The following is a 72,089-nucleotide window of genomic DNA, read 5'->3' as shown; positions in this document are numbered from 1 at the left end:
GTGTTTCCCCCTTATCCATATCCTTATCCCTTTGATTTATGGTCTTCCTCTTTTTCTCCTATTGAACCTTAAGTTAGATATATACCTCTTAGCAAATAAGTGGGGTGTTTCCCTTAAGTTTATAAATGGAGTATTTACCTTAAGTTTCATAAAATGTTTTGAAAAAAGAATATAGTTTCAAATAAAATTTTTAGGAAGGATATCCCCTTGGTAACATAGGCACTACAAGAAAAGCATAGATTTTCGACGAAAATATATGTTCGTCGAAAATGTTGTGATTTCAAACGGAAATTGCCGATGGATTATGGTATGTAAGAAATTTGAACTATTTCCTATGGAAATTTCCAACAAATTTTTAAATTATTTATTTTTTACGGAACTTTTTCGACGGATAAATGTCTTTTGAAAAAGTTAGCATTACTGACGAAGTGTTCTGACGGATGTTTTGTTGGTAATAAAATTCGTCGATAATAAACAAAATCCGTCGGAAAAAGAAATAAGACCCATTAAATGTTATTAAACACATGAGATAATAAAAATGGCTCATTAAATAGTTGAAATATAAGTAGATGTCAATGGTCCATGTTGTTAAATAATCTATATATATATATATATATATATATATATATATATATATATTAAATTGTTATACTTATTATTGTTTAAAAAAGGTTTTTAAGATATATTCAAAATGAAAATGTAAATATGTATTAATATAATATATAAAAATTAAGATAGATAAATATGTATAAGAATTTATTTTTTAATTTCTAATGTTAACTATACTCTAAAATAAATTATATAAATTATTTAATCTTTATATATATGTGAATTTAAACCATCCCTTATTTTGTGTAACCTTGATAAATATGTCTTTTAATTGTGTGTAACCTTATTTTGCATTTAGGTTTGAACCAAAAAGGATTGTGTCACAAGCTATCTCAACAACCATCAGGCAAAAGTTTCTTCATCCATGGCCTACATGGGTAGTGATGAAAGACCATGAAAGGATGCCTTCTTCCAATGCTTTAAGGTAGGTTAATGATAATAGTGACCTAATTAATTTTTATCCCATGCATATTATATTTCTAGTATTTCTAAAAGCTTTATGTTGTGTAGTGTCCAATGCATGCAATTACTATACTATTTTTTTTCTTTGTTGTGAAAGTGTCCAATGTATGCAATTACTAATCTCAAAAGAATTATTGGTTTCGTTGAAGTTATCACTATTGGTGGTGATGTGCTTGCTAGTGTTGCGTTTATGGTTTTAATCATGGTTATTGTTACCTATATTATTTATTTGGTCAGTGGTGTGATGACGATGGCTAGGATTAGTGATTTGTCAATAACACAAACCACATGTTATATTAGCAAGCAATAGACGATTTAAATATAATAAAATATATAGAACCAATAGTAAGGCTTGTTTGGGGGTAGTGAATAATCATATCCCTAAAAGGTATAGATATTTGAATGCAAATTTTTGAATGAAGTTTGGTTTTGCTATCTGGGGACAATGACTTGTTTGTGGGGTATATCCATAATTTGTTTATATACCATATTTAAAATTATAGCATTTTCTTATGGGTAAATTGTAAGGCTTGAGATAATAAAAATTGGATATGTTGAGTGGGAGTTCAGTGAAACCAAATGTTAAGTCTAGTGGCATGTTCCTTGATGAGGTGTGTCTGACAAGTGAAAAATGTTCCAAAGACATTTTTTCAATTGATAGGAGGAAATCTTGATAAAATATTTTACTGCGTGGCAAGGTATTGATGGTAAATATGGTATAATAAGTTATATAAATTTTAATGGATGGTATAAAGAGTTGAACATTGTGTGGTTTATTTTGAAACCACAAAGGATCTTTTGGTCCCATAATGGGATAAGTAAGTTTCTAAATGTGTATGGCTTTGTTTGATAAAAGACTTACATTGCAAAGTTGTTTATTCTATTTTGGTTCATATTTTTTTAGACCGCGAATTGGTAGTGAGCATAATATAAATAACAATAGCATCTTGAGAAATGTCAATTGTTCCATCTCATCTTTGACTAGAAATATACTCAGTGTTTCCTATACCAACATTTTTTTCTCTTCATATAGAGGTTGGTGATGTGGAAACCTGAGCATGAGAATAGGATTAAGAGAAATTTTCACACTAAAGCCTCTCATAGATTGCCTAATATGTTCGGCATTGCTCGAAAGACTTGTAAGAAGCCAAGATGGCTTGGAGATGGCATGTGGAACTATTTGTTAGCACATTGGAATACAAAATATTACCATTAAAAGTTTGCACAAGTCGCAATAAATCGAGCTTCTAAAAAGGGTGGGACCCTTCATACAGGTGGCTCCGTTAGCAGACATTTGATATTTCTTTATAACTTAATAATTTTAAGATTACATGTTTATCTATTTACCATAAATGCTTCTTTTTTTTGCAAGCAACGAAATTTGGTTGTTTTGTACATAATGATGAGGTCTTTCAATAGACCATATAAGAAAGGATATTGTTGAATTTGTTGATGAAAGATCTAGGAGAACACATGTAAGTTTTTTAGCTATTTTTTCTCCTCGTTTTATTCACATTACTATGTTATTGAAAGTTGTCTTTGCTTGAATAATGGGAAGAATTTCAAAGAATATATTCTCAAGCTAGGTCTAAGGCTGCATCATCTGTTACGATTCAAAGACTAGCCCTGTTGACCCTACTTTGGAGGAGAGTATTAGGTCTAGTTGTTAGGTCGAAGTTGTTGGTGGAAAGACAAAGGGAGAACTCTATGGGGTTGGAGATCTTGCTCGTGATAGTAGCCTCATGCAAAAAAGGAAAGCATCAAGTAGTTGTTCACCTGATTCATAAGAGATTATCAACTTGAGACAATGACTTTCACAAAATGAGGAGGAGATTTGTCGAACAAGGGAGGAAAATGAGCGGTTGAGTCATCAATTTCAACAACAATTTCACAGTTTCAATCAATTGTCATGCAATTTTTACCACCTGATGCACAAAATATCTTTGAACAAAACTAGCAACAAAATAGCCATCAAGAGCAGCAAAATGATCAACAGGAGCAACAACAAGAAAACCAACAACAACCACACTCTCCAGGTTATGATAATTAGTAAGTAGATTGTATAAAAAGACTTAATATTACTTATCCTTTTTATGAATGTTGTTTTAAATTGTGGTATGTTTTTATTTAAGAATGACTTGTTAAAGAGAGGTATATAGGATTAATTTGTATAACAGTAACTTTTTAGTTGAATTCTTATAAAAATTATGCTCTTTTAAATTTGTTATTGATTTGTATATGTTTTCATTGTAGAATATTAATTTGTAGTACCTTTTAATATATAATAAAAAATAATATTTTTAATATATAAAAAAATATCAGCAACCAAATTACCGATGAATAATTCGTTGATAATGTGTAAAATAATCAAGGCATTCATTGTTTTATTCCGATGGACAATCCATTGGTAAAAGTATCAATGGATATTCCGTTGGAAAATATAGTTACACCATTACATCATTTCAGTCAAAAACGAAAGGCACCATCACCGACACATATTTTCGATAGATACTTTCCATCGGTCACTTTCGATGGGATAAGTTCGACAGGTAGTTCGTTGGAAATTATCAACGGAATTCCGACACAAGTTTTTTTCAACGTCGACTTTTTTCGATAGACATCCATCAAAAATCCATATTTATCAATGGAATTTTAACCTTAACGATGAATTTTGTCTGTCAAAAATCAATGTTTTTCTTGTAGTGAGGGTAGAAATCCTTCCATAGTATCAGTCACATCAGAGAGTCGCACGCTCAACATAACATGGTTTACAAAGGACTAAGGATCCCTTGTATTACCAAGGTGAGATGGATTTCAAAATGTTTTAAGAAATGATTTTTATGAAACAAGTTATTTTCAAAAGAGAAAAGTTATGCTTACAAAGAGAAAGGAATGAGTCGGGAAACTCATTAAAGGTTATCACAATAGAGGGCTAGGAGGGCCCCCTAGAGGTGAGTAACGAGAGGTGACACCCTAACACCTTTGGGGGAAACTAACCTTCTTCACAAGGAAGGATGGGTCTTTCATAGTGAAGGACAAGATAAGGGACTCTTCCTCATGACAAAGTTGACAATTTGTCTACTAGAGTTTATCCGATTAATGGAATGGGTGATGGAAGATATAACTAAAGACAAAATTAATACAAACCACACAGTTGTAGAAACAAACTAGGATATGTTGTACAGGATATATGTATGCTTTGTATGTTGTGGCCTATGAAGAGTCATGAGCCTAATTGATAAGTGAGTGGTGTAAGCTAAATCTATCCATAGATATGGACGTCTGTAGTTTGATGTTACCCTGAGAGGTAGAGGAAGGGTTATACCCATAGACAGTTTGTGGAAGCTACTTAGACAAGTATCAAAATGTTATGCCTCACAGAGACATGTGATGTAAGCCCAAGTTGGACAAGTCAGAGGAAGCAAAGATTACGCATGTTCCTATCCAATGTTACAGTAAACTAGGACCCTAGTGAGTAGTCAAGAGTAAAGGAATAATGTTTAGGTGCCTTAGTTCGCTAGTGGTCTTAGATTTGGCAAAGGATGCCAACTCTAGGTGCCATAAAGGTTAAGGTATGGTTGTAGTATATAGTAATGTTGATGTGATAGGTCAATAGTTGTAAGTGTGAGTTGTGACTCCCTCTACCCCACACATATATGTACTAATAATAAAAGAAATAAGAAATCATAATTAATTTAAAGTTCTTAAAACACATTTAAATAAAATCCTTTCAAAAGGGTAAAAGGCTCACATTCACTTCATTATTACCTGATAAACTTGTCAGAAACATTTTTTGCTCAAAACATCATGTAATTAAACAAAACTCATGCCCCAATGTCACATCCTATTAGAGCATTGTGTCCCGACATTTTTCAGCACAAGGTTCCTTAAAGAAATTCACCTAGTCATCTGCTCTCACGAACACAAAGTTCGAGATCATCACAGGATCCAAACACAAACAACACACGAGGAGTGAGTTATCACATTCCTAACTAATGGAGAGAAATAAGACAACCTGTAGGTATAAATATCATATAAACCAAATTAAACTTACTTAAACATAGCTCACATCATTTCACCACTTTGTCACCCAACATCACATCACAACACAACACATCTCATTCATTTTCACAACATTCACGTACTCAAGGATCAAAATACAATATCACCAAGTCAATCAATACCGATCAATACACAAGTGTTATGCAACATATACACTAAGACTCAATCTTATATGCAATGTTGTACCATATCAGTGAAAAACCTCGTCGGGCGCCTAGGAGTACATGACAAGATAAAGCACACACTAGTAAGTCAGGTCATTCTCACTAGGTATAATTATAGGGAGACCAGTCGGGGTCACGCTATTTTGCGAGAATGCTCCAACCATGTGGGATCGGCACAGGCTTAAAGGAACACTCCAACTGGGTGTATTTACCCCCCAAGGCCTACATTCCGAAGAGTCTGTCAGGGCCTCTCCCTCCTGATTCAGGTCCAACCCAGAAAACATTTTAGCACACAAACTCTATCCATGAACTGTACAAAACACACGACTTCTTAATTGTTCTCAAAATAGTTTTTTATCTCGTCACGCTTGTGATTAAACTCGTCAGGTCCTCACAGTGGTTCCCATCACAATACTCATCGTGAATTAACTCGTCGCCCTTAAAGGGTCTTAGCATTAACTCATCTTCCTTAAAGGGTCTTAGCATTAACTCGTCGCCCTTAAAGGGTCTTATAGTCATGTGATTGTACAATTTATAGCTTACAATTCAATGCACACAACATCTCAATGCACATATATATTACAAGTCAATACATACTCAATTTATCACATATATTCGATCTCAATCACAATGGTATAATCCTAAAGTAGCATGTTATCACACCTCATGAATCATATACACTTTACCTATGAACTATGCAATACACACAATTACTCAATTGTTTTCAAATCATTTTAACTTGTCGCACGTGTGATTAAACTCATTGGGTTCCCACAGTGGATCCCATCACAATACTCGTTGCCCTTAAAGGGTATTACAATTGTTTGATTGCACAGTTCATAGCTCACAACTCAATACACACATCTTAATACACATGTACTTCACCTTTAATCATAGGTTCAATTTATCACATACCCACAATTTGAATCACAATTTCATAATCTAAATATAATAATTTATACAAAAGGTTTATCACAATATGGGAAGTAAAACCCCTCAAATAATTTCATACAATTATATCAAAATCATACGTATGAAAAACGAAAACAACAAGAGAACTCAATTTTATCAATCAATCCACATCAGGACATCAATATTGTGTTTATAATCATAAAGGATAAATTCAATAAACATCCCAAAATAAGCCCAATTTAATCCTCTAAGGATCCCTACACATGTTCATTCTAACCCCAATTGCGATAAACTCATCCCTTACCTCTAAGCAGGCTCACATGTGTATTGTGACAGCGATAGCCGCATCTCTAGTAGTTTCCTGAGATTACTCAAGCTTTTTCTGTGTTTCCAAGCGTTAGAGAGAAGAGAAGGGATTGAAGCCTCAATTCCACTGTCTGCGTGTGATGAGTATTTCTACCTCTACAGACACTATTTTTCAAATCCCAACTGTGAGGATGTAAGGAAATGAATCTCAAACCACATATCAAAATTGCACAACAATCCAACGATTAACGAATCTGGGATCGTAGTTTAACTGAGACAGTTTTGGGTTTTTACGGGAAAAGAAAAAGCTACGATACAAAGGGTATTTCTCTCAGCTCCGACATGTTTCCATAATTTCCGACGGTGAGAATGTTTGGAAATGAATTCCAAACCTGATGCTCAAATTTCACGACGATCCAACAGTGAATGAGTCTGAGATCGTCCTTTTTCTAAGACAGGTTTGGTAGTATGCGGGAAAAGAGAGAGTTTTGGGAGGAGGAGAAGGGAAAACAAAATTGAGAGGAAGAGGCGATGTAGAGAGTATCGTCAGTATGAAAACTGACCTTAGATGCCTTTATTTATAGCTAGGGTACTCACAACCTATTATTTACTCTATTTTTCTTTGTTTATTATTTTATAAACAAATACTCTATTTTATTTCCTATCAAATGAATAAATCAAATATTTATCTTTTTTTTTCCTTCAAATCATTATTTAATTAATAACATTATTTCTCATTATTTATTTTATTATGAAAAAACCTCATCATTTTTGAAAAATCTATTTTTTTAACTAAAAAAAACTTTTTAATTTATGTAGGAAAAATGGGATGTTACATGAGTATTAGGGAAAGAAAGGAGAAACCATGAGATCTAAGAAAAGGATCTCTAGAATAAAGAATCTTAAGAGCACTCACTGGGACATAATGTCTCATCCATTTAGTTTCATGTTTTTACAAGTTAAACAAGTAGAAGTGCTCAAGGGAGAAGCTTGGAGTATGTAGCTATTTTCTTGGAAGAAGATGCTTATAGTTATGTATCTTCCAATGTATACTGATAATTGCTTTATATACGTAAATTGTGTAATTAAATCACACAAAAATGATCTGATTTTCCCTCTTTTATTGCTTCTTTTTGTGTTAAACATTAGGATTTAGCATCTTCTAAGTTTTTATCCAGTAGGTGCTCAAACTGGTAAATTTATAGTACTTTTGGTGGTATATTTTTTGTAGAGACACAACAGAAGGCATGGAAGAGAGTTGCAAAACTAAAGAGTCTCACTCAGCGTGTTATCCTCACTCAACGCAAGAAGCCACACGGGAAGCCAAATGTCACATGCATGCGCACTTAGCACATCGTGCATGCTTAGAGTGTGACCCCTTATCCAGCTAAACTTTTTATGCCACACTCAGCACGCAGTCTTGCTCAGCGCACAACCAATGTCAAAAAACATGATTGTGTTGCGTTTTAAGGAAAATAAGAAAGGGAACAAAGGGCTTTCAGCATTCCATAGAGTACAAGAAGCTAGGACACATCCATTGGAGGGAGACCCACCATTTGGAGCTTTCCTTTCCCTTCCTCCCCATTTTCCTCCTATCTCTTCCACTACCTTCATCCCTTTTTGTATTTATAAGCCTTTCATGAAAATGAGAGGCTAAACCACCCATTGTTGGGATCTTAGCAACCAAACACTCCTGATGTAATGATTCTTGCTATCTATTTAATGTTATTTCAATGTTATTATCTCTTTTATGTGCTTATTATCATGTTTGTGGGTTGATCACCCATGCTTATATGATATTATAGGGTTTAGAAATTGGGAAATGTTTATCTCTTAAGAACTGGAAAAGAACATCTAAATAATTCATCTCTAGGGAAAGAATGATGTTATTTAGCCCATTTTATACATCTCTATTTATAATGCAATTTGTCTATTTTATCTCTTAAGGGATTAGAGGAGAAATTAGGTAGATTAGGCTCTTTCATGTGAGGAATCATGGCTAGAGTATAGAAGTAGATGTAAGTGATAATTGAAATAATATTGAATAGAGAAAAATAATTAATATTGCATCAAGAGTAGTTTTGGTAGGCTGAGCCCCAAGCATGCCTGTAATTCTACATCGACCATCACTTCACTGCTCTGAGTGTTTGTTTTTCTCGCCCTTGCACATGTTAGCTTTATAGTTTAATTTTATGCCAGATTTACGTTTAATGTCATATGTTGCAAATATTCAAATCAATTCATTAATTGCTTAAAAATTAGATATATACACAAACTCTAAGTACAGTCAAAGTCTATGTGGACTCAACACTCGGTCTTATCATTTAAAAGAACTACTTGGGAAAATTGGTGCACTTGCCAAGGAGTTAATATGTACCCTAGTTATTGTTAGGGATTTTCCGTGTGGTCAAGTGTAACCAAATTTCGAAGTAGCGACTGGACTTGCATCCAAGTCATCCCCCAAAAGACTAGTGTATACTCGGACAATTCAAAATTAAAAACTTAAGTTTATAAAAATATATTTATCAAATGGTTGTGTTGAATGCGTAAAATAAAAGGAGTAGGAATAAACACAAGTAAAAGGTAAAGTTGAGCACAAGCGATTGCAATAGTGTTGTGAAATTGATGGTTTGGACAACTAGAGTTGGACTCGGTTTCCCCTTTTTCAATGCAATAATTCCCAAATAAGATAGTTAATCATGTGTTTATCTTTGATTCACAATTGTATTTCTAACCCTAATTTCTTAGATGAAAGAGTCTAGGTTATTTCGATTAATTTCCAATGTCTTGGCAAACCAATCCAAATAATTAGCCTTAATGTTTAAGAATCAAAATGAGCCTAAGTAGTATTGACCTATGTCTAGAATCAATCCCAATTAGGTATTCTCTTTGATTATGGAATCAAAAGGATGTCTATCGACTAAGCTTTCAATTCCTAAGATCGAATTATAATTGATGAATCTAAAATAAGCATTAAGAGAAGAAGAGGAATAATAAAAACGGAAAAACTATATTAAAGTGAGAGTTTCACTTTCTTGTGTTTAATTAGTCATTATTAATATTTTTTATATTCATTAGAGATATATTTCATGAATGATTCTTGCACATAGCCCAAAATTTTCTCTCCTAATCAATTCAAACTACTTTCCTTATACTTGTGACCTTTTTAATGACTTGTATTTTTTTTTTGAAAAAAAAATATCTCTTAACTAAATTTTCAATATTTTTTTAATTGTCAGTAGTTAAAAACAATCCTATACCTAAATTTAAATATTCATTACAAATCTAAAATATAATTTCTATATTTAAATATATTTATTATAAGTTTTGATTATAATATAATTTAAGCTAAATTATAATTTTGGTCACACTAGTCTATCAAATCCATGATTTTGGTCCTCCTACTTTTTAATTGTAACATTTGGTCTTCTAGGTTTACAAATTGACGATTTTGGTTCACCGGTTAGATTATTAACTAATAATTATAATTATTAGAATTATTAAGTTAATTATATATTAATTTAAAACCATTAATTATTAAAAAAACTTTAATAAAAGATTATTAACCCTAACCTCTTTCCCTTAACCTCTCTTCTTGAACCAAATCATCCATAATTTCGCACTGTCTAGGAACCATCCATAGCTTCAAACCATTTGTTTCGTTTCCTTTTTTCCAACATTTTGTTTCATAAGTTTTTGGTAAGAATCTAGTATTGAATGTTGTGTTAAAATTGAGTTTCCAATTGTATTTTTCTTATTGTATTTTGATACAATCCTACCCCCAAGTGCATTGGATTGAAGACTCCAAGAAGATTAGGCCAAAGATGCAAGAGAAGACCCTAGGGTTCTCATGAGGCTTAGGGTAGATTTCAAGCTCCATGGGCTAAGTATGAGCCAACTTATCTTTGTACATATTAGATTAATGTTTCATTATTTTTGGGCCTTGTATTTAGGGCTCCATAATGTTGGTAGGGTATCCTAGAAATGTAGGATTTTTTAGCCCTTGTATTTTAGGACACCTAGACTAGTTTTTGTATTAGGGGTAGTTTTGTAATTTCACATGCATTAAGTGAATATTTGATGTGTGTGTTGGAAAATAAATTTAATTGAATTGGGAGAATCCCAATCCAATTAAATTTTAGAGGGGGGGTAAGCATTTGCTTGCTACACCCATTGCCACATCATATAGTCACACTTTGTACATGTCCTTCATACTTTACATGTCTCATGATACCTAAGCACACTTAGTGGAGAATCTTGGACTTGATCTTGAATTAGTGGGTTAAACCATAGCTAAAATTCACTAATCATAATTAGTGAAAATTTGGCTCCACAAATTCAATTTCAAATTCAAGTGAAATTTGAATAGAAATTCAAATTTCCCTCTAATTTTGCATGACACTTAGGCTATAAATAGAGGTCATGTGCGTGCATTTTTTCAACTTTGATCATTTGAGAATTACACTTCAAATTTTAGACCTCATTTGAGGCATAAAATTTTGTGCTCCTCTCCTTCTCCCTCCACTCATCTTCTCCTACCTTCAAGCTCTTATCCATAGCTTCCTATGGTGGTGAGCTTGTTCTTGACTCATCTTCTTCTTGAAGTGGCGTCTCCAATCATCTTTCTTCCTTCTCCATTCCACTGCCATTGATCTTCAAAAATCAAAGGATTCCATTGATGAAGAAGATCCAATGCCTACAAGTTTCACATGGAACTACATCATATTTTGCTTATGATTTTTGGTCGATCTGATTGGGGAAGAGAGGTTCAGGAAAATTAGGGTCAATAATCTTTGATTCAAGTTTTTTTTAATAATTCATGATTTTTAATTAATTTATATTAACTTAATAATTCTACTAATTGCAATTATTATAGTTAATAATCTAACATATGAATCAAAACCACCAATTTATAAAATTAAGGTGATAGAATTTATAATTAAAAACCAAAAGAAGCAAAATCATAGATCTTACAAATTTGAAGAACAAAATTACAATTCAATTTATAATCTATATATTAAAAAATAGTTAAATTTTAATTATATAAAAATAGATACTTATTATAATTTGTGGTAGTTTTTTACCACTAAAACCATGTTTTTTAATTTAATCTTAAAATATAGTTTATGGCATCTAAAAACCGCCATTATATACATGTACATAAATAAATTTAAAAAAGGGTAAATAGTCAATTTTTTCCCTGAATGTGCAATTCGCTGACAAATATGTCTCTCTGAAAGATGAAAATACAAAATTTAGTCCCTGAAAATATAAAAAATGTGACAAATATATGTGACCGTTAACTTTCGTATGTCACTATTAATAAAATAGCCTATGTGACACATAGGAATGAATTTGTCACTGAAATGATTGGCAACGTGATCATGTTGACTAAATTGAACAAAAATATCAGTAAGATATCATTTTTAGACGTAAATGTCAATAATTTTTTTTACCTAAATGTCAGTACGTTTCATTGAACCAAAATATCAATAAGTTACCATTATTGGACGAAAATGTTAGTAACTTGTTATTGGATCTAAATGTCAGTATGTTTTTATTTGACTAATTTGTTAAACTTGAAATTTCATTTCATTTAAGGATAAAATATAATTTTAGGATAAATTTTCATCATTTTTTATCATTACAAACATAACATTACAATAATCACTTAAAAAATATATTGGCAAACATAATTTAAAACAAATATAATAATAACGATAATATTGATTATCAACTGTAATTTGTTTGTCATAATAGAATTGTCCAAAATAAATATTTTACCAGTTTACCAAAATAAACATTGTAACAGTGTATCAATCATTATAAATTTTTCTAAATTATAATAATCAGTCACAATCTGCTATAAATAAAAGATAAATATATTTCATATTTTACTTTTTTGAATCTTGGTTATTTTATTAATGGTGAAGAACAGAAGTTAACGACCAGATATATTTGTCGCACTTTTTACACTTTCGGTGATTAAATTCTGTATTTTCATCTTTTCGGGACACACTTTTCAACGAATTACACAATCAGGGATAAAAGTAGTTATTTATCCTATTCCTATTTTCATATAAAAGTTAAGAAAATATTATATGACAAATATGTCTCTATGTTGGCAATTAGAGATAACCACATTAACAATCATTTCAGTGACAAATTCATCATTCTTCTGTTTCACGTAGGCTATTTTATTAACCGTGACGGACAGTTAATGACCGAATATATTTATCGCACTTTTTATATCCAGGGACGCATTTGTAAGCAAATTACACATTCAAAGACATGCAGGGACAAAAGTGACTATTAAGTGTCTCTAAATGTCAAAACTCATTATTCAAAAATCGAGTGAATAGGCATTTTGGTCCCTGTCTTTGTAGTCATTTTGCATATTAGTCCCTATCCTATTGAAATGTAAAAAATAGTCCCTATCTTTGCATAAGTGTTGTAAAATAGTCTTTGCCGTTAAATTCGAAGGTAACACCGTCAGTGAGGTGCATTGTTGGCAATTATAGTGCCACATAGACTATCCAACGTGGCACTGAAGTCTGTGTTTATAAAGCTTCTTCTGGTCACTTGCTTCTTCTTCCTCAAATTAGGGTTTATCAAGCTTCTGTCCTCTGAATTCCCTCCTTGTTCTTAAGTGTGTTCCTCAAATTAGGGTTTGTAAAGCTTTTCTCGTCTGTAAAGGTTCTACCCTTGGTTCTTCTTCTTCACTTGATTTCTCCATGTTTGCAAGTGAGAGTTCTTTTACATTTTATGGTAGAATCATTCGCCAATGCCACCATGGAAGATGTGCAGCTATTCAAACTGCAAGAATAAGGAGGAACCCAGGAAGGTTATTCTATACTTGTGCATTGCCCCAAACAGACCTAGATAATTGTCAATTTTTTCAATGGGTTGAAGAAGAAAACCAAGTTTCTATTCCTTCTTCTGTGACAAGAGAAACAATGGTAGTGGCTGATTTGAGGCTACAAATTGAAGCTTTGCAGAAGAAAATGAGAAATTTAACAAACATTGTGTTGTTAGGTTTTTCATTTTTAATTATAATGTTAGTTTTAAGGAGAATGTATTTTAGGAAAAATTTGTAGTAACATCTTCTAATATTGTAATTTTTGTTTTGCTGAAGAATTTGTAGTAGGAAAAAATTTGTTACTACTATCAGTTACTTTGCAGTTCCTCAAGTTTTTCACTTGAAATTTGATTTAGGTCTATCTACTTTTACTGTGAATTACTTTGCAGAACAATAGAATGATGCTCAACTTGATCAAATATCATATAATTGGTTATACTTCTCTGGTGTTGATTGCGTTGATGTTTGCTAATTAAAGGGGAAAAAATGTAGTTTAATCAATTCACCTAAACCCAGTTCAATTAAATATAATTTTATTTTTATTTATTTATCATTATCTAAACACATTCATTAATGTGTCTATTGCTTTTAGATGCAGTACAATAGAGTAATTGCCATATTTTCTGCTTATAATGCTTGTTGGCATTTTTTATTAACAACCAATAGAAATTTGAGTTGATTTGGCTTCATCAACATTTTTCTTATTGTTGTTCCCTAGTAAATAGGCTGTCCATTAACCCCATTTATTAGAAGTGTTCAAGTAATAAAGCACATAATTCCAGCTATATAGCTTGTTGAAGTTAGTGAAGTAGCAAATGTATGAGAAATTGAAAAACTAATCAGGGGGGAAAAAGCACTAAATATCATTTGACAGTGGTCCTAGTCCAAAGAACTGCTAGCAAATATCATTTGACACTTCCTAAACCACAGAACCAACATGGCTCAGCCATAATTTCATTTCACAGACCAAAGCATGCTACTTACAAGTAATTGTTTAGCAGGGCAAGGTTTCACACCATATAAAGCTTTCACACCATAAACCAAAATAGATAAGTCAAGCTTTCATAGATAAGTATCATAATGTTTACATCGTTCAAGCTTTTAGAATATCCAACTACTAAATCCTAATAGATAAGTACACAACATATCCAACTACAAAATCCTAGTAACAAAATAAAAATTAGTCATATCCAACTACACATCCTAATAACAAAATATAACAAAAAATGGGTCTTCACTTTTCTTCATTTTTATACTAGATCTTTATCACCTTCCTTTCAGTGAAGGTCGGTATTGGCATGAAAAGTAATGGTGTTGTTGGTGGGCCATCCACAACAGGTGCGTCTACTGTTGATGTGTCTGAAATGTTCTTTTGTTTGGGTCTTGTTATGTTTAGCTTATTCCTTGCTACTGGTGGAACATCAACAATAGGTGCAGGGAACTACATGCAAATGCCAAACATGAATAACACTTGTAATATATAAAAATAGAGTGCTGCAAGAAATTGGGCTGAGATAAAAATACTTTCTTGTGACCAAGCTTGCCAGTTGATTGTCTTCAAATGCGCCATATGGTCTTCAAACTTAGCAACAGTAGTTGACTAGTTGACTTTGCACATTGCCACACAATTCCTTTAAGTTCCTTGCTTTTCCATTGCTTTGCAAAATTTTTCCAAAGATGCAAGGCACCAAATCTATGAGGTGCACCATGCATTACTTCCTGTAAAGCTGGGATAAGTCCCTGAAAAAATGCAGCAGTTTAGTAATTATTTCAAAGTAGTCCCTAACTTATGTCATTAATTGCAATTAAATCCCTAACTTATGATAATAATTGCAAATCACACCATGTCATACCTTTTGCATGTCTGACATGAAATTCCACCCATTCTGTATGTAATCCCAAGATCTTCATGCAACAAAGTTAAAAACTATTTCCAATTGTCTTTGTTCTCCACGTCCACCACAACATAAGCAATAACAAAGATGTGGTTATTGGCATCAATCCCAACAACAGAGAGCAAGTTTCCTCCAAATGCACTCTTTAGGAAACATCCATCTAGACCTATGAATGGTCTACATTCAGCAACAAACCCCTTTTTACAACCAACAAGACAAATATATAGTCTCTAAAATTGTGGTGGACCTTTTGGACTTGGCACTGTCTTGATCTTAAATGTTGACCCAAGATTTCTCCTCAACAACTCATGTGCATAATCAAATACTTTGGCATATTGTTTCCTCTCACTCCCTTCTACTAGGTGCTTTGCTTCTTTCATGGCTCTCCACATCTTTGTAACTTTTATGTGAACTCCAAACTCTTGCTTGAAATAATCCAAAGCTTCAACACATTTAAGGGTAACACATTTAAGGGTTACCTGGATTCTGAGTTTGGCCTTAAGTTTGCTGACCACCCACTCTCTATTTGCTTGTTTGTTCTTCATTTCTCTACAACAATTATGCTAATGCTTAAATGACTTGATTTCAAAACAGTTTCTGAGTTCATTCTTTGCACAGTAGATCTCCCAATCACAACATGCCTTCTTACATTTTGCCTCTAGCCCTCTATTTATCATTCTTCTTCCACTTGAACTCCCTGTCCATGAATATGCTATACTCTCTCAAGGAAGATTTAAATTCAGTCAGAGTACCAAACTCCATCCCTAATTCCAACTTTTCTCCACCAACTTGACTACTTTCATTATATTGAGAATAAACTTTGTCAACATCCTCATCTTCATCATCACTGCTAATGGGGTTTTTGAGCTCCTCAGAATGATAACATCTGTTTCAAATTCAACTTCAACTTCCTGCCTCATAAAGAGAAATTTGTAAACCACTCATCCTTATCATTGTCATCTTCATCGTTAGGATTACCAACATTTTCCTCCTCACCACCACCAACATCTTTCTCCTCACCACCACCAACGTCCACATTAATACCTTTCTCTCCACCACCAACATCTGCATCAATGGTGATCAAGTACAAATAAATTATATTAATCAATTATAAACATTTTTTTTTTGGAAGGCAATCAATTATAAACATTAAATTCCAAAATTATTCAAAATTATGCTAACCATGTTGGACCAAGTAGAGATCAATTAAAATTTACCTTCCTCATGGCCATCAACAGGTACATCATCTAAATCATCCTCATTCTCAACAACTTTTGGAATTGGATGACATTTCAAGTACAACATCTGTGGGACTTCTTTTGGAATTGGATCTACTTCATGATGAAAGTAAACGTTTATCTCATTCTCATTTTCCAAAGCATCCTTCACTAAGTATAATATATCTCCATCTATTGTACAACTCCTTAACCCATGATTAAAATCTAAGTCCTTATCAATCAACCAAAAACAATCTCCTATATTGCTATACTTCTTACATGCTTTTCACCAGATCATATAGGATAAATGTGTTCATGTAATTTGCAGATATATCCTCCCAAACATCAAATTCTCCGCCTATATATTCAACCTTTCCATCGCTGGCACGTGGAGTGAATCTTCCTCCATGTTGCAATATTAAAGTTATATTACCATCCATTCTACACAATCAGAAACCACAAACATTGCCATATATTAGGAAATAAAAAACCTAACTCAAACATAGGCACATCACACAATAAAATGCAATGTCATGTATAAAAACAGAGCATCATAAATCAAAATAATAAAGGACCATAAAACAGAGTAACAATGAATCCATGCTATATCAAAACCCTTCAACATATAACACCCCAAATGAATCCACAAAAACAATGCAAATGAAAATGAATGCAAAACAACCACGAACCTTAGTGTGAAGCGCAAAGAGTCACAATCACCAAAGAAGGGAATGCAGTCGAGGGAAGAGCGAAGCACGAACAGTGAAAAAACCCTATGGAATCGCAGTAAGGCAGTGAAAACGTTTTGGGGAAAAATGGGTTTACTTCATTTTTGAATGTTTTTTAACCTAATTTATCATAATTTTTCAATTCAGTCCAAAGATTGTCACATGAGTTTGCCGACATGGATTCAGACTTGTCACATAGGTTTGCTTACATCGACTAACTAACAGAGGAAATTGGACTTTAACAGTAGGGATGTAAAGATATGAACTATTTTTTACATTTCAATAGAGACTAACATGCAAAATGACTACACAGATATCAAAATACTTATTCATTCTTCAAAAATCCCTTAATTTGTCCTTTGTCCTCCGAATCTGTCTTTCCTTACAAAATCTTCCAAAATCTTCACCCTTAAACATAGTTCTGATGCGATTAATAGCAAACATGTTCATTTGCCTCTTCTTTGCTTCCTTCTGATCCCCTTTTGGATCTCTCGTTTTGCTGTTTTGAAGTGTCGTTGCTGAGCTAGGGTTTCTTATTCTTCTTGTTCTCTTTTTTTTTTTTATGTCTCAGTTCCTCTTCGCTTTGCTTTTGGTTTTGGAAATCTCTGTGGTTTCTTGTTCTTCTTTTCAGGTTTGGGAGTGTATAGTGTATATGCACGACTTGGAGCCATGTGCAACACTGCAAGGATGCTGCTCCGGTCGTGAAGGTCCAGATTCACATCGATCTCAACGAGCAAATTCATGCATGGCTTCGAGCCGAGTTCGACGACGAAGAGGAGTAGTAGTGTGGCGACGATGCTTTGCAGATGAAGTCGGTTCGAACACAGGACAATGCGTGGCTGCTCAGCGCTCTGCTTCCTAAAGATAACTTCAATTAATAATCAATTTGCTTTTGGGGTTATTAGATTTTTATTTTAAATTGGTTAAATTGCCTTTGAGATTGATTTTGGAGTTTTGAAATTTCTAGAAAACAAAGATGAAGGGTTGTTGATGATGGTGGGTCTGGATTTTAATATGATGAATTTGGAATTGATTATAGGGTTTAGGAATTTCAATTTTTAAATTGTTTTATATTTTCTATTGTTTTATTTTTTCTTGGCAGTTTATAACCACCTAAAAGTGCTTTTATTTTAAAAATTCAAAAATCAAGTTTTGTTAACTAAAAACATTGTAAAATAGTTCGCAACCTTACGTCCCTTTTAGGGAGAAAAAAAATACATTTTTCGGTCTTGAAGGAGTAAAAGAATATAACTTTTTAGGCAAAGAACAAAAGAAAAATCGACATAATTGTAAAAATCCTATTTTCGTATACAAAAGTCATTATTCATTCAAGTTTCATCTCGAGATTAAAAACTAAAAAAAACTAAAATTAATAATTTTTTTCATTTTTCACCAACACTTACGTCACACCTTAAATAGTAAATTTTTATTACGACGGGAAAAAATTAAAAAAAAAATTAAATTATCTATTAAACAAATCTATCTGTCTTCTTGTATAGCCCTTTAATTCCACCTTCACCGTCTGATTTTCTTGAAAGAAAGAAAAAACTTCACATCTTTCCTTCCACAAACATAAACACTCTCATCATACTGTGATTGTCACACACATAAACCCTATTCTTCTTTCATCATCATGGATCCCTCACGCCGTGCCCCACGCGCCGTGATCGACCCTATACCGAAGATCCGCCAAGTGGGGTTCTTTGCCCCGCCCGAGCGCTCTCAGTCGGGTCCTCCCGACCCGACCCACTCCTCTCCCCCGATCTCCAGCTCCCTCTCCCCGGTCATGATCCCGCCCCCGCGCCACCTCTCCGACAACCTCCTTCTCCACGCCCCCCGCCCCGCCTCCTCCCCCCTCTCCGCCGCCGCTGCCGCCGGAGGAAGCGGAAACTCCTTTGACTACGGCGCGGTCTTCTTCCCCGCCCCGCTCTCTCCCGCGATACCGTCGTCTTCGTACTCCAGCAGAATCATCGCCACCACCGGCGAGGGAGGGTTCTTCAAGGGGAACGGCGCCGGCGGCGGAAAGGTGGCGGCGTCATCGTTCCCTCGCGGAGGATTCGACTTGACGGCGATGAAGAAGGCGGCGGCGGCGAGTGTTGTGGTGCCGGCGAGCGAGTTGACTACGGTTTCCGTGGTAAATGATTCGCTCGGGATTCCTGGTGAGGTTCTTATCAATGGCTAGCTAGGTTTGAATTTGAAGTGTTTTTTTGTTGGATGGGAAATGGTGGAGACTATGCCTTGAATTTGAGTTTGATTTAAGGGATTTAGGGAGTGCTTGGGTGGACATTTGCATAATTTTGATTTTGAATGCAACAAATTTTGCAAAATTGTTTTTAATAATATAGATTTTTGCAATATATGTTTTTGAGGTGTTGTGAGTTATGTTTGGATGTTTTTACTGTAAAAGTAAGTTATTGAATGATTCACTTGGGATTCCTGGTGAGCCAGGTGAGGTTCGTATTTGTGGCTAGGTTTGTGAATTTGAAGTGGGTTTGGATGAGAAATGGTGGAGGATGTGATATAGGGTGTACTTGGGTGAGCATTTGCAAAATTGATTTAGAATGAATTAGGTTTTGTGAAATTGATTTTGAAGTGTTGTGATTTACGTTTGGATGTTTATATTGTTAAAGCAAGTTAATAGGGGAGCACATACCTATGAAGCATGGACACTCCAGCCCCTTGGCGTGTCCGGTGTCCGACAAGCGTCTGTGTCAGTGTCCGATACCGATATGACACCCGTATTACGTTCTATATTTTGGACATTACAGGTGTCCACATGTCCGTGTCGTGTCCGGTGTCCGTGTCCGTGTCGGTGCTTCATAGGCACATACAAAATTTTAGTTTAAAGAGCATTGGTTTTATTAATTTGTATCACAAGAATTACATTGTCTAATCATGCTTTTATAAGGTAACAACCCCTAAAATAAGGAAACTATGACTTCCAAAGATAAAAGATAAAAGATCAAATAAGATACTGGTACAACAATTTTTAATCAAAGGCAAAAGTTTCCTAAGATTGTTTCAATTCAAAATCAATTCTGGACTCATAATCAATTTCTCAATGTGGAACTATGTGGAAATTCACTTAAAATCATGTAAGCTAGTATTTTAACATGAATCCAAATACACACGCGCGTACTTAATTGAGCTTTTGTGTAGCATGTGAGAGACTATGTTCTTAAAAGCACGGGCTAATCATGAATATTTCATTTTGATAGGACCTAGAGTGCATAGGATCAGGTTCCTGAGAAGTAATGTAATGTGTTTCATGAAGGGAAGGAATCTCTATTGAGTTTGTCAATTTGACTATTACATCGCAGGCATGAAAAGGAATTTGTTTAAATCCTTTGAGTGTTTCAGCGAAACTTATGTTTACTAGAAATGGAACAGAAGTTGAAGTTTTATTTATTTATTTTTCACATTTTTGGATTGAATATATTATACATCTTTCACTGCATGTTATTTTAATCTCTACTTGGAATTGTGTGGTGTGTTGAAGTTTTGAATTGGCTTGACGTGCTTCTTATCAACTTATACGTGAATGTCTATCTCAAGAGAACAATTTAAATTTCTTGTCTTCGTTTATGGTCTGGTTTTTATTTTCCTTTTGGCTTGATTTTGTTACCCTTTTATTTTTCATCTTCTTCCTTAATTCCCATTAGAAAAAGAAAAAGGAAATAAAGCAGGAGGGTCAGCAGTGGAAGTGAAAGACCAACCTAATAGTTCAAAGCAGCAGAAACCCAAACTCTCAAAAGCTGAAAGACGTGCACTCCAAGAATCTCAACGGGCTGCAAAGGCTGCTGCAAAAGGTGTATAATTGTTTGTCCTGTGACTCTGCATTTAAGCTATCTGACTAAAAGTGCTTATATGCTCATTTTATTCCTTTATGCCCATTTATACCTAATTCTTTGTCTGAATGACTGTTAAATGTTGTGTTTTCTAATGACCTTAACATGACTAAAAGTGGGAATTTGTGGTGTTCTTTCATGGGCCACTTTTCTGCTCTACTTGTTGTGAATTGTGATAATGCTAATCATTTACATGTAATAAAAACATGTCACTAGGTGAAGGAAGTAAGGCATCTGGAACTGTGGCTACAATGAATGCAAAACCAGCTAAAGCTGTAAAGCCTGCACAGAAAGTTGATAATGCAGCAGTTGCAGCGTCTGAAAAGAAGGGAGGTGAGATTCCACCAGAAAAGGATAGAAAGAAAGATGCTCCTCAACCACGCATGCAGTATGACGACAAGAGTCGAGTGGAGAAAGCTAAACGTCGTGCAGTGGTGAAACAAACTGAAGCTAGGAATAGAGTTGAGTTGTTCAGGCATTTGCCACAATATGAGCATGGGAGTCAGCTTCCAGATCTCGAGGCAAAGTTTTTCCATCTTTCTCCAGTGCACCCTTCTGTTTATAAGGTATTTATATTTTTCTGTTATTTCATCTTGTTACTGTACAATTCCATATATTCGTTGTTTGATTTGTATACTACAGTTATTTTTTAGGTTATAGTAGTATATTTAATATAGTATGTCTTGCCCTGAGCATTGCAATGCCAAACAACACTTTCTCAAAACAGTATGCATCAAGGTATTTCACTTCCAGTAATAATTTGAACACTCTTTTCAGTAGGTGCCATCATATTGGTCATTGCTAGTTGATCAAACTTAAATCCTTTACTCAACGATAGAGGCTCAATATTGACCTCATGGGTTATATTTCAGATGGTATGCACAATGCAGTGCTACCTTCGTTCTGTAGGTGTCAGTACCAACAGAAGGAGGGGCAACTAAAAGAAAGACAAAGTACAACTTGATTTGTGCAATAGTATAGTTTAAATTTTCTAAATTTGTTGAGTGAAAGGAATCTGCAAATTTCTCGATGCAATTATCATTTTCATTGACTGTTATACTACATCTTAAGAAGTTATGCTGAATGGCATCCCAATTAAAGTAAAGTACATTTAGCCATCTACATTTGCTGAAAGGTTACTCCATTGTGAGCCAATTCAGAATTAAAGCTTATGGTGTTTTAACAAATAGGACAGTGATTAGGACCTGGGTCAATATGTTTTGTGACCTAGACCTTTTTAAATATTTTTTCCAAAATCTTAATGATCTTCCTTTGTGGCATTTCAGGTGGGTTTGCAATATCTAACTGGAGATATAGCTGGTGGCAATGCTCGTTGTATTGCAATGCTTCAAGCATTCCAAGAGGCCATCAAAGACTACAAGGTTCCACATGAGAAGACTCTTGTGAGAGACTTGACAGCAAAAATTAGTAGTTATGTATCATTTCTTATTGAATGTCGGCCTCTGTCAATCAGCATGGGAAATGCAATTCGGTTTCTTAAAAGTCATATAGCCAAGCTACCTTTGACCTTGTCTGAATCAGAAGCAAAAGCTTCTCTCCAGTCAGATATTGAGCGTTTTATAAGTGAAAAGATTATACTTGCCAACAAGGTGATAGTGAAGCATGCTGTCACCAAAATAAGAGATGGTGATGTTCTTCTAACATATGGGTCCTCATCAGCTGTTGAAATGATACTATTACATGCACATGAGTTGGGGAAGCAGTTTCGTGTTGTCGTAGTTGACTCTCGTCCAAAGCTTAGAGGGCAACTCTTACTTCGCAGGCTTGTGGAGAAAGGTCTTAGCTGTACATATACTCATATAAATGCTGTTTCCTACATAATGCATGAAGTTACTCGGGTTTTTCTGGGTGCTTCAGCAGTTTTGTCTAATGGAACAGTATATTCAAGAGTAGGGACTGCATGTGTTGCAATGGTTGCTCATGCATTCCGTGTACCTGTCATAGTATGTTGTGAGGCCTATAAATTTCATGAACGGGTACAGTTGGATTCAATATGCTCAAATGAACTTGGTATGTATATTTAACAGTTGTATAAGATGAGGATTCTATTTACACTCCCCGGTAGATTCTTGCATTGTGTTTCTAAGAAGGTTGATGTTTCTATGATGTTCTTACAGGCAATCCAGATGTCATTTCAAATGTACTGGGTAGAGAGGATGTAAAACACTTGGATGGCTGGGCCAATATTGAAAATCTGCAACTTTTAAATCTGGTGTAAGCATTCATATTGATAGGATACCAAACCGAATTGTCATTGCCTCACTCTAACATTGCACTTCTCTTTAATTTGATGGCAGTTATGATGCAACACCTTCAGATTATGTTTCAATGATTGTCACAGATTATGGCATGGTAAGTACTGGAGTTTTATAGAGGATTTTTTTACCTTTGCTGCTAAAACATGCCTAAAATGTTCCATCAGATTTTTATTTAGTTTGTGTTGCATTGAACTAGTCTTTGGGTAGATGTACTGAATGTACATTTTGTCTCACTATTTTTAGGAGAATTATTGTGAATGAGGATAAAATCCCAGTTGCACTTCGAGTTTCCTAAAAGAATAAAATAAAATTTATTTTTAGGAAAATTACCTTAACAAAGCAATAGGAAAATACTGTTAGAGGATGATATAATGTAAAAACCATTCATGTGTTTACCTAAAAGCTCAAACTTTTGGGATTTTTGGCTCATGACATGGTGTCAAAGCCTCAATCAATCACTAAGTGATCTAGAGTTTGACTTATACTGTTTCCATCCTAGTATTCTTATAAAAAGTTGAATATTGCACGAGGTAAATGGGTTTCTGCATTATCCGTGCATTGAGCCCAGAAGGCTCGTCCGAAGGAGTGTCTTAGAGATATAATATAATATAAAAAATCATTCCTGCTTGTTAACGAACATAACAGGTAAGCTTTTGGGATTGTTGGTTCATGGCAAATGCAAAGTACTTTTTTGTTTTATAATTTTCCTCTTTCATTAAATTATAAGCAAAAAGAAGCTATTGAAAACAAGCAAGAGGGACATTAGAAGCATAGAGGTAAATAACCATCCTCTAAACTAGTTTAATGCTGGTAAAAACTAACAATAGAGTCCCCTTGTCCAAGTGATACACAATAACTTGCTTTTGTTTTTATAAATTATCAAAGGGCATTGCATTATTTAGATCATGATGGTTTACAAAAACCAAGATGTTTTGTTTAACATTTTTACATTTTCAGGTTCCCCCCACAAGTGTGCCTGTGATTGTAAGAGAATATGGGAGAGAACAGGTCTGGATATAATGAATTAGGCAAATGTGTACCATCTCAATTTTGAGGGCATGAAAAATCCCTATTTAGCAGCCATATGCGTTGGCGTGCTTGTTTCTGTATTATTTCCCCACCTTGGAAGAATAATGTAATGAGCCTTCCTGTTCTGAAATTTTGGACATTTCTGTATTCACCTGTCCTAGCGAAGAGTGCCAATTTTCGCCTCTCCAGGAAGATTTAGCCATGCATTCTCATCATCTGTAACAGTTCATTTTAGACCATTATTCAATTTTTGGATAATTATTCGGTCACAATTTTGGTTTAGCGAGTTTTAGTTGTGCTTAGCAGTTGTCCCCATCTCTACTGTACTGTAATTACGAAAACCATGGATTGAAGTTATCTTGTCAGTGAAAATATGTGTTCCGTGTGATTGCTCTAATTGTCGGAAACAAGGAAAAATGTTGCTTGAAAACATTGGACACGTTATACTTAGATGCTTTGTTGCCATTTCATCCTTCCTTTTGCTTGCGAAGGATGCAAGCTTGCAAATAAGGTATATTTGTTTCATAATTCTGGATGAAGCTAACAAGATACAGTATACAAAAATTGAGCCACCTCTCTAAGTGTAAAGTGTGGCTCTGAAAATGAATCAGTTTTTGTATGTTTGGTGATCAAACTTTAGATTTGCATCCAAAGGTGTTAATATTAGGGATTAAATAAAAAGGAAATTAGATTAAAATAATTTCATAAAAAATATCATTATTTGCTTAATTATGTTTCTAACTTGTTTGATTGCATGACCTACAGGATGTGTTTGGAATGAAGGAGAAAAATTTTATATTTTTTTTAATGGGATCCACATCTTTTATTCTATTTTAAATGTTTAATTCAAAGATTTTTCTTTTTATTTTTGGTTCCATCTTTCTATTCTCATCCTCTAAATCAAATGCATCCTTATTTCACCACTATCTTGTTCTCTCATCTTCCACGTTAGGAAAAAATGACAGTGAAAATGTAATGGGAACGAAAAAGATGTTTAATTCAGAAACATAATGACTTAATTATTAACATGAACATTTATTATGAATTACGATTGAAAGCAATTTAAAAACAAGTGCAGACGATCTCGATCTTTGGAACTGTTTGTTCTCTCCCTAAGAAAATCTAGAAAAGATATTGGACTCCTTTTTTTTTTTGGTAAGTACCCATTTATTAAGTTGGTAAGAATTAGTTTTGAATTATTACATATAATTAAAATATATGTTCAAATTAATCTTCACCGTTTATTTACATTATAGCGTATGTTCTTTCATTAAAAAATGAGAATTATTTTTTAATATTAAAACAAAGCCAGTTTAAAGAGTGTCAATCATTCGGCACCACATGCAGTTCTATTTTAAATTGCAAATCATGCAGATTCTGTCCTCCCACTTTAAACAACTATTATTTCATGAACTCAAAATAATCGTCAATGTAATCATGTGACAAGTTAACATAAGTTATTATTAAATGATTAGTTTATTTATACAAAATAATAGTTAGCAGCTTGCAATGTCTTTGATCCTAAATCTTCACTGGAAAAGCAGAGTTTGGGAAGTGATTTTCCACCACACTCTGGCCCTTTGTTTGAATGGAGAAAAAAAAAGATAAAAGAAATTAAATTTTTAAAAAATGAAATTTTAGTTTTAAAATTCATTTCTCTTTTCAGTCTAAATTCTAATTTTGGTCTTCCTATAATTCTTAATTCACAATTTTGATGTTTATATTTTTTTTCACAATTTTGATTTCTTATTTTAAAAATTCACAATTTTAATTCAATTTTTAATTTTTTTTCATATATTTGTTTTTTATTTTAATTAACTAAATTAATTTTTTATGATATCTTTATAAAATAATTTAAATCTAGGGGTCAATAAGGCCAAAATAAAAGAAGAAAAAACATGCAAAATTGAAGATTAAATCAAAATTACAAATTTTCTAAAATAGTCCTAAAATCACAAAAAAAAGAGGATCAAAATCATAAATTTATAATTATAGGAAGATCAAAATTATAATTTAATTTTTTTTTAATCAAACAAAAAAATGTTTTTTTTTTCATCTTAACCAAACATTGCGTAGGAGAAGCTAACTAGGTCATGAAAATGATACCAATCTTCATGAATGGATTTATCATCCTCCGAGGAACACATTTATATCATTATAGACTCATCTCATCGCTCAAAGTTAGCTGGCTCAATTGGGACAATTAATATGCACAAAACACGAATATTCACTAATAGAAGGAAAATACACATAGTAAATAAAATAGAACATAAAATTAAACCTGGATACACGTTTAATGAATTTGTTTTCATACATCCATGTAACCTTGTATTAAAGATGATACAAATGTTAATGTTCCTCAATTTTGAATCATATAGATGATGGTCACTCGTTTCCCCTTATGACATCAGCTTTACCATAAACTGGAGTAACAATTCCAAGAATCACAAAGCCACCTAAAATGACTATCAGAATGCCTAAGGAATTGACCAGAAGTGCCTCATTGGAATAGCGTGATATGATGTTGTTGACCTGAAGGAATGTAGCTTTTTCTAGAATACCAGTAGCAGTTGTGGCTATAGCCAAGCAATAGATATAGATACCAAAGAACACATGCCATGGCAATAAGGCAGCTCTACTATTTCTTGACCCTCCTGGGTACCAAAATGTTGCAAAGCCAGCACCCCACTAATTAACATTGTAGCAAACAATTAGATACATGGAAATGATGGAAGCCAAGTTCACGAGTAGAACAGGACCATGTTCGGACAAGCTTCTCCATAAGCACTACAGGAGAAGAAAATAAGAAAGAAAAATGAATTTTTAAGCTTCTTCCATAAACTAAAGTTAGTTTTTTGGAGAAGCTAAAAATCATTTAACTTCTCCAAAAAGGATGATTTTAACCTACATACAAGTTAATTTTAGCTTATGGGAGAAGCTTATTTTATTTTGCTTATTTTTATTCTAGTATAAATACTTAAAGAAAAGTTTATCCAAACAGGGCTTAGATCGAGTTATAAAATCAAGTGTAGCTACTACAAATCTACAGTGATATAGATACCTGGATGGTGAATAGGAAAAGGCATGCAAGGCCTAGCCATGAATGCAGGCTGTAGAAATTGTCAATGCCCTTGTCAATGTGAAACTTCCAAGCAGCCCAGACACCAATCAAGCTCAAAATGAGAGCGGCAAACTGTAACGCAAGATGAACTGATTTTTTGAAGTTTTTAGTTCCAGATAGAGTCTTGTATGCAAGCATCCCTGCACATTGCCATAATGAAAAGATAAAAGAAGTTAGATCTAGCATGAAAGCACTAACAAATAATCAAGGGATACAACAACAATAAAAGCCTCATCCCATTGGGTGAATCACACAACACCATTTGACTTAGTTAAAGACCAAATCCTTATTATTCACCATGAGATCCCTATAAACAACTATCCCCAAGGGATAGAACGAAAAACATTGTATGGAATCGAAGACAATAAGTTGGTTTGACTTGGGAAATTATAAAAAACTTCGTACCCCATTGCCCAGAGGCTCTTCGCTATGCGAAGGTATGGGGGAGGGATATTGTACGCAGCCTTACCCTTGCATATGCAAAGAGGCTGTTTCCGGATTCGAACCCATGACCAACAAGTCACCAAGGCACAACTTTACCGCTGCACCAGGGCTCGCCCTCTAACTTGGGAAATTATATTTTCATAAAAAGTTGTGAGCATTTTGTAGGTACCAGCCAACTCATTTTTGTTGTCTCTTACAATGACGGGTTTTAAATTGCAAACAAATGCAGCCAATGCTAATGCAGCTGCAATTACAGTCTTAGAGAACCCAAAAACCTTGATATTTCTTCTTGGGTTAGATGAGGCTATAGTCCTAGTGCTTCAGATGCCAAAAGTAATCAAAACAAATGATAGGGAAGATGTTTTTGTCCATTTTCCTCAGGTGTTATGATGAAGAGGAATGTTTTATAGACAAAAAGTAGGGCCCTCAACATGCTTTGTAAAATACACCCCTCAGCACTACAAGCTTAAGGTAGGGGATAACTTATCAGACATACTTTGTCATATAAGTTGAAAATATCATATTCCTAGGACAATAATGAATATCAATTCATATTGATCTACTATTCAGATTATGACAGGAGTCATAAATGGAGTTAAAATAAATATCAAATCTTATTTGAACTTAATGTATTGTTCTTGTTCTCTTCAGAGGACCTAGAACAATTTCATACAAACTGGAAACTTGATAATTAAATGAGATGAAGCTCAATTACTCCAAAAATGAAAAAGTATTGGTGTCATGCCCATATCTGATACCAATATGTGTACAATACTCCTAGATATGTATCCAAGAACTATCCTGCTTTTGTTTTTTTGGTTTTTAATTTTATTAACTGATACGTTTGAGATACAACTCAAATACTTTGAATAAGACTTCAATTACACACAGCTCTATCTGTTCCTCAATATCCTTAAAGCAATAGTAAATAGTAGGCAATTATACAAAACCAAGACCTAATGATGCTTTCTGTGACATTCTAACATGTCCTACGAAACAATACGAATATAGTAACATGTTCATGGGAGAAAGAACATATTTTGATATAGGCAGTTGGAAAAAAAAAATCTAACTATGGTTCTTTGCTATGATCACAAATATTGTTTTTGAAGATTGTGATCATCATCTGCCTAATATAATTATGCATTAACGATACATGATCATCAACAACAACAAAGGCCTTATCCCACTATGTGATGATGAGAAATGATCATCATCTACAAATATTGCGCATCCATGTGAAGTATTATTTTTTTTTAATTTGTTAACATATCTAGGCCATATTATATCTTGAATTAATAAGAATTTTCTGTATCTCTGTATTAATGTCATAACAAGCCTAAAGACCAGAAAATTGCTTCACCTCATAGAACACCCTAAACCATAGAGAAACATTGTGAATCAACAATTATGAACACTAAGTCAAAGGCCAAATGTGTTTTCTCATATCATTCATTGGTTGCATTAATAAGGACAGGGACACCCTAATTTCATCTTACTACAAAGATCTCATCTAACAATAACTCTTCAATGCAACTGAAATATCACCAGTGACCACAAAAAGTTTCAGAGAGATGCTATTATGCACATAATAATAATAATAATAATAATAATAATAATAATAATAATAATAATAATAATAATAATAATAATAAAAGAACATTTACCTTCACCATTGATTAGAACAAGCCCAATCACCATCAACACTGGATGGACCTACATCGGAAAAACAAAACCACACACACACACCAAAAAAAAAAAAAAGCTTTAAAACCAAAACCACACAAGCATCACATAATGCTGAAAATGCAAACCTTAAACCACACAAAAATTTGAAGCTAAAAAAAAAAGAAAGAAGAGGCCTACAGGACAACAAAAAACAACAAAATTCACAATCAAACACTCAAAAACCACTCTACCCTTTTAAGTTTATCTTCCAAAACAAAAACGAAATTAAAATTGCGAAAACAAAAAAACTGAGAAAATTGAGAAAACGACGCAAAATGAAAACAGATGCGTGTGTGTGTGAGAGAGAGAGAGTTACATTAAAGATGAGATCTTTGTTATCAGAGACGAGAGCGAGGCCTCCTCTGAAATGGACGGCCCACGTCAGCAGAAGAACAGTAACGGCAACGCCGACCGCCCTCACCGCCGTGAAGATCGGAAACCTTACCACCGGCGGAGTAGCCATTTTTACCTATCTAGAGAGAGAAAATGGAAGAGAGAGAGAGAGGGATGAGAGGGAACCGGAAGAAAACGCAGACTATATATAAAAACAGAGAAAATGGGTCAGCTATTAATCATATTTGCAGTTGAAATTATTGTGGTGAATATTTCAATACAGATCCAAAGAAAATAAAAGTAAGAGTCTTGATTGTAAATTTTCAAACATGTACTTGCAACTGTTGCTTCCCACACCAGAAAGAAATCTTAATTTCCTTCATTACAGTCGTTAAAATTAAAATTAGGAGTTGAATTTTGAGTAAAATAAGTCATGAAGTTTAATAATCATATATTGAGGGTGTAGTTTACGGTATTATTTAATTATAAATAATTGTTAATATGTTCTACAACTTATGAATTGAAATATAAAGAAAAAAATCAGGCATTTATTAAGAAAATTACTTAACATCATTTAGTATTTTTTAATAAAAAAATTACTTCATTTCCTAAAATACTATTTATATTTAATTACACAGGATAAAAAAAAGTTGATCAAAACAAAATGCTAATTAAACGAAGACTAGTTTGGAAATGATATTATTAAATAGGAAATACTTTTTGTTTATATTTTAGTCTATCATACATAAATTTTTGTTGTTTATATTTCAGTCCATCAATGCAAAGCCTTCTTTTTTTTTCTCTAATTAGAGGATAAAGTGTTGAGTTTGTTTAAATATATTTTTGATTTCTATAAGTTACTCTCTTCTCTTCTTTCCTACAAGTAAGATTCAATTATCTAATTCATTAAGATTTAAAAAACTTAGAAAAATATTTAATTTAATTGATAGTAATAAATTTGTTTTAAATTTTTAAAATTTTCTATATAGTTAATACTAATCTCTCTTCTAATTGTGTGTCCATATATTATTTCTTATAATGAAATATATTTTTAGTCAATGCAAGTAAGATTATAGAACGAGTCTTATAAAAATAAATAAATATTATTTTAAACTTGGATCTTATAAAAAGAAGTAATGTTTTTTCATTTTTGGTTCACGAAAGTTCACTTTTTTAATTTTAGTCCCTATAAATTGACACTTTTTCAATTTTGATTCTTATAAATTTTTTTGTTCATTTTTAATTCTTGTAAGTTAGTGACTTTTTAATTTTAGTCTTGTTAAGATTTCATTTTTTTCATTTATAGTCCCGGTAAGTTCACACTTATAATAACCAAAATTGAAAAATGTAAACTTATATCGACTAAAAATTAGTAAATATCTAATGACCAAAATTGAAAAAACACAAACTTACTACAATGACAAAATGAACAAAACATTTTACAAGAATCAAATTTGAAAAGCATATTTAAGCCACTTTTAAAACAAAGCAAATGTCATCCAATGTGCTTGGGTTAAAGAATATTTTAATGGAATTATATTGAATATACAAAATTAAAAGAGAAATATTTTATTTGAATATACAAAATTATAGTCCATGATATTTTTTACGGTTTCCTATGATTTTGATAATAAATACTTTTTTTAATTCCTTAACCTATACACTAAGGACTCTAGTTAACAAAACCTTAAAACAATTACCTTATTTTTAATTGGTTGACTTAAGCTGTCAATACATAGCAATTAAACTCTTTAATTTTGATTTTTGAAGTCATGTTTATTTACTATGAGGTGTGTGTGATCAAAATGAGGCATGTATACTCACAAGTCTTAGGTTTGAGTAATATTGAACTTGATCCCCTTAAGTAAGGTCTCGAGTTCAAGTCTTGTGGATGGAAAAAACGTGGTTGAAAGAAAAAAATCCTACTAAAGATGATTAATCAAGTTTTTAACGGAGATTAGTCATAAATACTTTGTATCAATAACATAATTAAAAAAAAAGAGGCGTATGTGATCAAAAAAGTAGATTTTGTAAAAATTAATAAACTTTACATAATGATGGTGTGTGATAATATAATATTGTAAAACTATTTTACCCTATTAACATATAACCAATTCTATCTCTTAAATATATGTGTAAAAAAATTATATTATAAATTGTTCACAACACATGATAATATAAATTTTAGAAATATTAAAAGAATCCATAACACACTCTTTTTAAAATATAAGTTAAAATGGATTTCTTAAGTAAAAATGAAATGTTCCTATAAAAAAATAAAAAATGAAATTAAGCAATCCATGACAATTTTTTATTTATTTATAAGACAGATCAATTCTTGAATTATAAGACAACACCAAGGGCATTACAAATAAATAGAAGAAAGAATTGTATTGATGATCTATATTTAAAGACATAAAAAAAATATACTAATAATTTATTGTAGAATTGTTTGATTCCATTTTTTTAAAGTTAGACAACCCAAGTTATTTTTTTAAAAAACAATTAGTAAAAAATTAGAAGAAACATATTGTATAAGAAGCAGGATTTTTTTTAAAAAAAAATGTCATTTCTAATAAAATTTTAACAAATAGTAAAAAACATTTTTTAAATAAAAGTAAAAAGTATGTTAAAGAAAATTATACTCAATTAAAACAAATCATTAAACCTTTTCCTAATCGGTTTATATTTTTTTAATTACACTTTATTTATTTAAGCTTTAAATGTCTTTTTAGTCCTTGTAATTTAACATTTTTTTTATTTTATCCTTGATTTTTTTCGCTTTAGTCCTTGCAAAATGCACTTGTTTTCTTTTTCGTCTTTATATCATTTTAGATAACGTTTTTTCACTATTCAAAATACTTTTCTTTACTATTCAAAATACTATTAAAAAGCACTTTAAGGACAAAAACAAAACAAACACATTTTGTAAAGACTAAACAAAAAAAATAATTGTAGGGATGAAAATGAGAAAAATGTTAAATTGCAGGAATAAAAAATATATTTAAATCTTTATTTAATGTTATGTATCAAGTTCCAATAGTTTGTTGTGGTGGTTTACTCTAATAGTTGTCTATTTTGTTGATAGTTAATTGTGAGTGTACAAATATATATATATATATATATATATATATATATATATATATATATATATATATATATATATATATATATATATAGAAGAATAATATACTCTATATTATCTATAAAATTATCTATAACTTGAATTTAAATTGTAACAACTTGTAATTAATTGTTTTTCATATCAATAGTCTAACACGCTCCTACAAGATGGTGGTGATGAAGATAATGTCAATCTTATTCATCAGAAATTTATGACACAAAAATGTAAGATCTTTGGTGAGAAGGTTTGCACGTCGACCAAAGCCAACAAACATAAACTTAACCATTAAGCAGAAGTTATAACACAAGGCTTAACATCTTAAAAGAAGCAAACACACTTAACCACCATAAGACAAAAGCTAACACACTTAACCAATATAAGGTAGAAGCAAATATGCTTAACCACCATAAGACAAAAGTAAAAAGACTTAACCACCTAATAAGGCAGAAGTAAGAAAAAGACTTAACCACCTAAAAGGAAGAAGTAAAAGGGCTTAACCACATAAAAAAACAAACAAAAAAAGCTTAACCACCAAAAGACAGAAACAAAAAGGTTTAACCACCTAAAAAATAGAAACAAAAAGGCTTAACCACCTAAAAAGTAAAAGCAAAATGGCTTAACTATTAAAAAGGCAAAAACAAAAGGGATTAACCACATAAAAAGACAAAAACAAAAAACAGTTTAACCACCTAAAAAGCATAAGTACCTAAAAAAACATAAACAAGAAAAATGCTTAACCACCTAAAAGGCAGAAGAAAAATGGCTTAACCACCTAAAAAGATATATAGAAGAAAAAAAAATCTTAACCATTAGGATTGACTTTGGATGGAGGACATGATATGATCCTCGTTACATAGCCAAAAAGTTATGGCTTCAAAGAGATGAGACATTTGTTAATTGGTAGAGGCTAAATTTGATGGGGAGATTGGAAGCAATGATTAGTGATCATGAAGGGGAAAAATAATGATTGATTTGGCTGTTATACTCGTGACTCTATGATACCATATTGAAAGATGAAATAATTAGAATTTTATTCATATTTAATTGAGTTATAACTTGAATATAAATTCTAATAACTTGCAACTAATTATTCTATCATATCAATAGTCTAACACTGAAAGTATTTAGTTACATTATATGTTTAAAATTAACTTCTTAATTTCTCCTAAACCACCTTAACAAAGGATATATTAATAAAATGATGTCTCACAAAATCTTAATTATAGTGTCAACCCATGGTGTTCTAGCATTTTTTGAAGCTTCTTTAACACACTACTACAAAATATGCAATCAACGTCATCAATTTAACATCGGTTACAAGAAAAACGATGTTAAATTATTCACAATGGCATTTCCATAAATAAATGGAACTTCTTAACATTGGTTTTCGAAAAACCGATGTTACTAAAAGAAATATAAAATCGGTTTTTTGAAAACCGATGCTACTAGTACAATGTTAACATCGGTTTTCAAAAAATGATGTTGTTAGTAATTAGTTAACATTGATTTTTGAAAACCCATGTTGACTCTTTTTTAATACCATGGATTCCCACTCACTCGTGTGTGTTAGTGGGTAGTGTGCTTGCTACTATACCAGGATTCCCATTCCTCTATTCTTAACTCAATAACGTCGTTGTCGTTAATGGTGAAACATCTGTGTCCATCGCAAAACCCTAGAGCAAAGAATCTGGGCGAGGTGGATCATCGACTGAAGGCGTTTCTCTCCTTCTCAGAAGTGGGTTCTCTATCCCTTGATCTCTCCATCACGAGGCTCCTCCAATCGGTCCCCTCAAACGGTGATTCCGATCTCATCAATTGTGCCCTAAAAATGGCCTCTCTCTTCTTCGACATTGCCAGACACTCCTCCCGCAAACGCGCTTCCAACCACAATTCCCTCTCCTGGCCCCTCCCTCCCGACCTCACCATCAAGGTCACTCTCACTTTCCTTTTTCATTTCCTTCACCTCTAATTTTTTAATGCCACCTTATTATACCTATTTGTTTTTATTTTAATTTCAATGTAATAATAATAATAATAATCATGCTATGCTATGCTTCAAATGTTGCTAAAAAAGAGTAATGTTTTTCCTTTGTTTCCCCTTATTGTATATTTGTGCTTTTGCGTTTTGTGTTGGTGACCTAATTAATTAAGTTAGTGGTTGTGTTGTTTCAACGATGTTGATTTTTTTGTTAATTTTCCCCTTTTTCTAGGAAAGCCTTTTCTATATATTATGGAAATGGTTTTTATTGAATATAATTGGATTCTAGTTTTCTAAGTATCTAAATACAAAGATGCCCTACATAGATGAAGTGCTTGTGGACGAACATGCAGAGCACGAGTCTATGGTTGCATTTTTTTGCACGAAAAGATTGAAATTTCCATTGATTATTATGGGGAACTACTGTAGGTTTTAAATGTGCTTCTGCGTGGAAGTGATAAGTAAGCTCTCTCTAGCTACTAATTTTGATCTCGTTGTACAAGTGTTCTTGATGCTTGATACTCAAAGCCTATGCTATGCTTCGACTGCTTGTTCACTATTTAGCAAAAGTGCTAAAGATCATATGTGCTATGCAAATCTTGATTAGACAACACGGGTTCCGAAGGTTAACAATGCAGTTATTGCCATGATGATTCAACAAGTTAAAAAGCCACTAAGGTATGAAATGTCCTTTTTGTGCTATGTTTTTTTGTTCATGAGCAAACTTTGATCAACTGCACACCTGGTGGTTTTGGTGTATAGTTTTTTACAGTACAAAATGAATCACCTATTGTACTTGAGCTGACCAAAGTGTGTGTGTGAAAGGGGTGGGGGGTGCTTACATTTCATCATTGATTGTCTTTATCTGGTCCTATTAGAATTTGTGGAACTAGTTTTATCATTTGAATTGTATATTACCATGTAAACTTTGTTAGACTAATGATGAGCATATATTAGGATTTGGAGATCTTGGTTGCCAAGTAAAATATAGTGTTAGTCTCTTAAATCTGCACACAAAGACAATTACAGTAACATAATTTTTCTAAAATTTTGTTAGGGAATAGGAATTCCTATTGGGAAACTTTCTCTCTATACAACTTTAGGAGGTGTTCGCTCTTCATCTATTAGAACTACTAAATCTTGTTTTATCTATTCCTTTTCCCTTCCCTTCCTTTCCTTCCCTCGTAGTTTATCAAATAATAAATTGCTATTTGGATCTTCTCTTACTTCAGTGCTTGCCAATAACCATTGATGTTGGCACAAACAATGAGAATTTGTTGAATGATGAGTTTTACATTGGACTTAAACAAAAACGGACAACTGGGCAGGTCTGATTATACTTGGCCCTCACAAACATACTAATTAATGCACATTTTTTTAAAAATAATTTGAGTGTGATGTTTCTATTCCATTAACATGATAATTATTTGTTGTGGTTCACAAATATGTAGAGCTTCTAAAAGAGTTCATGCGCGCAGTTAAGCAGAACTATGGGGAGAAAGTTCTCATACAGGTAATATATCAGATTCAACAATTGCAGTGGCTTTGGTTTGCTTGAAATTATTGTCTTCATAATTTTCGTTATTCCTTTTCAGTTTGAGGATTCCGCTAATCATAATGCATTTGATCTACTGGAAAAATACAACTTATCTCATCTTTTTCTCAATGATGATATACATGTAGCATGCTTTAAAGCTTTTTGACTTGTGCACAATTCCTTATTTGTATTTTAGGTTACTGATTATGCCCTTCTTTTGTTTAATGCAGGGTACACAATCTGTGGTATTAGCAGGATTGCTTGCATCCCTAAAATTAGTTGGGGGGACCTTAGCTGACCATACGTTTTTATTCCTGGGTGCTAAAGAGATACGAGTCTGAGGGAGATTGGTTTGCATTTGTGTTGGAATTTCCCCTGCGGTTACTTTTTGTTCCATTTTTTCTTCGTTCAAATATATTCAAGGGAAATCCGGTTTACCGGAAAGTGCACCGGATCGTCAAGTATTTAAAAATTAAAATGGATGAATCCGAGTATCGAACACAGGAAACTAATGTTAACCTGAATTAAGTTCAGAATCGAAGCATTGTTGAGAGAACATGTAAGAGTGATAATTTCAAACAGAATTTAAACTAAACTATTATGCTAAAAATTATAAAATGCAAGGTAAATAAAATGACAGCAGTAGGTAGAAATGTTGTGTCTTTATAACAAATAAGTTGATGCATAGAAATATATTTCTCTAATCAATCGTGCTCTTGTGTTCTATGTTGTACCCTAAATTACTAAACCTTCGATCCCTCGTCAGGCCGAATTAATCCAAGCTTCATCCGCAGATCCCTCATGTAAGACAAGGCTCGATTTAGACAGCCCTCTTAGGTTTAGACTAACTTTAACTGAGTTTCATCCGCAAATCCCTCTTGTAAGACTAGACTCAGCTCAAGTAGCTTACGAAAGTTTAGCCTAATTTAGCCTAAGCTTCACCCGCAGATCCCTCATGTAAGACTAGGCCTAAACTAAACAACATTATTGTAACAACATAATTAAAACCAAAACTTAACCCGCAAATCCCTCATGTAAGACTAAGCTTCGAACCTGCTTCAATCAAGTTCTAAGGCAACAGTACATTTCCCAATGCTAAAGTCACCTAACTGTACACACAAATGGGTGATCAGACCAAAAGCATACAAGCATTAAGCATTGAATGAAGCATTGAACACAGAAAACACAATCAATTAGATATTAGGTATTTACATCAGTTGTTCATTAGAAATCCCCAACTAGGGTGTTTAGCTAGCCATTATAGAAAAAAACCTAACCATAATAAGCTTACAAAACCTAGGTATCTCTGCAAAAGATGCTCCTCTTTGCTGCTTCTAGGGTTCTTATCCCGAAATAGGCACTATGGCTGCTGTGGAATCTGTGCCAATCATCTGCCTACCCTAATTCTGCATAAAACAGGCTTTAAATAGGCTCTGAAATCGTGACGCTGCACTTAGCGCCACCCTCGCGCTTAGCGCAAGTAAGTGAAATTGGGCTTAGCGCTAGTAGGAATCTGTGTGGATGTAGGAGGAATCACCGGGATCTCTATGGAGGAAGATGGAGGAAGTGCAGAAGAAGAAGGACCTCCTGTCTCTGGTGCTGAAGTGGAAGGGGCCTCAGATCTCTTCCTTCTGGCCTTCCTGGGTCCTCTAAAAGTTATTGTTGGATCATCAAGATTCCAATAGTTCTTCTTAATGTATGCCAAATTAATGGCAGGACTCAGGCTCTCCAAGGATCTCGAGTCAGACTGAACTCCCCTAGCCTTACATAAAGTTGTAATCAAGGTCGGAAATCCAAGTCTAGATGTGTCATGTTGAGCAATGAGGGAGATCTGGTGGGAGATGAGGTACCCCACATTCATATCCATCTTCATAATAATGCCATAGATGAGTCTGGCCCTGTCAAGAGTGACATCAGAAGTGTGGGAGGTGGGAATCGAGTTCAAGAAGGAAAGAACGCTCCATGTCTGAGCTAGGGTGGTCATGTTCTTCCTCAATATCTTCAAAGGATAACCATCAGCATTAAGCTCGAATCCCCTCCTTGGGATACAAAGCTTAGCAGCTAACTCCTGAGGATCAGGCCTTAGGAGTGAAAATCTAGAATAAGCACAGAGTGATTCCCCCTCTTCCATAATAACAAGGGTCTTCAAGAAAGTGTTAAGAGTGTCTTCATCAAACTTAATCAAATGACCTTTCACCCTCACCTACTTAGGTGATTTATCCTCGGGGTCATAGAGGTTGGCGTAGAATTCCTTCACAATGGCAACATTGATGTTGTTGTCAATGAAATCAGTCAACTCCTCATCCCAGTGACGTCTCTCAAGTTCCTCCTTGAACTCATCAAACTCTGTATAGTAGACCACCACATTCCTCTCTGGCAAAAGCTTCCTAGGCGCAATAACATTTGTGTATCTTTTCCCAAGCCTCTCGGGAAGTGAATCTGGATCTATCAAATCTGACTTGGGTAGGTGTAGAGGGTGCCTTTCTTTTCCTAGAAGCCATTTGCAAAATATAAGACAAAACACACAAGATTAGCATAGGTTTATTCTCAAGAAAATAGAAAAATTAAACTAAAAACAGATCTGGGCGCTTAGCGCAGCATGCTGAGCTTAGCGCGCCGAGCTCGAAGACACAAAAAACATTTTTTTCTACAGAATAGGCTTAGCGCACAGGGGCGCTTAGCCTAAGTCTACAATTTTAGAAACAGAAGAGGACTGGAGCTTAGCGCAGCATATTGGCGCTTAGCTCAGCCTCAACATAAAGACATTGAGGCTTAGCACACAGGCGCGCTCTGAACTACTCTAGTACCTCAGTATACCATTGACGCTTGGCGCACAAGCGCGCTTAGCATCTGCATTCAACAGCCAAAATGAATGCGCTTATCGCGACATGGTCCGCTTAGTGCGATCATAAAAAATCTGAAAAATTTTAACAGTTGCGATGAACAGGCTAAGCGCTGCAGGCGCGCTTAGCGCTTTCATCGCGAATCCCAGAAACACATGTAGGGTTTTCACCCCTTTTTAACCACATTGCCCCTAATGGGCTTCTAAACTACCTAAAGTCCTAAAATACCTAACCCTAAAACTAGGTAACCTAACCTACAACAATACTAGCTAAGGAAACATAAATCCTCTATCCTAAGGTGTGAAGCATGAAATACAAAGCAAAAGGAAATCCGAAAAACTTACGTGGATGTATAATGTAGAGTATGAGGAAGCAAAGGATGCAGAGGAGCAGTAAGCACATAGTAGAAACAAAAGAATGCTCAAGGATGAGTGGTTGCAGAGGTTTGGGTGCAAAGGTAGCAACCTAAATGCCTCTACCTCTACTTTTTAAAAAAACTGAAATTCGTATGGCGCGCTTAGAGCTTAGCTGTGCTTAGTGTGCCAATGTGACGATTGAGTTTAAAACACTAGCGCTTAGCCTAGCCTCGCGCTAAGCCCAACTTGAAGTTGTAAAATCCAGTAAGCATTTGGGGCTTAGTGTGACAACGGCGCTTAGTGCTTTCTGCTACACCAAAAATCTTTCTGCAATATGCGCTTAGCCTAAGATGCGAGGCTTAGCGTACATCAAGCTTCAACTTACAGTGAATGATTCAGGCTTAGCACCACTACCTGTGCTAAGTGCACTTCCAATGACTTCAAAACAGAATGATGTTGGCGCTTAGCACATCCTTTCCCGCTAAGCTCAGCTTGAAAGCTCAACTTACAGAATGAATCTGGGGCTTAGCGCACGATGGTACGCTTAGCACAACTATAATAAATTTTCACAGAGAGGAAGTGGCGCTTAGCGCATCATCCACGGTAAGCCCATTGCTTAAGGTGCAACTTATAGTGAAGATGTTGGGCTTAGCGCAGCGATATGCGCTTAGCTTAACCATTCAGCCAATCAATCAGGGGTCTTTGCGCTTAGCGAGAGCAAGCTTGGCTTAGCGCATGAAGAGATGGTGCTTAGCGCAAGGTTTGCGCTTAGCGGATAAGCAATCAGAAAATTTTTCTAAGTCATTTTCTGCTTATCTCTTCACACATAATTTAAAAACCCTTTTTGTTCATTACTAAACAAGCTGAAATCAATCACAATCACAAGCAAGATGTCCTAACTACATGCAAGAAATAAAAAAATGGAGATAGAGAAGGGAAAGAAAAGTTGGGTTTCCTCCCAGTAAGCGCTTCTTTAACGTCACTAGCTTGACGCATCATCCTGTTATCCAGGATCCAAGCATAGAACAATGTTCAATCTTTCTATCTCTCCACCATGATATGGCTTTAACCTTTGCCCATTAACTACCCATGTCCTATTAGGGTCTTTAGATTAAGGATCACAAAGCTCCACTGCTCCGTATAGTCTGACCTTTTTGATGGTAAATGGTCCGGACCATTTAGATTTAAGCTTCCCTGGAAATAATTTAAGTCTTGAATTGAATAGTAACACTTGTTGTCCTGGTTGGAGGTCCTTCTTGAGCAACTTTTTGTCATGATACTTTTTTACCTTGTCTTTATACAGCTTTGAGGATTCATAAGTAGTCAATCTCATTTCTTCCAATTCCAAGAGTTGCAGTCTCCTTTGTTCTCTGGATGTGGTTTCATCAAAATTCAAAAACTTCAATGCCCAGTGTGCTTTATATTCCATCTCCACTGGTAGATGACAAGACTTGCCATACACCATTTGAAATGAAGATAAGCCTATTGGAGTCTTGAATGTTGTTTTGTATGCCCATAAAGCGTCATCTAATTTGATAGACCAGTCTTTTATAGTAGAAGCGACAGTCTTCTCCAAAATCTTTTTCAATTCCCTGTTTGACACTTCTGCTTGCCCATTTGTTTGGGGGTGATAAGGAGATGTTACCTTGTGTCTCACATTGTATTGTTTCAAGACCTTCTGTAACTAATTATTGCAAAAGTGTGTGTACCTCCATCACTAATCAAAATTCTAGGCACCCTAAATCTTGAGAAAATGTTCTTTTTCACCACAGTCTTGGCATCATTATACGGGGTAGCCACTGCTTCAACCCATTTGGAGACATAGTCAACAACTACTAGTATATATTCATTACCACAAGATGAAGGGAAAGGACCTACAAAGTCAATCCCCCAACAATTAAATACCTCAACCTCCACAATATTCTATAAAGGCATCTCGTTTCTTCTTGCTATACCACCTATCCTTTGACATTGATCACAGTGCAGCACATGGTGATGAGCATCTTTAAACAGTGTGGGCCAAAAGAATCCAGATTGCAAAACCTTGGTTGCTGTTTTGTCTCCACCATAATGGCCGCCACATGGAGAATTGTGGCAATGCCATAAAATACTCTTGGCCTCTTCTTGCATCACAAATCTTCTTAGGAGATTATCAGTTCCTATTTTGAACAGATATGGATCATCCCAGATATAGAATCGGGCATCATGCAAAAATTACTTTCTTTGCTGCCAATTTAAGTCCTTTGGGATGATTCCTGCAACTTTAAAGTTGGCCATATCAGCAAACTAGGGTCTTTCACTTACTAAAAATAATGATTCATCAGGAAATTGATCTCTAACTTTAGCTTCTTTTGCTGTAACTTCCTCATTCACCAATCTTGACAAATGATCAGCTACAACATTCCCCGATCCTTTTTTATCCCGAATCACCAAATCAGATTCCTGTAACAACAAGATCTTTCTTATCAATCTTGGTTTGGAATCAGCCTTGTTGCGTAAGTACTTAATAGCTGCATGATCAGTGTAGATGATAACTCTTGATCCTACCAAATAAGATCTGAACTTTTCAAGTGCGTAGACAATTGCCAGCATTTCTTTTTCTGCGATAGCATAGTTCACCTATGCGTCATTTAGAACCTTGTTGGCATAGTAAATGGTATGAAAATTTTTTCTGTTCCTTTGTCCAAGCACAACACCTACAGCGTAATCACTTGCATCGCACATTAGCTCAAATTCTTGCCCCCAATCTGGTGTTGTAATTACTGGTGCAGACACTAATTTTGTTTTCAGCTCATTAAATGCTTTCATACATTCTTCATCAAACACAAAAGTAACATCTTTATTCAACAAATTGCTTAGCGGTTTAGCTACTTTGGAGAAATCTTTGATGAATCTCCTGTAGAACCCCGCATGTCCTAGGAAACTTCTTATCCCCTTGACATTCATGGGGGAGGTAGTTTCTCGATTACATCAATCTTTGCCTTATCCACCTCTATCCCTCTTACTGAAATCTTATGCCCTAGCACTATTCCTTCTTGAACCATAAAACGAAATTTCTCCCAATTGAGAACTAGATTGGACTCTTCACATCACTGTAGCACTCTTTCAAGATTTGATAAGCAGCCTTCAAAAGATGGCGCAAAAATAGAGAAATCGTCCATGAAAACTTCAATGCATTTTTCCACCATGTCAGAAAAAATAGCCATCATACACCTATGAAAAGTACCTGGAGCATTACACAAGCCAAAGAGCATACGCCTATATGCGAATACACCAAAGGGGCAAGTGAAAGCAGTTTTCTCCTGATCCTTGGGATCTACAGTGATATGATTATATCCAGAATACCCATCTAGAAAACAATAATACGACTGTCCTGCAAGTCTTTCAAGCATCTGGTCCATGAAAGGAAGAGGATAATGATCCTTCCGAGTGGCATCGTTCAGTTTCTGATAATCAATACACATTCTCCACCCACTGACAGTCCTTGTGGATATTAACTCATCTTTATCATTTTTTATGAGTGTCATAACTCCTTTCTTGGGTACAACCTGCACAAGGCTAACCCAAGCACTATCTGAAATGGGATAAATAAGGCCTACTTCCAGCAACTTGAGTACCTCCTTGCGAACCTCTTCCTTCATGATTGGGTTCAATCTTCTTTGAGGCTGTCTTACTGGCTTGTAATAAGCTGTTGTGCAGGTTGTACCCAATCATGAAGGAAGAGGTTCGCAAGGAGGTACTCAAGTTGGCAAGGAGGTACCCAAGCTACCGGTTCAATCTGCACTAACTGATTTTCTTCAGTTTTCTTCAACAAGCTGCTGATAATCACAGGTTTTGAATTTTTGCCCTCCAAAAATACATACTTCAAATGTGCAGGTAAGGTTTTCAATTCTACTTTTGGTTTTTCTATTTGCTCACTGTTCTTCAATTCTTCAAATGCATAATGTCCCTCAGAGTTTTCTCCTGCACCATCTAACTCTTTAAGGCAAGTCTTCACTTCATGCTCTTCTTCTTTAGTCAGACACTCCATTTGATTAATCAATGCTTTTTACAAAGGAGAGTGTAGCGCCATGGCTGTGGCAACTTTATCAATTTCCTGTTCTATTTTGTCCATACCAAAACAGGATTTCAAACCATTTGGATGCTTCATGGCTTCAAATAAGTTAAATGAAACTTTCTGATCCTCTACACTTAATTCCAATTTACCATTTCCTATATCAACTATGCAGTTGGTTATGGACATGAAAGGACGACCCAAAATTATGGGAATGTCATTATCTTCCTCTATATCCATAACTACAAAATCTACTGGGAATGAAAGGTGTTTCACCTTCACCAAAACATCTTCAATCACTCCAAACGGTCTTGTGATGGAGCGATCTGCCAACTGAAGGGTCATGCGTGTAGGCATTATCTCAAGCTCTCCAAGTCGTCGGCACATGGAGAGAGGCATTAAGTTGATACTAGCTCCCAAATCTATGAGAGCTTTTCCTACAACAACCTCACCAATGGAACACAGTATCGTGACAACTCCAAGATCTTTGTGCTTAGGTGGAAGAATACGTTGAATCACAACACTACAATTGCCTTCTACCAAAATTCTGTCACTGTGGATGTATCGGTTCTTCTTTTTCAGCATATCTTTTAAAAAAATTGGCATAGAGGGGCATTTGTTGAAGTGCTTATCCAAAGGGTAAAGTAATTTCCAGTTTCTTGAAGATATCAAGAAATCTGGCCAAATGTCTTTCTTTCTCTTTCCGGGAAGGTACCAAAGGATAAGGTACTTCCTTGCCTTCATTTGGAGTAGTATCCTTTTTCTTGTCAGTGTTTGCCTCACTCTTGCCTTTCCTTATCTCATCATCAACAACTTTCTCTTTTTGTTTTTCATTTTTCAACTTTTTTTTCTTTTTCTTTTTCTTCTTTTATTCTTTCTCTTTTATTGGTGTCTCTTCTTCCTTATCATCTTCAGTCTCCTCATTAATCTCTTCAAGTTCTACAAAATCAGAAACAGGTTCAAGGGCTGGCTTAAGTGCCAGCTGTTGTTTATGTTCCTCCATCTTCTTTCTAGCTTCACTATCATCTCCTTGGATTGTCATTCTACTTCTAGTCATCACAGCTTTACATTCCTTCTTGGGATTTTTCTCTGTATTAGCTGTAAAACTACTTGATGATCTATCCGCCAATTGCTTTGCAAGTTGTCCCACTTGGACCTCAAGATTCTTTATGGTGGACTCTGTGCTCTTCTTATTGGAAGTAGAAACCTGCATAAACTGAGCTAGAGGCTCTTCCAGCTTCGTCGTGCGATCATATAGATTAGGCCCTTGCTATTGTGGCCTTGTGGATGATCCACCTTAATCTCCATTGAACTGATTTCCAGGGTGGTTCCTCCATTGTCCCTATTGTTGATTATATTGCTGGCCATCTGGGAATCCAGAAAATTCTCCTGCATTAAAATTGTTTATGGGCTGATTTCCCATGTAATTGACTTCACGAGTGAGGTGTTCTTCAATAGGAATACAACATCCAGATTCATGAGCTCCCCCACAGATGGTACATCTTGCAACCAGTAAAACAAAAGCATGTGAAGTATGTGCAGAATGAATTTGAGTTGGAAACTTACTTAGTGTTTCAGTTGCTTAGACAACAATTTGTTTTGTGCCAAAAGTGCATCTTGAAAGGTTAACTCCAAAAAACTCTGTTTGGTAGGAATATGAGCTCTATCTCTCAAAATAGCGATGTCGCTTGCAGCCATATTTTCAATGAGATCCATGGCTTCTTCAGGGGTCTTCAATTTGATTTTCCCACATGCAGAAGCATCTAATAGTTGTTTGGACCGTGGTCTTAACCCATCTATAAAAATATTGAACTGTATCGATTCTGAGAATCCATGAGTGGGAGTATTTCTCAATAAACCACGGAATTTTTCCAAGGCTTCACTCAAAGATTCATCGAAAAATTGGTGAAAAGAAGATATGGCTGCTTTGCCTTTTGCGGTCTTAGACTTAGGAAAATATTTCTTCAGAAATTTCTCCACAACTTCATTCCATGTCTTAAGACTATTACCTTTGAGTGAATGAAGCCACCTCTTGGCTTCTCCTGATAAAGAAAATGAAAACAAGCTCAGTCGGATTGCATCTTCAGGCACTCCAGCCAACCTAATAGTATTGTATATTTCTATGTAAGTGGCTAAATATGCATATGGGTCTTCATTTGGTAATCCATGAAACAAATTATTCTGAATCAACTGAATCAATGATGGTGGATAAGTAATGGTTTGTGCTTGAACTTCTGGTTGTGCAATGCTGGTGAAAAATTGTGGCACATTAGAACGTGAATAATCTTCCAGAGTAACTCTTCTTGGCTCTTAAGCCATGATGTAGTATTCAATAGGATCTAAATGAGAATATTCTGCAATAGGAAAACTAGAAGATGCCTCAGAAGATTGAGTTTCTTCCTCTGGAATTGCTGCTGCCTCTAAGTCCTGCAAAAAATTTCTAATTCTCTCTTGATTACACCTTCTACAAGTGGCGTTAATCTCCAAATCAATGGGAATCAAATCACCTGGAGAAGATCTTCTTTGCATATAAGAACAGTACAACAATTATCCAGTTCAAACGAACAATGAATGTACTAAAACTACTATGTTAGTCAAAAGAATCAAAAAATTTGAAAAAGTAAAATTAAAGCAATGTTGCAAACTAAACTAAACTCTACTAACAGTTTAGTTCCCCGGCAACGGCGCCATAAATACTTTTTTGAAATTTCCCCTGCGGTTACTTTTTGTTCCACTTTTTCTTCATTCAAATATATTCAAGGGAAATCCGGTTTATCGGAAAGCGCACCGGATCGTCAAGTGTTTAAATATTAAAACAGATGAATCCGAGTATCGAACACAGGGAACTAATGTTAACTTGAATTAAGTTCAGAATCGAAGCATTGTTGAGAGAACATGTAAGAGTGATAATTTCAAACAGAATTTAAACTAAACTATTATGCTAAAAACTATAAAATGCAAGGTAAATAAAATGACAGCAGTGGGTAGAAATGTTGGGTCTTTATAACAAATAAGTTGATGCATAGAAATATATTTCTATAATCAATCATGCTCTTGTGTTCTATGTTATACCCTAAATTACTAAACCTTCAATCCCTCGTTAGGCCGAATTAATCCAAGCTTCATTCGCAGATCCCTCATGTAAGACTAGGCTCGATTTAGACAGCCCTCTTAGGTTTAGACTAACTTAAACTGAGTTTCATCTGCAAATCCCTCATGTAAGACTAGACTCAGCTCAAGTAGCTTACGAAAGTTTAGCCTAAGCTTCGTCCACAGATCCCTCATGTAAGACTAGGCCTAAACTAAACAACATTATTGTAACAATATAATTAAAACCAAAACTTAACCCGCAAATCCCTCATGTAAGACTAAGTTTCGATCCTGCTTCAATCAAGTTCTAAGGCAACAGTACATTTCCCAATGCTAAAGTCACCTAATTGTGCACACAAATGGGTGATCAGACCAAAAGCATACAAACATTAAGCATTGAATGAAGCATTGAACACAGAAAACACAATCAATTAGATATTAGGTATTTACATCAGTTGTTCATTAGAAATCCCTAACTAGGGTGTTTAGCCAGCCATTATAGAAGAAACCCTAACCATAATTAGCTTACAAAACCTAGGTATCTCTATAAAAGCTGCTCCTCTTTGCTGCTTCTAGGGCTCTCTTGCCGAAATAGGCACTGTGACTACTGTGGAATCTGTGCCAATCATCTTCCTACCCTAGTTCTGCACAAAACAGGCTTTAAATAGGTTTTGAAATTGCGACGTTGCGCTTAGCGCCACCCTCACGCTTAGCGCGAGTAAGTTAAATTGGGCTTAGCGCCAATCTCGCGCTTAGCCTGGCTGAAGGCACCTGCTGCGCTTAGCGCACTGATCTCGCACTTAGCACGCGACCTTGATATTGATGCCCTGCCAAATTCTTTTGTCACGCTAAGTGCGCTAAAGCTACGCTTAGCGGTGGATGCATGCTTAGCCCAACTACTGAACTAAGCTCAACTGTCACTTTTGGCACTTCATGACTTAGCCTCTTTTTCACCTGAAATTGCACATATTTCATCATTAAATCCAATGGACATGCTCTAGAGACAGCGTTTACCATAAAACAAAATTTATTTGCAAAAATCACTATAAAATAACCATAAATTGGGGAATTATACAAGTTTTGGAAAATGATTTCTATACAAAATTCCGTCGTATAAAGCGACTAACAATTTTCCATTAAGTCTACATGTGTTATTACCTTAATCTTTATTATGCTTTAGTACCTTCTCTGTAGGCCTATATTCATTTTTCCTTTTAGTAATACATGATTTATGAGAATTCATGAATATACATATGAAATGAAATTATATTTGTTTTTCTTTGGGAGGAATTTTCTTAATTTATATATTTTGGTTGTTGAAGGTTGGAACTGGTATAGTTGAGCTGATAGCTCTTCAGATTTCAAAGCAGGTATAACTTGTTATTTGTATGTTTCTTTATTTGATAACATTCTATTTATGAAGATCTAATTACTATTTCATTGACCAAACTAAAGCTCAGTGGAAAAGACCCACAAGAAGATTTGGCTTATGGACTCAAAGTTAAAAATGTAGGGGATTCCTAGAAAATAAGAGAATATAAAAAATGAACAAAATATAAAAATTTGCAAAAACGACATCGATTCTTTTAAAACTGATGTTGTAAGTATCATATAACATTGATTTTTCCAGAACCAATGTTATCTTTTGCTTCTTTTCTACTATATCACATCAGTTTTTGGGAGAGCCGATGTTGTATAGTGGCTTTCAACATCAGTGTTTATAACCGATGTTAAAAATGATTTACTTTTAACAATGGTAATTTCAACATCGCTTCAAAACAAATGTTGAATGTGCAAAATAACCAATGCTAAATGCCAATTTTCTAGTAGTGATATTTCTAATTAGGGATTGTAGAGAAAATATTAGTTTGGCAAAAACAAATTTAGTCCTTTCTCTAACTTTTCTTTGAATATAAAATATAACCTCAGACACATCCAAGTGCATGTTTTAGAAGACCACGAATATGTTAAAATATATTTTTTGTTTTCATAAATATAAAAATATTTTAAGTTTGTTATTTTTTGGTCCTAACGTACGCAAACCTATGTGTATGCTGAGTAAATAATATCTGTTTTTCAAACTTTCTTATATTGACTTTCTTATATTCTTATATTGATTATAATTGATGTAGAAAATGTTATTGGATGTGTACCATCTAATGCTTATTGTTTTTTTAGGGGAAGTAATGCTTATTGTTGAACTTATGATAAATTTATTATTAAATAAGTTGAGATTTGAGACTTGCTACACATGTTGATAAGTCAAGGCCATATGTTTTATTCGATAATAAGGTTTTGCTTTGTTAGTGTATAAATTAATAATTAATTGGATTTGTTGTGCATTTTGTAGAGAAAATGTTGACTGGGATTGAAGTAGGATCTTCAAAGATTTATTACTTGAGTGGTGAAGATTGTAAAAAGCACACGTCAAATAGGAAAACAATGACTTATGAACAAGTTTAAAATTACATTATTTAGCTTTCTTTTATATACCATTTGAAATGTCATTTCTGAAAAGGTCATTTGTGCAAAATTTGAATTATGATTGGATGATATTTACCTTGACAATGATTTCTTGTTTATGTTGTGATTGTGGGTAGTTATGTCCCAATAATGATATTGTGTTTTCATGTTATCAATTATTTCTCTTGATTGTAATTTTTATTACTAGAGTGACTTTATTGTTGTTGAATGGAATAATTAGTAAATGATATTATATTTTTAATAAAAATATTAATATTTATAATTATTAAATATTTAAAACTATTATTAAATATTCTCTAACATTAAAATTATTTTTGAATGGTTAAATATTTAAGATTAGTTTTTAATTATTAAATATTTTAAAAAAATAACCAATTTTTCAGTAAATTTTAATATTGAAATTTCATTTTTTAAATGTTGACTTAAAAATAAAAATTTTGCATATGAAGGCATTGAATTCTCCCATCCAATCTAAGAATTTGAAATTTCAAAAATTTGAATTGATTTATCCAAACAAATCATTTATAAATGAAGAAAGTTTAAATAAGTATAATTAAAATCTCTAGCATTTCAAATTTCTTGAAACTTTGAAATTTCTCATCTAAACACAATATAATACTTGTGTGTTGTGAACTTATCAAATTTTAGTTTAACAGTTCACTACTAAAAGAATTATTTTTTACGACACACATTATAAGACGATTTCACTAAGATGGTTATGTGAAACCGTCTTAGAATGTCACACGGTAACAATTTTGTAATTAGAGGGAATAAAAACCACGACGATTTTACGTAAAACCATCGTGTTTTTCATTCCCTCTAATTACAAAATTGTCATCGTGTCACCTTTCAAATCTCTAGCCCACCTGTGCGTGGCCTTCCTCACCTCGATCCTAGTCTCCCTCACCACTCTCAGCCGTCGTTCTTTTTAGGGTTTTTGGTGTTTTTTGTTGTAAGTATGACCAAGTCTTGATATGGTGCTTGGGTGTATTCTAAGTGTTTTTTATGTGTTCCTTTTGCATATTGCTTCTTTGCTTTGAAGGTATGGAATGCACAGAAGGCTGGAGCTTCTGCTGTTCTACTAAGCAAGGGTAAGTATTCTTTTTTATATCTAAGTGATGGTTCTTATATTTTCTATTGTTGGGAAAAACCAAGTCCCACATCGGCTAAAAATAAAGTCAAGTTAGAATATATAAGTGAGGGACAACTCTCACCCCTTGAACTAGCTTTTGGGGCTGAGTTAGGCATAAACTCACATTATGATAATTTTTTCATTGCCTTGCAAAGAAAAATAATTGCTTCAATAAGATTTAGCATGCTTGGCCATACTAATGTTGCATGTTATCAAGTCGTGTCTCCATACTTTCTGTTGGCTTCTTGAAGACTCGTACTTGAAACATATAGTAAGTTCTAGATGTGAAAAGATAGTTCTTTTATTACCTTACTTTTTATTGTTTATGTCTTGTTTTTATCATGCTTCTGAAGTGACTTATCTGCCTGTATGAAGCAACACACTTTACCAAAGAAGTTCATAAAAGGGTTAACAACTACGAGTTTGCAAGGAAGGGCTCAGATTGTTCCTGATCAGTTCATCAATGATGAAATACCAAATGAACTTGTCTTCTTTTTAGATGGGGCTCATAGTCCTGAAAGCATGGAAGCATGCACTAAGTGGTTTTCTCTTGCTATTAAAGATGAAGACCAGATTTTGTTTCATCAAAAACCTGATAATTCTAACTTCTCAAGTAGTGAAGATGCACAATTGTGAAACTATACAGAAGAAATCCACACAGGTAGAAGAATAAGTTGTTGTTGAATATTCAGCAAATATAACCTGAGAAATTAGCAGTAAAGTTGAATGTCTAATTTCTGTTGAATGTCACTACCTGTGAAGAAAACAAATAAGAGTAACTAATATTTTTTAGGTAGTAAGTATTATGGAAAATTGCTTTGTTGAATAGGAATCATAAATATAAGTTCTTGGAAGTGGTTTGCCCTTCCTTGCAGTAACTGATCAGGAACAATCTGAGCCCTTCTTTGCAAACTCGTAGTTGTTAACCCTTTTATGAACTTCTCTGGTAAAGTAATAATTTGTGACCAGGTATGATTTATACATGACAACATTTGTATTGAACTGTTCTTTTTTAGAAAGTTAAGTATATTTTGCTGGTTGTTATCCAGTGTGAGAAGGAGTATCATGTTGGTTGCTTGTGGGACATAGGGCTATGTGAGTTGGAAGTAAGCATTGGGTCTTTAGCAAACATTTTTATGATACTTGCATTTGATTTTAATTTTTCATTATCATATCTTATGACAAGAGCTGCCCAAGGATAAGTGGTTTTGTTGTGATGACTGCAATCGAATATATGCAGCTCTACAGAATTCAGTTTCTGTTGGAGCAGAAATTATACCAGCTTCCTTGTTAGAAATAATAATTAGGAAGCATGAGGACAAGGGATTATGTACCTATGGGTCCATGAATGATATCTAGTGGAGAAAGTCATTATCCCAAACATTAACCATTGCTTTCACGAGCTGCTGCAATTTTTCGAGTGAGTATTCATGGCTTCCAAGCATGTTAATAGTTATACTTGGTTTTTTTATGCGATTGATATTTCATATTTTTTTCACGTTTCATTGGTTCTATCATTTGCACCTAGCTTACCAAAAAACAGTTCAAATTTGTTAAAGTATATAAAGAATAGGTCTATTACAAATGTTGTAATATTAATGATTATTGTACTGTAACTTGCTTTCTTGATGAGAAAATTTTCCTTGTCATATAGAATGTTGTTTACATTGTGTTTTCCTCAGTGCCTTTGTCTTAGCCATGACAAAAAAAAGTAACCCTCCATCTCTTGAAATATGATCCCTTAATTTTTTACATGATAAGAAAGAATTCATGGATTTTGTATATGTTTGGAATCAAATATTTTATGAATTGGTTTGTTTATAAGTGCAACGTTTTGTTTAGCATGTTATAAAATAGGGATTCTTTTTATTTAGAATTTTTTTTAGCTGTTTTAATAGCAATTCACTCAAAATTGGTTGGATTTGAGCGTATTTGATTGGAATTTAGTTTTAATTGTTGGAATTAACATTTTTGTTCTTTAGTTAAGTTGTTTAACCATTCTTAATAGGGTAATATACTAGTTCTATCTTTATCTTTCTTATTCTACCATTTGATTATTGTGTGGTGGCCGTCGGTTATTCAGTGGCATTGAAATTGTCATATGTGTGTGTGTGCGTGTGTGTTATGATGTTATCTACTTCTCATGCTTTGGGAATTGGTTTGGCAGGAATGTTTTGATTTCATAGTTCTATTATTATTATTATCATTAGTTGATATTATTATTATTATTATTATTATTTCAAAATATATAAAATTGACATAACATGTGGTTAGGAATAGAATCCGAGATTCATTGTAAGAAATGCATATAAAATTTTTAATTTTTTTTAAAAAAACACATTCAAAGATTATTTTTTTGGAAAATCGTTTAAAATGTAAAAAATTGTCTTAGAATCTTCAAAATATTTTAATTTTTTTTATAAAAAAACATTTTAAGATGTTTCTCTGAAAAATCATCTTAGAATCCTCAATATATTTTAAAAAAACATTATAAGATGATTTTCGAAAAAAATCATTTTAGATTGTAGACATCCTAAGACGATTTTTTAAAAAACGGTCTTAGAATTCTCAATTTTTTAAGTATTTTTTAAAAAATACATTCTAAGATGATTTTCACTCAAAACCGTTTTAGAATGATAACATTTCTAAGATAATCTTTTAAGAATCGTCATGAAAAGTTTTGACTTTCCACGATGTTGTCTACAAAAACAATTTTTTGGATGTGTGAAATAACCGTTGTCGAAAACATGCTTTCCAATAGTGATTTTCTCTCGAATATTCTTTTTGGTTAAGATTGAACTTATTACATTTTAGTTTAACATTTCCTTTTCGAATATCTTCTTCAACTAAGGTTGAACTAACCAGATCAATTAATAGTTCCTTTCCAAATATCTTTCTTGACTAAGGTTAAACTCACCATATTAGTTAACAATTTTCTCCCGAATAGCATTTTCGACTCAAGTTAAACTTATCAACTTCAAGTTAACAAAAGCCTCGTAAATACTCTCCTTAGTTAAAAAATGATCTTGTCAATTAACCTCTTAGGCTAAATTTGGACTTCTTTGGCAATTTTTTAATTGATATTCCTTCCTGAACATTCTCTTCGACTAAAGAGGAACTTATTCCGCGATTATTCAATCACTCCAAACTCTTCGACTGTCTCTTTTTTTAAAATATAGTTCAACTTATGATACGGCGACCGAGACATAAAAAGCAAATAACAAAAATAAGATTGAGACGATATGGTAGTCAAAGAAGAAATTTCACCATATTGCTATGAATGTTATTGGCCATGTAAAATAGGTTCCACCTAAGGTATATTATTTATTTTTTACAAGTTTCTATTGATATATAATACCATTTAATTGTAGAATGCCTTATAGAGATGTGCCACTTATCTTATTACTCTTTGTTATAATGTCAAGGTCTGTGGCATTCTTTGTTACCTTGGTGTTCGACTTAGATGTAGATGTTTGTATTTCAATTTATTATGAAGATAGATTTTAGTATTTTTAATTCTTTAATAATTTTTGTTTTTCTTTTTCTTAATGTTGAACCTATATGTTCTCAGCAATGCAGTAAATCAAACTTGGATGACACTAAATTTTCCAAATTCCATTCTAACGTGAAACGTGGGGACATAGTTGGTATCACTGGCCACTGGGTTTTCAGGTTGGTGATGCTATAAACTTTCAGCTTACTATCATGATGACCTTCACCACATATTGTCCAAAAAATGTACAATACATGTTTTTCACTTCTCCTTATGCTTGTATTCTGAAAAGGAAACCTTTTACGAGATTGTCCAAGTTACTAAGTATCTAAAGTAGAGCTTAAGTTGAGAACATTCCATATAAGTTAATTTTATTATGCCTTGGACGAACGAAATAACTTATGTAAAAAGTTGTTTTTAATTCGTTAATGAAATACCCGATATAAAAGGTATCAGTTATAACATAATCAATATAAAAAGGGTGTTTTTAAGATCTGTTTTAGATTGGTTGTATGAGAACTAATATTAAAATATCACTTTTAAAATTGGTTAAAGCTGTTGTAAAAAGGACAGACTTTTTATATTTCTTGCATACACATTGGCCTTACGGTCCATGTAAAAAGGATTATTTTAACCGATGTACAAAAATATTTTCTTTAGTTGTGATAGTACATGCAATGAAAGTATATATTATTTTTATATTATCATTCAATCACAAATTAATATATTTGTTAAAACTAAAATTTAAGAATAAAACTAATAAACTAATGGATTGAATAAAAATGTGCAATCAAAACTAATTAATAAATATAATGTAATATACAAACTATAAAGAAAATTATGATAAGATAATGAAAATAAAATTTGTAAGTTAATTTAAACGTTATACGTAACGAATATAATTTCATCAAATAAATTTTTAAGCTAAGACCATAAACAATTTTGTTTAAACTAGTCAAATAAATAAAAGGATAAAATATGTTTGGAATCTCTCTAAAATTTGGAAAGTATTAATTTTATTTTTGTAAAATTTTATGTATTAATTTGATCTTTGTAAAACTAAAACATATTTTTGTTGATTTTCAGTTCTAACTTTTATTAGATGGTAATCTAAGGTAACTAACAACTTACACTTTTAATTTAATTACCAAGGAACTACATAATTTGTGATGGTTAAACCTCCCAAAATAAATTAAACAATTTTTTACGATTCAGAATCCCAAAAAATATTTTTGTCACTTTATGAATAATTTTCCCGTATTTTTTTTACAAGATAAAAGGAGAAAATGAAGTAACAATGGGTTCTAGTATCTCTTGAGCATACTTGGGATGATAGAGAGAAAATAATTAAGTCTATTTGCTATATTAGAAAATCATTTAATAGAGTTATCACTTACAAAGATCAAATTAATAAAAAATATTATGAAAATAAAATTAATATTTTTCAAATTTTAGAAAAAAATCAAACATATTTTACTCTAAATTAAAAGATAACTTCAAACACAACTAATGGTTTGATTGCATGATCTAACGTAAGACATGTTCGTTTTTGATAATTAAAGTAAGGCATATTCTGAAAGTTTGGAACCAAGGTGACTTGCATAAATCAAAGCTTTCCGTTGTTTGAATGGTATTAAAATTACAAAAGCCTCCTGCTAAGCAATATGATTCTCTTTTCCCTTCGGGTATCGACAATTATTTATTCTTTTTGTTTTTCTGTTCACAAAGATCTTTGCTAAAAAAAATTATATATGAACGGTTTAGCTTTAAACTAACCTCACTTATTTTTAATTACACTTTTCTGATGTTGTTGGATTATGCTGATTTAAACTTCTTTGTATTTTTTTCTCTTACAAGATCACATTTCGTGCCTTTTTTAATAAAGAATTCTTGATTTTCCTTTTAAAAAAAAGTATGGTGTATAAAAAAATTGCATGTGCTTAATAAATGTTAGTCATTAATTTAATTTAGAGAAAGATTAAAGTATATTTGAGAATTTTATTATGTCTATTCAAAAGATATATTTACCACGAAACATGTAGCTAGATTTTTACCTCAACCAATAGTTTCAAATTTGAGTCTTACATATCTAATTACATTAAATATTTAAATGAGAATTTTATTGTTTATAATGGTCCTAATTATCCAATTCCAACAAAATTGTCTCTAATAAAAAATGCATATGATTTAGAAGAAGAAAAAAGATATAATGTTAATTATATGAACAATATCTTATTTTTTTTATATAAGATAATCAATTTGAAATGAATAGCATGAATCCATGAAAGATTTTATATGATATTTGGAATTATTTTTAAAGGTTGAGCACTAATAAGTATCAGAGTTGTTATATATATGATTACAACCAAGAAGTTTGTGGATTGATATTTTAACATATGGATTTAAAATCATAATATATTGATGATAAAATAATTAATATTGTTATGAAAAAGATATTATATTTCAATTTTCTAAAATGTAGGGGTATTTTGTTACTATAAACTAAATTTTAATATTGTTATAGAAAAGATATTCTATTTTGAGTTTCTTAAAATTATGGAGGTGTTTTATTAATATAAAATAAAATAATATAGGTGCTTAAACTTATGCTGTATATGCTCATGAGAGTGTTGCATATAAACTTCATGAATATTGGAATTCACTTTAATTTATCATTTTGAGAAGACATTATGAGTTAATGTTTACATATTTTAAAATAATTTATTTTGCAAAATGAATTTTAAAAAATGACGAAGGTCAAATATGCACTACACATCTCATCGATCTCTATGGTGTGTAGTAGTGTTTGATGTGAGATTGAGGGAAATATTTTCTCTTTTTTTTTTCAAATGAAAGGAGTCATTCTCAAGATTGAGCTATGAGCTCATAATAGATACATATGGTCCTTGATATCAATAATACTAGAGACACACTTGATATATTTATCTATCTATATGTGAGTGTGAAGACATAGCCAGCCACCATTTTCTATTTTTAGAAAAAAATATTCAAGTGTCTGCTATTCCTTTTTTTTTTTTTTTTTTATAGCCTTCTACAAGTAAATAGCTAGGAGCGTCCATGTGATGCACCAGACAATATTGTCATGAAAATTATTTCCGAGACTTCTTTAATAAGTATAACTTTATAATATAATTAAGAATGAAAAAATTGCATAATTACCTGAATATATGAATATCACCGAGAGAATTTATGTTCTAAAACAGTTGTATTTGATATAAAATTTAGAAACTATACTTGTCATCATAATAAAAATGGAATCTGAATAAAAAGTAGAATGCTTCAGATTATTTTATTATAAAAAAAAACTTAAGCAAATCATAATATGTGTATAACTATTAACAACATTAACTAAAAAATGATTAGCGGCTTAATAGATTAAACTAAACTATGGAAAACTTCTTTACAAACAACATTTGAATTTGAAGCTCTGAAAAAATGTCTTTTACTATCACATATCAAACTTCTCAAACAACTATATATGGGAAATATTGATCGAAATTGTAACATACAATCGGTCATACATTGAAACTTCCCAAATTCCTTTAGCTAGTTCTTTGGCTTTTTCATCATTGAAACCTAGAGTAGCCAAGATCTGTTGACCTGCTGGTTCGTTTTGTGACCAAAATTCCTAAAAGTAAATGTGCCACTATTATTTCTCCTCCTTCACCTCCATTTTATATGATAATTTTAGTAAATACAAAAGACAAAACAAAACAGAAAATTAAAGTAAGATTATTAGATAGCAAGATGAAGAACATTGTACAAATGCAACATCGCATCACAAGGTCAGATTACAAATATATTAGGTAATGGCTTGGGCATTGATAAGCATTTACTTACATGGAGAGATGGTTATTTAACTAACTGAGCCATAAGTTGGATAGCATTTAACCTAAATATTAGGATCTTAAAAGTTAGTTTAAGGTTAAAGCTAAAAAATAAGAGCTTTAAAAATAAACTTATTTTTAGTAATTTTATAATTTTTTAACTTCAATGTTACTTCTTAATTAGAAACTGTTTGATAATTTGTTTTTGGATCTTGGGATTTTGAATTGACAAAGAGAAGGAGAAGCTCCTAAAATTAGCTACAAGCCCCATTTATGTTTACTTCATTAGCCAAAAAGAATCTTTTTTAGGGCTTTTTTCTAATATGTTTGGCTTTGACACAACTTCTAAAGAGTAAGAGAAACTCAAAACGATAGACATGGCTGAGGCATAAAGTTATAAAACTATTATTAAAGTTGATTGCATTTGATAAGGTTAAACTTCACCTCAGACATGAGAACAAGAGATAGTGGTCTTCCAAGGCAAGTAAGACCGCATAAGCAATATCTTGTGATGAAAACATTTTTGCAAAAGAAAGAGGCATCTAATTGCTTAACAAATCATAATTTATTAGGTAATCATAATAAGCAATTTATTTCATTTTACCTTCCTCAAATTCCTCATTTGTAAATACTGACAAGGGTCTCCTTTTAACCAATATTGAGTCCAAATAAAAGCTTCCACCATTTTTGGTGTTAGAGAGCTACAGTATGGATCAAGCACTCTTCCATCAGTGCTAAAATATTAACACACTTTCTAACATATTAACACATTCTAATATCAATTAAAATTTATTAAAAATTACAAAATTAAGAAATTCATAAAATGAGACTTACCAAAATTTGTAATTAATTTCTCATTAATTTCAGTTAATATAGAGAATATGTTAAATATTGTTAACATTTCTCTTATCCCGATAACACCACTAATGTCAGCTCTTTCACCACTATCCATTACGCTCCCATCCACTTTGCTCCGGCACCATAGTCTCATTGCCATAAACTATAAAGCTTTGGTAATGATCATTTAATTTGGATCTCAAGAACAAAATCCTTGTTCAAATCCTAATCATATTCACAAATTTCCCAATCCTACAATGACAGACAAACAGTGGCTATAACAGGTGAACTCATGCCATTGCTTTGTATCATGTCGCAAGTCAGACAAGCCACTACCATGTCAAAAAATACATTAGATCATGGACCTAATTTTAACAATTGAAAAACTAGGAGAACCATGCATTATGCATGTAATTAGAATAAGGGATAAAAAAAGAAATTGCATTGACTAAAATAAGAGGTTTAAAATACAATTTAAGTCTAATGTTTTGGAAACCTAAAAAAATTATGTACAATTCCTTGAAGCTTATAACTTTACAAATTATCAAGTAGCTATACACACTAACTTGTTGCTGCTGATAATCCTGCTCAATATATATGGACAAAGGGTTTCATTGAACAGATTGTTATCTGTTATCTTCCGATTGCAAAACTGAAGCCCTAAGCCGCGATTCAGATTGCGTTGCTATCCATTCTACTTGTTTCTTCAGATCCCTGCAAATTCAACAAAAAATATATCAAGGAATAAATATGTATGCACAATTTTGGAAAAAAAAATTGAATGTAGGTTGTGAAAAATACAAGATCTCATCACTAATCATACCATCCATATATTCATAATAGAATCCAATAATCCATCAAGCTCTTCAAGAGACAGCACATTTAATCTAGAGATGCACCCATGACCAAAGATTTTGTTTTAACAATAGTTTATGGCAAACTGAAAAAATTATTGGCTGAGTCGCGGACAATATCGTTTTCTTTAAGACGTTTCGTGACATTGCCAAAAATTGTGCAAATAAACTATCAACCACGAAGTCCCCAGGATAAAACAGTTCAAATCACTGTATAAGATTCTCACTGCACTGAGGGAACCTTTCTAGAATTACACTCTCTTGTATTACTTGAAAAGTCACTTTAAAACCACCCGAAAATATGACTTGAAAAGTCACTATTATAGCCAACCGAAATTATGACTTAAAAAGTCAGTCTTATAGCCAACCAAAATTTTAGAGTGACAGAAAGAAAGAGGGAGAAGTTTGTCGAAAATGCATCGGCTGAAATATGGAAGGGAGAAAGAAAAGTTGAGAAAATGTTTCTCAACTGGGACAAGAAAAAATGAAGAAAGGAGCTCTCTATATCTAGAGAGTGAAACACTATTCAAGTGTTTATCCTGCGCGATGTGGGACTTGAAGCCTTTTTTTTTTCTTTTTTTTTCCTTACTTTTTTTCAAACTTTCATCCACATTCTTCTTTGTTCTAACAATCCCCCACTTGAAATTTGAAAATAAGATTTTCGAGGATTTCATAAAATTGTGCATAAACAAAGGTGTCATACAACTTGAACATTTGCATAGTGAGTAAGATTCAAATTTTACTAGAGTGACTCGAAGTCTTGAACTATATCTCTGACATCAAACCACACACAATTTTTTCATAGGTGTATTCTATAAAGCTCGTGCGTTAAAGGCCATGGTATAGTGAACGCTCTAGAAATTTTTGCCCAAAATATCATATGAAGCGGCCCCCACTTCAACATTCACATAGGTGAGTCTATCAAGAGTACTCCTGTAGCCTAGGTACTCCACTCAACCTAGAGTATAGATCTCATTAAGAATTACAAATTTTTTTCATAACTCATCCTCTTGTTACTTCAGGAATCATGCTGCTTTCACTTATAACAACATGTTCATCTCATATCACTTCATAACTTGTTATTACCCATTGAACCTAGTTCTTGGGATCTCCAGTCATTTAGGTCGGGTTACCATCATGAATGATCATCACAGTAAGGGCAATAGTCTCATTCTTTTAGAAGTGTTATGGACTTTCTCTCTAGTTAATCCTTTCGTCAAAGGATTTGCTAAATTATCATCAATGCGTACGTGATTCACTCTAACAACTCCTGTTGAGAGTAATTCTCTAACAGTGTTGTGCTTACGACGTATCTGTCGTTTCTTACCATTGTAATAACGGTTCTCAATTTTTGCAATAGTCGTGGTACTATCGCAATGGATCAACACAGCTGGTATCGGTCTTTCCCATAACGGAATCTCTGCAAGTAAGCTTCTCAGCCAACTTGCTTCCTCACTAGCAGTTGCTAGTGCTATCATCTCAGATTCCATAGTGGACTGAGCTAAGATAGTCTGTTTCTTTCACTTCCAAGAAACAGTCCTACCAGCTATGCTAAATATATAGCCGTTGGTTGCTTTGGAATCATCTGAAAAAGTGTTCCAATCTGCATCGTTGTATCCTTCAGGTACAACGGGAAACCTTTTATAATGTAATCCAAGGTTTATGGTTCTTTTAAGGTACCTCATTACCCTTTCAATAGCGTGCCAGTGCTCCATACTAGGTCAACTGGTAAACCTGCATAATAATCTCACAACATAGGCTATGTCGGGTCTAGTACAATCAGTGGCATACCTAAGGCTGCCAATGATACTTGCGTACTCAGTTTGTTGTATACCTTCACCAGTGTTCTTAAACAGTTTTACATTTGGATCATATGGTGTACTAGCAGGTTTACGGTCAAAGTAGTCATATTTCTTTAAGATCTTCTCAATGTAGTGATATTGATCCAGAGAAATTCCCTCTTTTGACCTAGTAATCTTAATACCAAGGATTACACTTGCTTCTCCGAGGTCTTTCATATCAAAGTTGTTACACAACAATGATTTCACATCGTTCACTACATGAATATTTGAACCAAATATGAGAAGGTCATCGACATATACACATATGATAGTGCAAATATTATTTACAGATTTGTAGTAAATGCATTTGTCACTTTCATTCACCTTAAACCCATTCGAGACTATTAAATTATCAAACTTTTCATGCCACTGCTTAGGTGCTTGTTAGATTCTAAAGAATCCATCTCATCATTAATGGCTTCTTACCACAAGTCAGCATCCAAAGAAGACAAAGCTTCTTGGAGGTTTGATGGATCCTCCTCTAATGTATAGGCCATATAATTGGGCCCATAATCCTTAGCAATCCTTGCTCTTTTACCTCTTTGAGGCTCTATATCTTCTGGTTGTACAAGATTTTCACTACTAATAGCAGGAAGATGACTGGATGAAGTACCCCCACTATTCCTTAATGCGCATACGTGTGATCAAAGACTCCAAAGAGAATTCTTTGGTCTTGTGTCTGAGAAGGTTTTTTTGAAATCCTTCCAACTAGGAGGCAACTTGTCTATGATGACAGCAACCTGAAATTGCTCATCCAAAACCATACCCTCTAATATGCTATCATGAACAATTTTCTGTATCTCATGGGATTGAGACTCTATTGATTTATCATTAGTCATTTGATACTTGAGGTAGCGGCTAACAACATACTTTTTAGTCCCAACTTTCTCAATATCATACTTCTTTTCTAGAATCAACCAAACTAATTTGGCAGACTTATATGGGCTATAATAATCATAGAGATCATCAGCTAACCCATTCAGAATGAAATTCTTGCATAGATAATCATTTTCATTCTAGAGAGCTAATTCCATAGTCATTTTATCCTTCACTTCCTTCTCAACATCTTTAGGTACCACTGGAATATCAGTGTTCAAAACATAGACAACTTTTCTCATAGTTAAAGAAAACATTATCTTTTTCTTTCCAACGTTTGAAATGATACCCTTCAAACCTAAAAAGTTTGTTGAGGTCATTGTTGTTCGAGCCAATAATATCTATGGTAGCCATGGCAGAACCGAAACACGTCTTAAAATTATTTTAACAATAGTTTATGACAAACTAAAAAAATTACTGGTTGAGTCGCGAACAATATCGCTTTCTTTAAGACGTTTTGTGGCACTACCAAAAATTGTGCAAGCAGACTATCAACCACGAAGTCCCCAAGATAAAACAACTCAGATCACTGTATAAAATTCCCACTACACTGAGGGAACATTTCTAGAATTACACCCTCTCGTATTACTTGAAAAGTCACTCTAAAGCCACCCGAAAATATGACTTGAAAAGTCACTATTATAGTTATAGCCAACCGAAAATATGACTTAAAAAGTCACTCTTATTGTCAACTGAAATTATGACTTAAAAAGTCACTCTTATAGCCAATCGAAATTTTAGAGCGACAGAAAGAAAGAGGGAGAAGTTTGCCGGAAATGCATCGGCTAAAATAAGGGAGGGAGGGAGAAAAGTTGAGGAAATGCTTCTCAACTGGGACAAGGAAAAATGAAGAAAGGAACTCTCTATATATAAGGAGTGAAACACTATTCAAGTGTTCCTGAGCGATATGAGACTTGAAGCCTTTTTTTTTTCCTTTTTTTTCAACCTTTCATCCACATTCTCCTTTGTTCTAACAGATTTTAATCAATTCATTATAGATGGAGAATTAGAAGCGATCAAATAATTATGAGAAAAATAACAAACACAATGTTTCTTTAGTCATGTTCCACGTATATTTAATTTTTTTAATGCTTAATTCTACATATTATCAGTCTTTATGTTCTTTCTAAGCCCTTTAATGTAAGCTTTTTGAGGCCTTAAAGTGCATTAACTTTAGTTAAAAATGAACTCAAGGTTCTAAAATGAGTTCTAGAAGTTCAATGACTAAGAAATTTTGTGGAGAGTTAGACATTAGCAATACAAAACTGAGGAAAAAGGTTTCATTCCAAAAGATCCTTTGAAACTACTTTTCCGTTCCCAAACCCATCAATATGTCAATATAAAACAAATAAATATCAAGATATATAACCAATGAGCACTATAATAAATCAATGGGAAGAGATCCAAACCAGAGAAAATATCATGGTGTTGCTTGATAGTGTAGCTATGCCTTGGTTCAGTGCTCGTCGAGAGGCAATCCTTTTATGTGTAATGTGCAAGAAGAAGAAAAGAATATCACACAATGTATTCTAGAAGCACATGAATTGATTTGAGACTACTTGAGGAAAGAACATTCAGTTAACTACAACAAAGAGTCCTTATAAGATACTAGCTCTAAGATAAAGTGATACTAGCTAACACCTAGCTGGAAATTTCAAAGAATTTTTAGCTAAACAGAGCAATGCATTATTGTTGTCAATGTTGTGCTGAAACTGTATCAATGATTGCCTAAGTCCCCTTCACCTAAAAAAATTCTGATAGCTATACTAGATTACAATTTAGAACTTTCTTTGCTTGAGAAAGAAAAGCCAACTAGAACTGTCTGACCAAAATTGTGCTTATTCGCCTTATATTAACACGAAAGAAATCATGCATATACAGCAAGCCCAAGAGAAAGAAGACAAATATTAGTGAATCTTCAGCATTTTGTTCATGAAAGTTTTCAAAACGAAAGATAATAAAACATTCAATGAAAGGAAATTTAGAGCTCATAGTAGTTTAATAACATGTTGGAACCAGACATTTGAATTTTAAAACTACAACTCTTTGATGTTGAGCTTTTCAATCATATACAGCCCAAGATTAAGGAAATCAGATATACTTCTTTAAACTGATCACATCAGGAGATCACGGTTGACAAATAAACTAGAGCACAAGAGTGCATTTTGAACACATTTTTACAAGAAAGATTAATTACTGGTAGAATAATTCTCTTCCAGTAGAAATTCTTTGAGGACGTGCTGGAAGAGGAATAGGAGAACTCAGACCGGTGCCTCTATTTGAACCGTCAACTTGAATACTCTGTTCAGCATCACTGGCCTTTTCCAATTGTCCAACTTTTGTGAATGTCTCAACCTGTTCATGCTTGGAAGGTTAGAATACAAATCAAAATGATAAAGTATCAAAACTTGTCTAGAGTTTCCACATCAATAAAAGAGCTATATTATTTTATTCAATTTATCTATTAATCTTGGTAGAGATATAAAATTGTTCACGAGTTCTTCATAAAACCTTAAGCATTTAAGTTGGTATTTGCCACTCCCACTCTTCGTAATTAAAAGTAAATTTCAGCACAAATTAAAGTGGGCTATGCATGCCCAACCTAAATGGCTCCTTCTGTAGGGGATATGTTATTATGGGTACTAAATTGTCCAACAATTTCTGTATGAAATACAAACTTTTACCGTAGGTCATCCACTTTACATATTAAAATTAGTCTAAATAAAGAAGTTAGCAGGGTGTATCAACAACTACCAGCAAAAGAAACTGAAAATACTTTGTTTTCATATCGAAATGGAGAAAAATAACAGATCATAACATGCCACTACTGAATATTAAGTTCTTTCAGTACAAACAATTTTTTTCTACCGACTCTATTCACTTTTAAAGGGAAAATACCATACAGTTCATCAAAAGGAAGATATCCAGTCAGTAGGACAAAGAGGATAACTCCACAGGACCAAACATCTGCCACAGCACCGTTGTAACCCTTATGACTGAGTACCTAAGCTCATCAAAAGTAAAATGCAGAATGCAGATGCCAGTATAAGAATAGTTAGTATTTCACATTTGACATAAACAGAATTACCGAAATTTTAACTAAACAAGCCAAGCTTGTACTTTACCTTAGGAGCCACATAGTTCGGACTCCCACAAGTTGTCCCACAAGTTGTCCGAAGGATACTCGCCCCCTATCAGAATATTCAAAAGTTTGAAGCAGTTTGGTATTATTATATCTTACATGAGTCGAAGTCATATATAAAAGCTAATTTGGTGACAAGCTCACCTGCTCAGGAAATGCACTCAAACCATAATCGGAAATCTTTATATTTCCTAGTGAATCAAGTAAAAGATTTTCAGGCTGCACAAGGCAAAAAGAAAAAAAGAAAATTAGAAGAAATCACAATAAGGACAACAAACAACTTCTCAGATCTCACTCAATGCAAACCTTTAAATCTCAGTGATAAACTCCCTTACTGTGGCAATAATCTACACCGTCAATAAGCTGTTGGAAATATCTTCTAGAGTCAGCTTCACTAAGGCGGCCATGGAGTATCTGCACAATCATATTATTCACCATCAAACATTTCCAATATCTTGAATGGTGATTGATAAAAGTCACAGTAAAAGCTACAAAAAAAGGTTCCATCTTGAGCCACTCACAATTATATCAAACAATTCACCACCCGTGAACTTCAATATAATATAAATCTTAGTACGGCTTGCAAGAACCTGAAGTAAAAAGCATTTTACAACAGAAAGAAGTGCTTGTGAGTGGCAGCAGCTAACAAGAGAAACATTAATAATAACTTATCAAAGCAAATATTGAGTCGGCATGACTCTTCTTTTAAAACCTTTTTCATTTAATCAAGGAAGATTCTCAAAAATCAAAATATGATTTCCAGAACTGTCCCTCACTCCAAAAGTCCAAAGAATCAAAATAAATAAAAACTCGATAATTCTGGTTTTGCTTGTACTTCCCGAAAACACTTCTAAACTCCTACTTAACATTACAGCGCATTCCATACTTGTTCAAATCCTAGTCATATTCACAAATTTCCCAATCCTACAATGACAGACCAACAGTGGCTATAACAGATTAACTCATGCCATTGCTTTGTATCATGTGGCAAGTCAGACAAGCCACTATCATGTCAAAAAATACATTAGATCATGGACCTAATTTTAACAATTGAAAAACTAGGAGAACCAGATGCATTATGCATGTAATTAGAACAAGGGATAAAAAAAGAAATTGCATTGATTAAAATAAGAGGTTTAAAATACAATTTAAGTCTAATGTTTTGGAAACCTAAAAAAAATAAAATTATGTACAATTCCTTGAAGCTTATAACTTTACCAATTATCAACTAGCTATACACACTAGCTTGTTGCAGTTGATAATCCTGCTCAATATATATGGACAAAGGGTTTCATTGAACAGATTGTTATCTGCTATCTTCCGATTGCAAAACTGCAGCCCTAAGCCGCGATTCAGCTTGTGTTGCTATCCATTCTATTTGTTTCTTCAGATCCCTGCAAATTCAACAAAAAATATATCAAGAAATAAATACGTATGCACAATTTGGGGAAAAAAAAATTGAATGTAGGTTGTGAAAATGTAAAAGTAACGCACATGCAACGGGGTATGCGACATGCTGAGTCTTTGCAATTCCTTGAGTGTAAAGTCAGTCCCTGCCAAACCTTCTTACAAAATTGGCACCCCCCAGAAAGTCGAACTTCACACCTACTGGCATGAGCGAACAGCTTTTTAATTTGACTGCAATGTGGGTAAGTGCATGGTTGAGTTTTGATTGAGTGACACAGAGATGCATGTTCAATAACATCCAGAAGTTGCTGCAACTGCATGACAACAAATTACACAGTAAGGAATCAAGCAACCATATATAAATTATATATATGACAAGAACAGAAACTAAAATTATAAAAACTAGGAAACAAAAAAAGGAGGTGTTATTAACATTTAAAAACAATCTAGAAGACACAAAACATAAAAGTCTGGGAACTAGGTTCATGTTTCATACCATTGCTGAGTTCTGCTGCAATTCTTGATTCCCTGAAGGAGATTGCGCTGGTGAATAAGCTTCACTCAACGTGTGTGCATGGCAACTAGCACCTCTCTCGTTGTAGCATGCAGAACAGACAGTGAATTCCGGGCAATTCTCACATTTCCAGTAGCGCTGGGACACATTGTTTTTAGAGCAAACGCGGCATGTTGTTCCAACAATCAGAAGAGTAGGATTCTTCACAAGGTAGAGGATCATCATTGAGGAATACTTGGCTCTGCGGAGTGAGTCAAACTGAAACCTGTTCCTTTGGCAAAAGCTCAGAAAGTTGTGTCGGGAATCAAATAACCCATTATCAAGGATGATATCATTCTCCTTAGTATCACCAAGGACGTCATCCATGAGGACCTGGAAAGACACAATTCAAAGATATGTATGTGTTAATTATTTGCTTTTGGCCTGCATTTTGTAGCTTTTTTTCTAATACCTTCTTTTATTGTTTCAGTTTTTGACTTAGTTAATAAGTGTCCTACACTTTAGGAGCAAGTAGTTTGTTATCCAAGATTGTTGAAATCTTGGTAATACGTTAGTTTTTCTGCTTTACTTGAAAGATTATAAATGTACTGTTGCTGATAAATAAAAAAATATTCCCCACTCCTCATTCAAATCCGTATTTTGATTTTCTGTTTTTCTTTTCTGCCATAAAACCTACAGAATGTTGTTTCAAAAACTCAGTAAGGATGAGAAAATCTCTAGTATGAACTTAGCTTCAAGTTTAGGAAGGTACCTGATGAAGTCTATGCCTCTCGCCTTTGGCTGAAATGTGTGAGTGAACAGTATGGCATCTGAAATATTAAATATGAAAAGTAAATAACATAAGCCCTTTTGGTTTCTAAAATATATATCCTGATACCAAACATATAATCAGAAAGAATAGTAGTATGCAACATATACATGGAGAAAGGTAAAAAGAGAAGATAGCATATATAATCAAATTCAATTGACATATCCTACAAGGAAATATTAGCGGACCCCAGTCTCTAGTTAATACTTAATACCTACAATGGGAAAGAAAGAAGATATAGACAAATGTAGGTATCTTGAATAACATGATTTAACTAAGGATCTAAAAATTTTTTAGTTATAGAATAATATTTATATATAAGTCAGTTCTTAGGTTCACAATGATAAAATGCTGTGTTAATATGATTAAAACTTAAATAATATATAAATTAGATATTTGTAATGAACATTTGAAATTTTAATATAAAATTATTTTTAACTATAGATAATTTCTTAAAGAAAAATATAAAAATTTAACTTAAAAATAGAGATAAAAAGTGTAAATTAAAAGAGATAAACTGCACATGTATATAACAAAATACAAGGGATGAGAGGCAAAGAAACAGTTCAAATTAATGTTTGATTTTTAAGTTATCATCACCTTTCACACTCCTGAAATTTCTTGCATTCGGTGCAAAACCATCGCTTCCCATTTGCTATTACTTCATGGCAGTGCATGCAAACATACTGAAATTGAACTACGAGAAAATCTTCCTTGAAAGGTAATATGGTTTGTCCCAACTGTGTATCGGGTGGTAAAAAGAAAAGGAAGAAAGATCAGTTAACAACTAATAAATATGAAGGATCAATATCACTTAAGTAACTTAAACTTGTGTGTATCTCTAAGAATATTGCACATTTCATTCAAATATAAGAGCATTGCACAGGATGAGATTCATTTATGTAAACATAAAACACTATAATAAGGAAAAGACAGAGTCCATCGACTGCAGGTAAATAACATATCAGTCTGGATGGATTCACTAATAAACATTGTGTCATAGAAGAAAAGTTAACAGATTCAAATCTTTAGCAAAAGTAGTAGAATAATAATGATGGGATAGGTAATTAAAATGTCATATTTCAGTACTAAAGGTATCTTGTTTTAGTAGCTAACTAAATATCAAAATAATATAGTCAGACATGATATCTATCTATATGATTAATAATATATATTCATGAGGAACAACTTGCAGCTTTATGAATCCAAAATTGTTAAAAATTTAATCCCCCTTATTACTGCACTGATTTCCTTTAATATAATTAGATCCTTAACTTGAATGCCTCTTTATCTCTACAGTCCAAATATTTGATGGTTCAAGGACCAAATAATAAAAGCTACATATAATCTCAAATATTCCACATCTAATTTAATAACCTAGTTCAAACTTCCATCAGGAAGATTGGCAAACAAGTTAATTAAACCGCCTAAGATGATTCAACTATGAAGAGCCAATATAAAAAATAGATGAAGGTGAGAGACAAGGTAGACATACTTTATGCATCACTAGAATGTCTTTGGCAGTTCCTTCAGAAGGAGGATTTACATGTCCCATGGACTTTAAACATCTTTTCGATACTACTTTATCGAAGATCATTTTATAATCTCCTCCACACTCTTGTTCAATGTGCCTGGCTTTATCCATAGCAGCACCAGACCAGAAGTCCCCATCAAAGTAAGGCAAACGAGCAGCTGTTACCTTGGAGTCACAACTTCCAGTAGTAACAAAGAAATGATCATGTAAGTTAGTTAAACCAACAACGATATTTTCTTCAGCGGCCTTTCTTAGCATTGAATGATACCTGCATAAATTAAACAAACAATGTATATTTATAAATACACAATAGTTTCATGGCATTGCTAATTTTCCAATGCAAGGATGACAACAAAAAAAACTGGCTAATGAAATGTATACAGAAGCACATGAAAACTCAACACACACACACACACGTAAGGAGAAAGAAAGACAGACCACTGCCGTAATTTATCTTTCTTGGGAGTTTTTTGGGTGTCAGGATGACAATATAGTAAATAATCTTCTCCCTTCATAGGTGGACAGGCCCATAGATAGCAAGTTGTGAAACCTCGTTTCTTGCAAAAATCAAGATATCCAATCTGAGGATAGAAAAAGAAAAACATGAATAGTGAATAGAAGAAATGGAAAGGTTTTAACTTCAAGTGCTTACTGTGTCGGTTAATTGATGTAATAAAGGAACCCTAGTGGGAATACGGTCTTACAGAAACAGAAAGCAAGTACTAGTAATTATCAACAGGAATTATAACATACCAATATCTCATGGTAAACGATGGTACGAAGAGCTTCTCCACTTTTAGTCACTCTTTTAGGCCTAAAATACTTGACAGAATCGAGATATGAAATGTACACAGAACGCTGATTAGGATAGCCACATTCTGAGCCAAACTCCTGAGCATACATTGCGAAAAGGCATACATCCACTCCTTCAATCTTCTGAAACAGAAGAATAACCTGAAACAGAAGGAACTTCTGTAACTTCTGAATAATACATTATGCCAGAGGTATCACCAGAGAGATATTTACTCCAAAAAAAGTATATCTATTCATTAACCTCTGGACTTACTTTTAATGTATAAGGAAATTCAGAAGGGTAATTCTCCTCCCCAAATATGTCCAGAAACTGTTTCTTCACTTTCAATTGTTTGTCAACGGATAACACAACTCTAACAGAAAGACTTTCTGCTTCGAAAACCTAACAATTTGGAGTCACAGAAGGCAAATCAGATAATATGAACTTTTTGCACATGCATGCTGATGCTCAAACATAGGTATTCAACATCTTTATAATTGAACAGTCTTACCTCATCAAGATTCTTATACCCTGCTTTTGCCCAATCTTCATCCTCTTGCCAGAGACGCTTAAAAAGTCTGCTCTCTATGTGGTCGCTAAGCATGGTTCTGGGCAAGTCATTAGCACTAAACATAGCCGCTGTCTTCGGTAAGGGTGCATGCATTCCATTTCCAATTTCCTTTAAGCGGCATATAGGACATGTATACTCAGCTCTGTAGTCCAAATCTCTTTTATCGTTGTAGAGTGCACATATTTGATGCTGCCAACATTTGCATTTATTGCATTCAACCCACTAGAAGAAACAATAGCCATAAAAAGTGAGTTCAAAGTTCTCTATATACAGGTGAGTTATACTAGTACAGAGAGATTAAACTTACCGATTCTTCAAATTCTCTATTATTTGTCTTTTTATCAAGATCTGTCTTGGAAACAGATGTTCCATTGAATTTGATGTTCCCACCTCGAGAAGTCCTAAAGCAAACACTGCAAAAGCAATGCTGTGTATCATCTTCTTCTCTTCTATAGTAATAGCATGCGTTTCGCTTGATGCGGATGCCACAACAAAAGCAATAGATTGGCACGGGGGCAAAAGAAAGTGTTCCCATTCCACATAATTGGCATGTGTAAACATCACTTCCTGATTCTTCAACCATTGTACTCTGTTAAGAGAAGCATCAGCTTGCATATGCTTGGAAAAACTCAAACCGAAACATACAAAATATAGAAATTCACATGGTACTTCAAAAATACGTCCTTGACATATTTAAATCTAGCATAAAATATGTTTTTAAGCCCAAGAAAAATTATCAAACTTGATTTTAGTTCTCTAGATTTTATTTTTTTGGTTTTGGTCTTCATAAATTTTAAATTTTCGTAAGATTGTCTCTATCACCATTTTATGATGAGATGACATTCATCTAAATCTAAGTCTGCATCATATGCTCCCTCAAAATGGTGACAACGACTTTTTAAAATTTATGGGACCAAAATCAAAAAATAAAAACACAAACTTAAGGACCAAAACTAAATTTAAAAATATTTACAACT

At 33.4% G+C, this 72,089-nt stretch overlaps 4 protein-coding genes and 1 pseudogene across 4 annotated transcripts in view; 2 read left to right on the top strand and 3 right to left on the bottom strand.

The window, feature by feature from the left end:
• Positions 1 to 17,546: 17,546 nt before the first annotated feature.
• LOC100775998 (probable translation initiation factor eIF-2B subunit delta) lies at positions 17,547 to 24,742 on the top strand. The gene is made up of 8 exons (XM_003554929.5): positions 17,547 to 17,742; positions 17,846 to 19,373; positions 20,877 to 21,023; positions 21,279 to 21,628; positions 22,349 to 23,093; positions 23,201 to 23,297; positions 23,381 to 23,435; positions 24,299 to 24,742. The coding sequence occupies exons 2-8, from the start codon at positions 18,848 to 18,850 to the stop codon at positions 24,359 to 24,361; spliced, it is 1,983 nt and encodes a 660-aa protein (XP_003554977.1). The 5' UTR covers positions 17,547 to 17,742; positions 17,846 to 18,847; the 3' UTR covers positions 24,362 to 24,742.
• A 1,898-nt stretch (positions 24,743 to 26,640) lies between these two features.
• Positions 26,641 to 30,381, bottom strand: LOC100787570 (probable transmembrane ascorbate ferrireductase 2). The gene is made up of 4 exons (XM_003555046.5): positions 29,980 to 30,381; positions 29,603 to 29,651; positions 27,432 to 27,631; positions 26,641 to 27,058 (listed from the first exon to the last, which is right to left on the bottom strand). The coding sequence occupies exons 1-4, from the start codon at positions 30,124 to 30,126 to the stop codon at positions 26,756 to 26,758; spliced, it is 699 nt and encodes a 232-aa protein (XP_003555094.1). The 5' UTR covers positions 30,127 to 30,381; the 3' UTR covers positions 26,641 to 26,755.
• Positions 30,382 to 34,762: 4,381 nt separating this feature from the next.
• Positions 34,763 to 51,230, top strand: LOC113000404 (NADP-dependent malic enzyme-like; annotated as a pseudogene).
• Positions 51,231 to 62,111: 10,881 nt separating this feature from the next.
• LOC106797290 (CBL-interacting serine/threonine-protein kinase 8-like) lies at positions 62,112 to 66,369 on the bottom strand. The gene is made up of 7 exons (XM_014771558.2): positions 66,358 to 66,369; positions 66,007 to 66,075; positions 65,837 to 65,899; positions 65,630 to 65,704; positions 65,469 to 65,534; positions 65,247 to 65,347; positions 62,112 to 62,412 (listed from the first exon to the last, which is right to left on the bottom strand). The coding sequence occupies exons 1-7, from the start codon at positions 66,367 to 66,369 to the stop codon at positions 62,112 to 62,114; spliced, it is 687 nt and encodes a 228-aa protein (XP_014627044.2).
• Positions 64,346 to 72,089, bottom strand: part of LOC102664049 (histone acetyltransferase HAC12) — a 13,317-nt gene continuing 5,573 nt past the window's right edge. Inside the window, exons 6-22 of the mRNA XM_014771414.3 lie at positions 71,420 to 71,701; positions 71,053 to 71,334; positions 70,815 to 70,943; positions 70,502 to 70,702; positions 70,187 to 70,329; positions 69,710 to 70,016; positions 68,815 to 68,954; positions 68,158 to 68,215; positions 67,389 to 67,778; positions 66,980 to 67,206; positions 66,704 to 66,879; positions 66,007 to 66,075; positions 65,792 to 65,899; positions 65,630 to 65,704; positions 65,469 to 65,534; positions 65,247 to 65,347; positions 64,346 to 64,698 (exon numbers count right to left, since the gene is read on the bottom strand). Coding sequence (XP_014626900.1) covers positions 66,792 to 66,879; positions 66,980 to 67,206; positions 67,389 to 67,778; positions 68,158 to 68,215; positions 68,815 to 68,954; positions 69,710 to 70,016; positions 70,187 to 70,329; positions 70,502 to 70,702; positions 70,815 to 70,943; positions 71,053 to 71,334; positions 71,420 to 71,701 — 2,247 coding nt within the window. The 3' untranslated portion in view covers positions 64,346 to 64,698; positions 65,247 to 65,347; positions 65,469 to 65,534; ... (2 more) ...; positions 66,007 to 66,075; positions 66,704 to 66,791. The remainder of the gene's footprint in view (positions 64,699 to 65,246; positions 65,348 to 65,468; positions 65,535 to 65,629; positions 65,705 to 65,791; positions 65,900 to 66,006; positions 66,076 to 66,703; positions 66,880 to 66,979; positions 67,207 to 67,388; positions 67,779 to 68,157; positions 68,216 to 68,814; positions 68,955 to 69,709; positions 70,017 to 70,186; positions 70,330 to 70,501; positions 70,703 to 70,814; positions 70,944 to 71,052; positions 71,335 to 71,419; positions 71,702 to 72,089) is intronic.

This window comes from Glycine max, chromosome 19, assembly GCF_000004515.6.
Source record: "Glycine max cultivar Williams 82 chromosome 19, Glycine_max_v4.0, whole genome shotgun sequence".
NCBI classification, from domain to species: Eukaryota; Viridiplantae; Streptophyta; class Magnoliopsida; order Fabales; family Fabaceae; genus Glycine; species Glycine max.
Note: the sequence above shows the minus strand (reverse complement) of the source record. Positions and strands in the feature narration are given on the sequence as shown.

What these genes read in the sequence shown, in the direction of transcription:
- LOC100775998 (XM_003554929.5), top strand. Translation starts at nt 18,848, where the DNA reads ATGGATCCCTCACGCCGTGCCCCACGCGCCGTGATCGACCCTATACCG. An exon ending in TGATTCGCTCGGGATTCCTG is followed by an intron (nt 19,374 to 20,876) that starts GTGAGGTTCTTA and finishes AATTCCCATTAG; the next exon opens with AAAAAGAAAAAGGAAATAAA. An exon ending in TGCAAAGGCTGCTGCAAAAG is followed by an intron (nt 21,024 to 21,278) that starts GTGTATAATTGT and finishes ACATGTCACTAG; the next exon opens with GTGAAGGAAGTAAGGCATCT.
- LOC100787570 (XM_003555046.5), bottom strand. Translation starts at nt 30,126, where the DNA reads ATGGCTACTCCGCCGGTGGTAAGGTTTCCGATCTTCACGGCGGTGAGG. An exon ending in TGTTCTAATCAATGGTGAAG is followed by an intron (nt 27,632 to 29,602) that starts GTAAATGTTCTT and finishes GGCAATGTGCAG; the next exon opens with GGATGCTTGCATACAAGACT. An exon ending in TTTTCCTATTCACCATCCAG is followed by an intron (nt 27,059 to 27,431) that starts GTATCTATATCA and finishes AATGTTAATTAG; the next exon opens with TGGGGTGCTGGCTTTGCAAC.
- LOC106797290 (XM_014771558.2), bottom strand. An exon ending in TGAGTGCATTTCCTGAGCAG is followed by an intron (nt 65,535 to 65,629) that starts GTGAGCTTGTCA and finishes ATATTCTGATAG; the next exon opens with GGGGCGAGTATCCTTCGGAC. An exon ending in TATCTTCCTTTTGATGAACT is followed by an intron (nt 62,413 to 65,246) that starts GTATGGTATTTT and finishes TGATTATTATAG; the next exon opens with CCCATATAAGTCTGCCAAAT.